This window comes from Sinohyriopsis cumingii, unplaced genomic scaffold (assembly GCF_028554795.1).
Source record: "Sinohyriopsis cumingii isolate HCF-2022 unplaced genomic scaffold, ASM2855479v2 utg001397l, whole genome shotgun sequence".
Classification (NCBI taxonomy): Eukaryota; Metazoa; Mollusca; class Bivalvia; order Unionida; family Unionidae; genus Sinohyriopsis; species Sinohyriopsis cumingii.
Genome location: NW_028315993.1, coordinates 2,907,652 through 2,979,740, shown reverse-complemented (window position 1 = coordinate 2,979,740; position 72,089 = coordinate 2,907,652). Strand labels below are relative to the sequence as shown.

General features: G+C 35.7%; 1 protein-coding gene across 1 annotated transcript; it reads left to right on the top strand.

Moving 5' to 3' along the window:
* The first annotated feature begins 15,868 nt into the window (after positions 1 to 15,868).
* Positions 15,869 to 47,469, top strand: LOC149772547 (cyclic GMP-binding protein C-like). The gene is made up of 9 exons (XM_089947651.1): positions 15,869 to 16,139; positions 16,650 to 16,864; positions 20,146 to 20,394; positions 21,048 to 21,169; positions 31,546 to 31,709; positions 34,262 to 34,389; positions 38,290 to 38,859; positions 41,267 to 41,285; positions 44,188 to 47,469. Exons 1-9 carry the CDS (start codon positions 15,896 to 15,898, stop codon positions 44,910 to 44,912), a joined length of 2,436 nt encoding a protein of 811 aa, XP_089803777.1. The 5' UTR covers positions 15,869 to 15,895; the 3' UTR covers positions 44,913 to 47,469.
* Positions 47,470 to 72,089: the final 24,620 nt, after the last annotated feature.

Here is a 72,089-nt window from a genome sequence, read left to right as displayed (position 1 = left end):
TGCATCACAGCAGTCTAATTCAATCATTACAACAGTCTGACTCCTGCATCACAGTAGTCTAATTCAGTCATTACAACAGTCTGACTCCTGCATCACAGTAGTCTAATTCAGTCATTACAACAGTGTGACTCCTGCATCACAGCAATCGGACTCCTGCATCACAGCAGTCTAATTCAATCATTACAACAGTCTGACTCCTGCATCACATCAGTATAATTCAATCATTACAACATAATGACTCCTGCATCACAGTGGTCTAATTCAATCATCACAGCAGTCTCACTCCTACATCACAGTAGTCTAATTCAGTCATTACAACAGTCTGACTCCTGCATCACAGCAGTCTGACTCCTGCATCAGGGCAGTCTAATTCAATCATTACAACAGTCTGACTCCTGCATCACAGCAGTATAATTAAATCATTACAACAGTCTGACTCCTGCATCACAGCAGTCTAATTTAATCATTACAACATAATGACTCCTGCATCACAGCAGTCTAATTTAATCATTACAACATAATGACTCCTGCATCACAGCAGTCTAATTCAATCATTACAACAGTGTGACTCCTGCATCACAGCAGTCTAATTCAATCATTACAACAGTCTGACTCCTGCATCACATCAGTATTATTCAATTATTACAACAGTCTGACTCCTGCATCACAGCAGTCTAATTTAATAATTACAACAGTCTGACTTCTGCATCACAGCAGTCTAATTAAATCATTACACCAGTCTGACTCCTGCATCACATCAGTATAATTCAGTTATTACAACAGTCTGACTCCTGCATCACAGGAGTCTAATTTAATAATTACAACAGTCTGACTCCTGCATCGCAGCAGTCTAATTCAATCATTACAACAGTCTGACTCCTGCATCACTGCAGTCTAATTCAATCATTACAACAGTCTGACTCCTGCATCACAGCAGTCTAATTCAATCATTACAACAGTCTGACTCCTGCATCACAGCAATCTGACTCCTGCATCACAGCAGTCTAATTCAATCATTACAACAGTCTGACTCCTGCATCACATCAGTATTATTCAATTATTACAACAGTCTGACTCCTGCATCACAGCAGTCTAATTTAATAATTACAACAGTCTGACTTCTGCATCACAGCAGTCTAATTAAATCATTACACCAGTCTGACTCCTGCATCACATCAGTATAATTCAGTTATTACAACAGTCTGACTCCTGCATCACAGGAGTCTAATTTAATAATTACAACAGTCTGACTCCTGCATCGCAGCAGTCTAATTCAATCATTACAACAGTCTGACTCCTGCATCACTGCAGTCTAATTCAATCATTACAACAGTCTGACTCCTGCATCACAGCAGTCTAATTCAATCATTACAACAGTCTGACTCCTGCATCACAGCAATCTGACTCCTGCATCACAGCAGTCTAATTCAATCATTACAACAGTCTGACTCCTGCATCACATCAGTATTATTCAATTATTACAACAGTCTGACTCCTGCATCACAGCAGTCTAATTTAATAATTACAACAGTCTGACTTCTGCATCACAGCAGTCTAATTAAATCATTACACCAGTCTGACTCCTGCATCACATCAGTATAATTCAGTTATTACAACAGTCTGACTCCTGCATCACAGGAGTCTAATTTAATAATTACAACAGTCTGACTCCTGCATCACAGCAGTCTAATTCAATCATTACAACAGTCTGACTCCTGCATCACTGCAGTCTAATTCAATCATTACAACAGTCTGACTCCTGCATCACAGCAGTCTAATTCAATCATTACAACAGTCTGACTCCTGCATCACAGCAGTCTAATTCAATCATTACAACAGTCTGACTCCTGCATCACATCAGTCTAATTCAATCATTACAACAGTCTCACTCCTGCATCACATAAGTCTGATTCCTTCATCACATAAGTCTGATTCCTTCATCACATAATTCTGACTCCTGCATAACATCAGCTTGACTCTCACTTCACCGCAATCTCACTCCATTACAACAACCTGACTCATGCATCACAACAGTCTGAATCATTACAGCATAGTCACTCATTACAGCTGTCTACATCACATGAGTCTGACTCCTGTATCATGGGAATCTGCCATCTGACTATTTATCAGAGCAATGTGACTCCTTCATCACACCAATCTAATTCCTGCATACGTATGATGTCTGCATCAGAGCAGTGTGCAAGTCTGATTCTTTTATCATAATAATCTGACTCCAGCATCACAGGAATATGATTCCTCAATACAGCAGTCTGAACCCTGCATCACAACCATTTGCAGTCTGACCCAGGTATAACAACAGTCTGACTTCTGGATCACACTGGTCTGATTCCTTTATCACATCAGTCTGACCCCTGCATCACACCAGTCTGACTTCTGGATCAAAACAGCCTGATTCCTTCATCACATACGTCTGACTCCTGCATAACAGCATCTTTACTCTCATTTCACAGCAATCTCATTCAATCACAACAACCTGACTCCTTCATCACAACAGTCTGACTCATTACAGCACAGGCCGAATCATTACAACAGTCTGACTCTTGCATCACAAGTTTGGCTCCCGCATCACAACAGTCTTCAATCTGAATATTGCATTATAATTGTCTAACTCCTTCATCACAGCAGTCTGACTCCTGCATCACAACAGTCTAACTCCTTCATCACAACAGTCTAACTCCTTCATCACATCAGTCTCACTCCAGCATCATAACAGTCTCACTCCTGCCTCACAGCACACATACAGAATAATATCCTATATTTTGCTCAGATACCACACACATTAGATACATGCAGATTTACTAATCAAGAATCATCTTTCTTCTTGGTTTTAATATGAATTTTGGCATTATTTTCAATTTTTTTCTTCTGAAGTCGCCATGTTATTAATTGAAAGTTGAAAGCCCTTCATCCTCTTCGTCATTTAACAATCCACACTGATCAAGCAAATGTTGCAGAAACGCTATAACAGTGTGCAAGTGTGCAAATCTCAAAACAATTGTGCAAAAATGTTTTGACATTGTGCACTTGGAAAGCAGTGATGCATTAGAACTCTTGCAAACTTAGTTCAAAGTCGCACATTTAAAAGTACACTGTGTAGTATAAAATTTTTATTTCACTGTTAAGATAAACTGAAAAAGTAAGAATCTAAACAAAAACTAAAAAGTAGGGTTGCTTCTTGAATTGCAATAATTTTACCTTGTTAATTTGCAAATCCACTTGTAGCATGCTACTGAATTGCAATACCACTGTTAATTATAAATTATGTAGATGTAGTTTAATATAAAATAATGCTTGAAATTGTGATAATTATTTATAGCAGGAAAACCAGGGGCCCCGAGTGGTCTAAAGCACTCACCATTACAGATCACTGTCATCTCACCTCTGTCTGTGTGGGCTTGAATTTTAAATTTGGCCAGTGTGGGTATGTGAGAAAGCTAGTAGCTTCGCGTGGGTTGGTGGTTCTTTCCGGGATTTTACCAGGTTCTTCCTCCACAGTTAATACTGGCCACCATGTGTAGCCGATCCTGTTCTGAAAAATGGCGTTAAACCCTACAACAACAGGCAGACCTATGTATAATTAGTGTTGGTGTGCATATTACAATTAAACAGCAGAAGGAAAAGAGTGTAGAATTTTTAGTTTCTCAACATATGCAGGCAAAAATTCATAAGTGATGTCTAATGCCAGGTTAGATGAACTACCAATGAAAAAAGCAAAATTTGTTGCAAGGTGACAGTACATACTGAAATAAATTTGGAGTATGCGCATTTGGTTATAGCTCCCCATTTTAAGAAAGTCTTAGATTTTTGTGATTACTTGTTCATAGAACACAAAAAGAACATTTCAAAAGAACTTACAGTAATGTAAATTAAATCCCAAGGAGTCCTAAAAGTTCTTTCCCAGATTCAAATGCATTGAGTTTAGAATTGACTCCAGTTGCATTCCAAATGAACTCCAGTTCTAAATGCGTGTATGTGTCAATAACATTGAATGTGCTAATGTACTGACAGTTTTGATGTATCACACTAATACTATCCTAAATGTCATTATAACGATTCAGTGTTCCCAAAAATAGTGATTAACTCCAAAAATATTGATCACTTTTGTAATTCTAGTGAATAATTTAATAAAATTAATTTTCTCAAATATTAACTAAAACTTACTCATCCTCTTAATATTGATGTTAAAATAGGTATGATTACTTATCTTTGCTTCTATAATAATCTTATATAAAAACCTATAACAATACTAGGACAAGGATGAGGGTCAACAGTTCATGTCTAGAACATTCTCAAAGTTGCCAACAAACTCAAGTGAAAAACTAATGTCCAGAACACCGATACATGTAAACATGTTTTCTTCTAGTATTAATGATCTTAATATATAATTTAAGACCATAGAGATGTATTAATTATGTAACTGTTGTTTACAAAATGACATACTATTAGTCAGGAGGGCTATGAACTCACTTACTGACCAAGGTCACTCACACAATAGAGATATACATAACATATAATCAAGGAGGAAAGTCAACACACAACACAAATTAAATATACATAACATCATTACAAAATTATTAAAACTTTTATTTAATGAATTTGAACCTTTCGTTTTCAGGTGTTTTAATTTTTAAAAGTTTGGCAAAAGATAAATCGGCACACATGTGATACTTTTCTTTGAAACATATGTTCGTATCTTTGTTAAATATTTTTTTGTAAAACTTGTCTTACATAAGTTTTTGAAATTATTGTATTTCAGGCTCTCTCATTCCTGTGGAGATCCTTCGTATGGATGATAAATCTCATCAGCTATACAAAGAAGCTCTGCAAGATGGAAAAGAGAAGGTTTATAACATCCGAGTGATGGTCGTTGGTCAGTATGGGGTCGGAAAGACAACATTAACAAAGCGCCTCCTTGGACAGCAGGTTGATTTATCCAAGAGAACAAGTACAGAGGGAATCGATGTATATAAACACTGTTGCAAAATCGCTCTGGACACTGGGGAATGGATAGTACAGCACGAAGGTAGGCCATCATTATCCCTGAGATTTACAAACAAAATACCGGAGTTTAATGATTCTGCCTGTGCATAAGTGTGTGAGTAATAATGCATAATACCTCCCCCAGTGTACAAAACATTAGCTTTTCACAGAAAGAAAGGAGTTTTATAATTATGCATGTCCAAAGTGCATGTCTAATGATACACAATTCCTCATATATTGTTCAGATTCATAAGTTTTATAAAGAACCGATGGGAATTTTATAATTCTGCTTGTCAAGGCCCATGTGTAGTGATTCATAAATCCTCTTCTACAAATTGCCTTGTTTTACAAAGATAAGACAGGAGTTCTCTGATTCTGCCTGTCCAGAAGTGCACGAGTAATGATAATAAATAATTTGTATAGTGTAACAATCGCCATGTTTGACAAAGAAATTACAGGAGTTGTATGTTTATTCTGTCCAAAGTGTATGAATACTGATGCATAATTCCTCCTGTGGTGTAGAAATCGCCAAGTTCTACAGAGACAGGATTTATATGAATCTTCCTTTGGAAAGTGCGTGGTTTTTTCTGCTTAAATCTTCCTGTAGTGTACAAATCCCAAAACTTTATAAAGAAAGAAAAATGCGTTTTATGATTATGTCTGTCCAGAGGTACATGAGTACTAATGCATAATTCTTCCTAATGTACCAATATCAATGTTTACAAAAAAAGACTGGATATGTGTTAATCTACCTGTCCAAAAGGACATGAGAAATGCTACACAAATATATTATAATTTGCAAATAAACCTTGGGTTTTGACTAAGGTCATTTCGTGTCCTGCGTTAGCTTTGAACTTTGATTCATCCCCATTGTTGAACTGAATGAATAGTTTGGGTACCACAACAAATTTTTAGGTTGGTGTTTCTGCATATACTGCAATACTTACAACCTTATTTTGCAATTATATTAGTGACCAACAATTTATTGATCTCGGAGCGGTGCCTGACACCGTCTTAATAAAAGAAGTAGTTCTATCAATAGCTAGATTAATATCTTGCGCTGATTTATAGCAAAGTAGAGGCATTATTTACCAATTACATTGAGAAAAATAATCTTGAGATATAAGAAAATAAAATATCTGTTGCAAAAAAGAAAATCATAGTGTCCACTACCACGACCAAAAATTTCTAATAGAAAATTAATTTCCTGTGTGTATGTTAACAGGGGTATAAACTGTAATCTAGATACTACATTGGTATGATAAACAGGGATAAAAATTGTAATATAGACACTGTAACCATATTGGGATGATAAACAGGGGCAATAATTGTAATCTAGATACTACATTGGGATGATAAACAGGGGTATAAGTTGTAATCTAAATTCTGTAGCTACATTGGGATGATAAACAGGGGTATAAATTATAATATGGATACTACATTGGGATGATAAACAGGGATAAAAATTGTAATCTAGATACTGTAGCTACATTGAGATGATAAACACGTTTATGAATTGTAATTTAGATAGTGTAGCTACATTGCGATGATAATCAGGAATAAAAATCGTAATCTAGATACTTTAGCTAAATTGGGATGATAAACAAGGCTATAAGTGGTAATATGAATACTGTAACTACATTGGGATGATAAACAGGTATAAGTTGTAATCTAGATACTGTAGCTCCTTTGGGATGATAAACAGGGGTATTAATTGTAATATGGATATTGTAACAACATTGGGATGATAAACACGGGTATAATTGTAATCTAGATACTGTAGCTACATTCAGATGATAAACAGGGGTATACATTGTAATATGGATACTGTAACTACATTGGTATGATAAACCTGTATAAGTTGTAATCTAGATACTGTAGCTACATTGGGATGATAAACAGGGGTATAAATTGTAATTTAGATACTGTAGCTACATTGGGATGATAAATAAGGGTATAAATTGTACTTTAGACACTATAGCTACATTGGGATGATAAACACGGATATAAATTGTAATTTAGGTGCTGTAGCTACATCGAGACGATAAACAGGGGCATAAGTTGTAATCTAGACACTGTAGCTACGTTGTAACGATAAACAAGGGTATAAGTTGTAATCTAGATACAGTAGCTACATTGGGATGATAAACACGGGTATACATTTTAATTAGATACTGTAGCTACATTGGGATGATAAACAGGGATAAAAATTGTAATCTAGATACTGTAGCTACAGTGGGATGATAAACAAGGGATAAAAATCGTAATCTAGATACTGTTGCAACATTGGGATGATAAACAGAGGTATAAATTGTAATATGGATACTGTAACTACATTGGGATGATAAACGGGTATAAGTTGTAATCTAGATACTGTAGCAACAATGGGATGATAAACAGGGATACAAATTGTAATCTAGATACTGTAGCTACAGTGGGATGATAAACAAGGGTGTAAGTTGCAATCTAGATACTATAGCTACATTGGGATGATAAACGGGGGTATAAATTGTAATATGGATACTGTAACTACATTGGGATGATAAACGGGTATAAGTTGTAATCTAGGAACTGTAGCTACATTGGAATGATAAACAGGGATATAACCTGTAATCTAGATACTGTAGCTACATTGGGATGATAAACACGGGTATAAATTGTAATTTAGATACTGTAGCTACATTGGGATGATAAACAGGGATAAAAATTGTAATCTATATACTGTAGCTACATTCAACTGATAAACAAGGGTATAAGTTGTAATCTAGATAATGTAGCTACATTGGGATGATAAACAGAGGTTTAAATTGTAATATGGATACTATAACTACATTGGGATGATAAACGGGTATAAGTTGTAATCGAGAGAATGTAGCTACAGTGGGATGATAAACAGGGGTATACATTGTAATATGGATACTGTAAGTACATTGGGATGATAAACGGGTATAAGTTGAAAATTAGATAATGTGGCTACATTACGATGATAAACAGGGATACAAATTGTAATCTAGGTACTGTAGCTACAGTGGGATGATAGACAAGGGTGTAAGTTGTAATCTAGATAATATAGCTACATTGGGAGGATAAAAGGGGTATAAATTGTAATATGGATACTGTAACTACATTGGGATGATAAACGGGTATAAGTTGTAATCTAGGTACTGTAGCTACACTAGTATGATAAACAGGGGTATAAATTGTAATTTAGATACTGTAGCTACATTGGGATGATGAATAGGGGTATAAATTGTAATTTAGATACTGTAGCTACATTGGGATGATGAACAGGGGTATAAATTGTAATTTAGATACTGTAGCTACATTGCTATGATAAATAGGAGTATAACCTGTAATCTGGATAGTGTAGCTACATTGGGATGATAAACAGGGGTATAAGTTGTAATCTAGATACTGTAGTTTTATTGGGATGATAAACAGGGGTATAAGTTGTAATCTAGATACAGTAGCTACATTGGGATGATAAACAGGGGTATAAATTGTAATTTAGATACTGTAGTTTCATTGGGATGATAAACAGGGGTATAAATTGTAATCTAGGTGCAGTAGCTACATTGGGATTATAAACAGGGGTATAAGTTGTAATCTAGATACTGTAGTTTTATTGGGATGATAAACAGGGGTATAAGTTGTAATCTAGATACAGTAGCTACATTGGGATGATAAACAGGGGTATACATTGTAATTTAGATACTGTAGTTTCATTGGGATGATAAACAGGGGTATACATTGTAATCTAGGTGCAGTAGCTACATTGGGATGAAAAACAAGGGTATAAGTTGTAATCTAGATACTATAGCTACATTGGGATCATAAACAGGGATACAAATTGTAATCTAGATAAAGTAACAACATTGGGATGATAAACGGGTATAAGTTGTAATCTAGATACTGTATCAACATTGGGATGATAAACAGGGGTATACATTGTAATATGGATACTGTAACTACATTGGGATGACAAACGGGTATAAGTTGTAATCTAGATACAGTAGCTACATTGGGATGATAAACAGGGGCATATGTTGTAATCTAGATACTGTAGCTACATTGGGATCATAAACAGGGATACAAATTGTAATCTAGATAATGTAACTACATTGGGATGATAAACGGGTATAAGTTGTAATCTAGGTACAGTAGCTACATTGGGATGATAAATAGGGGTATACATTGTAATCTAGACACTGTACCTACAGTGGGATGCTAAACATGGGTATACACATTGTAATTTAGATACTGGAGCTACATTGGGATGATAAACAGGGGCATAACTTGTAATTTAGATAATGTAGCTACATTGGGATGATAAACAAGGGTATAAGTTGTAATATGGATACTGTAGCTACATTGGGATGATAAACAGGGGTATAACCTGTAATGTAGACACTGTAGCTACATTGAGATGATAAATTGGGGTATACATTGTAATCTAGACACTGTAGCTACAGTGGGATGATAAGCAGGGGTATACATTGTAATTTAGACACTGTAGCTACATTGGGATGATAAACATGGGTATAACCTGTAATCTAGATACTGTAGCTACATTGGGATGATAAACAAGGGTATAAATTGTAATTTAGTTACTGTAGCTACATTGCGATGATAAACAACGGTACAAGTTGTACTCTAGATACTGTAGCTACATTGGGATGATAAGCAGGGGTATAAGTTGTAATCTAGATACTGTAGCTACATTGGGATGATAAATATGGGGTATAACCTGTAATCTAGATACTGTAGCTACATTGGGATGATAAACAGGGGTATAAGTTGTAATCTAGATACTGTAGCTCCATTGGGATGATGCAAAGGGGTATAAGATGTAATCTAGATACTGTAGCTACATTGGGATGATAAATATGGGGTATAACCTGTAATCTAGATACTGTAGCTACATTGGGATGATAAACAGGGGTATATGTTGTACTCTAGATACTGTAGCTACATTGGGATGATGAGCAGGGATATAGGTTGTAATCTAGATACTGTAGCTTCATTGGGATGATACATATGGTGTATAACCTGTAATCTAGATACTGTAGTTACATTGGGATGATAAAAAGGGGTATAAGTTGTAATCTAGATACTCTTGCTCCATTGGGATGATAAACAGGGGTATAACCTGTAATCTAGATAATGTTTCTACATTGGGATGATAAACAAGGGTATAAGTTGTAATATGGATACTGTAGCTACATTGGGATGATAAACAGGGGTATAACCTGTAATGTAGACACTGTAGCTACATTGAGATGATAAATTGGGGTATACATTGTAATCTAGACACTGTAGCTACATTGGGATGATAAACATGGGTATAGCCTGTAATCTAGATACTGTAGCTACATTGGGATGATAAACAAGGGTATAAATTGTAATTTAGTTACTGTAGCTACATTGCGATGATAAACAGGGGTATAAGTTGTAATCTAGATACTGTAGCTCCATTGGGATGATGCAAAGGGGTATAAGTTGTAATCTAGATACTGTAGCTACATTGGGATGATAAACAGGGGTATAAGTTGTAATCTACATACTGTAGCTACAATGGGATGATAAACAGGGGTATAAATTGTAATATGGATACTGTAACTCCATTGGGATGATAAAAAGGGTTTTAAGTTGTAATCTATATACTGTAGCTACATTGGGATGATAAATATGGGGTATAACCTGTAATCTAGATACTGTAGCTACATTGGGATGATAAACAGGGGTATATGTTGTACTCTAGATACTGTAGCTACATTGGGATGATAAGCAGGGATATAGGTTGTAATCTAGATACTGTAGCTACATTGGGATGATACATATGGGGTATAACCTGTAATCTAGATACTGTAGTTACATTGGGATGATAAAAAGGGGTATAAGTTGTAATCTAGATACTCTTGCTCCATCGGGATGATAAACAGGGGTATAACCTGTAATCTAGATAATGTTTCTACATTGGGATGACAAACACGGGTATAAATAGTAATCTAGACACTGTAACTACATTGGGATGATTAACGGCCATAAATTGTAATCTAGATACTGTAGCTACATTGGGATGATGAAGAGGGATATAAATTGTGTAATATTTCAACAGAAAACAAGTGTTCTCCTGATGCTATCTGATATACAATGTGGACACCACTGCAGCCATCTTCAGCAAATAAAATTTCATTATTGCTTCTATTTCTGAAGAGAAGGTCATATCAGCATGGGGCTTTTGTCTAAAGATTTACTATGTTGTCTATGTTATACTTCAGTAAAAACTGTGCTGGTCTGATATTCAATATGGCTACCGTGTCAGTATGGCCACCGGGTCAGGCTGTGTCAATATGGCCACCGGGTCAGGCCGTGTCAATATGGCTACCATGTCAGTATGGCCGCCGTGTCAATATGGCCATTGTGTCAGGCGTTTATAAAATCATTATGCTATTCTAACTTAATTGAAAGTTATGTCAACATTGGCTTCTCAACAGAAGAATCTTACCTGGTAATGCTTAAGATTTGACCTGAAGTCTTATGGAAAAGACTTGTGGAATAAAGCAAAAGTGATGGTCATTTTTAGTTGGATCTTGGTTTTGTATTAGATCAGTGAAATTGGTCAGCAAGCCAGAGTAACTGTGCCATAGTACCTCAGACGCCTTAAACAGCACATATGTTGTGATGCAGAACATCTGCATGATTATGCCATTGTCTGTTTTAAATGGCATCCATGAAGAGAGCAGTCAGGATCAAAAGAGACAATAAACATCTTAAACGGTTTAGTAATACAGAAAAAAGCAAGATGATATTCAGATTCATGGGGGAAATAGAAGGGAGGACAAAAATTACATTTAGTGGACATTATGTGTTGATTTGGTATTTGCCACTTGGTGGGAAGGACCATTTTACATTTAGTGGACATTATGTGTTGATATGAGTATGCCACAGGGTGGGAAGGACAACAGTTACATTTAGTGGACATCATGTGTTGATTTGAGTATGCCACATGGTAGGAAGGACAAAAGTTACATTTAGTGGACATCATGTGTTGATTTGAGTATGTCACATGGTGGGAAGGACCATTTTACATTTAGTGGACATTATGTGTTGATATGAGTATGCCACATGGTGGGAAGGGCAAAAGTTACATTTAGTGGACATCATGTGTTGATTTGAGTATGTCACATGGTGGGAAGGACAACAGTTACATTTAGTGGACATCATGTGTTGATTTGAGTATGTCACATGGTGGGAAGGACAACAGTTACATTTAGTGGACATTATGTGTTGATATGAGTATGCCACAGGGTGGGAAGGACAACAGTTACATTTAGTGGACATCATGTGTTGATTTGAGCATGTCACATGGTGGGAAGGACCACAGTTACATTTAGTGGACATCTTGTGTTGATTTGAGTATGCCACATGGTGGGAAAGACAACAGTTACATTTAGTGGACATCTTGTGTTGATTTGAGTATGCCACATGGTGGGAAGGACAACATTTACATTTAGTGTACATCATGTATTGATTTGATTACTCCATAAAGTGGGGAGAATGATTACCACTGACACAACCTTTTTTTTTTAAGGATTGTGTCAAGTTGAGAGATCTCACAAATCCATTTGACCCTGTTGGGTTTGGAACTGCAGTGTTTGAAACTCTCCTGGAGGCATTTAAGATTAAACATTTGGAGAAAACAAATAATGCCTTGCTGAGAAGGTTTTCATAGGATTGGCAGGTCTGTACATTATGTATCCTAGGTAACCTAGATAAGCCCAATAAACCTATGGCATATCCTGTATCTGTTATATGCTGTGCAACACAAGCTGAATAAACTTATGGCATACCTGGTATATGATTTGCAACACAAGTCCAGTAAATGAATGGCATACCCTGTATCTGGTATATGCTGTGCAACACAAGCCCAATAAACTTATGGCATATCTGGTATATGCTGTGTAACACAAGTCCAGTAAACTTATGTCATACCCTGTATCTGGTATATGCTGTGCAACACAAGTCCAGTAAACATATGGCATACCTGGTATCTGGTATATGCTGCACAACACAAGTCCAGTAAACTTATGGCATACCTGGTATCTGGTATATACTGCGCAACACAAGTCCAGTAAATGTATGGCATACCCTGTATCTGGTATATGCTGTGCAACACAAGTCCAGTAAACGTATAGCATACCCTATATCTGGTACCTTTGTAGAAACTCTTTTATAGCTGATTGACAATTAACCCTTTCCTCTGCAAGTTATCATTTGGTAATGGAAACATACCAACAGTGTGTGTGTGTGTGTGTATTGGATTTTTTACGTAGCTTTAAAAACATTTCAGTCATTTAGCTACCATGTCTGCAGTATGACTGTTTATAGCTATGCCTAGTACGGGGGTATCATGCTGTGGACATGTAGCATCATCTTCCACTTGGCCATATTATCCTGACACCATTCGAACTAGTCCTACCGATTTGAAACATCAGTATGTAATTAGCGTTTAAGAACACAATCAGTAAAAGTACATACTGTAAATACATTTATTGAAGATTTTAACTGCCTCTCAAACCTACTAAAGTTATTATCATACCATACTCTCGTTTGCATACCTTATATAAATTAACATTTCAAATTATCTATAAAGTAATAAGTAATTTTTCAGCATTTGAAAATAAATAATTTTAAAATAAAATCTTAGTAAAATTATGTAAAGTAAAGATGTATCAAAACTTTTAAACAACCTTAATGAATAAGAGGCTATGTTGTGCAGTATCGGGAAGTAATTTGTTCAAATATTTGTAGTTAATGTTTTCTTGGCACAGTATCGGGAAGTACTTTAATCAAATATTTGTAGCTAATGTTTTCTTGGCACAGTATCGGGAAGTAATTTGATCAAATATTTGTAGCTAATGTTTTCTTGGCACAGCATCGGGAAGTACTTTGATCAAATATTTGTAGCTAATGTTTTCTTGGCACAGTATCGGGAAGTACTTTGTTCAAATATGTGTAGCTAATGTTTTCTTGGCACAGTATCGGGAAGTACTTTGTGCAAATATTTGTAGTTAATGTTTTCTTGGCACAGTATCGGGAAGTACTTTAATCAAATATTTGTAGCTAATGTTTTCTTGGCACAGTATCGGGAAGTAATTTGATCAAATATGTGTAGCTAATGTTTTCTTGGCACAGTATCGGGAAGTACTTTGATCAAATATTTGTAGCTAATGCTTTCTTGGCACAGTATCGGGAAGTACTTTGTGCAAATATTTGTAGTTAATGTTTTCTTGGCACAGTATCGGGAAGTACTTTAATCAAATATTTGTAGCTAATGTTTTCTTGGCACAGTATCGGGAAGTAATTTGATCAAATATTTGTAGCTAATGTTTTCTTGGCACAGTATCGGGAAGTACTTTGATCAAATATTTGTAGCTAATGTTTTCTTGGCACAGTATCGGGAAGTACTTTGTTCAAATATGTGTAGCTAATGTTTTCTTGGCACAGTATCGGGAAGTACTTTGTGGAAATATTTGTAGTCAATGTTTTTTTTTGGCACAGTATCGGGAAGTACTTTGATCAAATATTTGTAGCTAATGTTTTCTTGGGACAGTATCGGGAAGTACTTTGTTTAAATATGTGTAGTTAATGTTTTCTTGGCACAGTATCGGGAAGTACTTTGTGCAAATATTTGTAGTTAATGTTTTCTTGGCACAGTATCGGGAAGTACTTTGTTCAAATATGTGTAGCTAATGTTTTCTTGGCACAGTATCGGGAAGTACTTTGTGCAAATATTTGTAGTTAATGGTTTTTTTTGGCACAGTATCGGGAAGTACTTTGATCAAATATTTGTAGCTAATGTTTTCTTGGCACAGTATCGGGAAGTACTTTGTTTAAATATGTATAGTTAATGTTTTCTTGGCACAGTATCGGGAAGTACTTTGTTCAAATATTTGTAGTTAATGTTTTCTTGGCACAGTATCAGGAAGTACTTTGATCAAATATTTGTAGCTAATGTTTTCTTGGCAAAGTATTGGGAAGTACTTTGATCAAATATTTGTAACTAATGTTTTCTTGGCACAGTATCGGGAAGTACTTTGTTCAAATATTTGCAGCTAATTTTTTCTTGGTACAGTATCGGGAAGTACTTTGATCAAATATTTGTAGCTAATGTTTTCTTGGCACAGTATCAGGAAGTACTTTGTTCAAATATGTGTAGTTAATGTTTTCTTGGCATCGTATCGGGAAGTATTTTGTTCAAATATTTGTAGTCAATGTTTTCTTGGCACAGTATCGGGAAGTACTTTGTGCAAATATTTGTAGTTAATGTTTTCTTGGCACACTATCGGGAAGTACTTTGTTCAAATATTTGTAGTTAATGTTTTCTTGGCACAGTATCGGGGAGTACTTTGTTCAAATATTTGTAGTTAATGTTTTCTTGGCACAGTATCATATGATATGCAGAGACAATGTAAGCAAGCACTATTTTAGGCTCGCTATTCATCTTTGTATTTGGATTTAGAACAGTTATCTTTCTGCTTTTCTGAAAGATTCAGAACAGTTGTTTCGAGTTCAACGTCTCGTGAAGCTCCTGACCCATCAAACTGAAAGGCCTGAAGTCAGTAATGACCAGAGAGGTCAAACAGAGGTTATCTATGAAAGGGAGACAATTGAGGATTTGTGTGGTCCAGTCCATTATAGTGACAGTGATGATGATGATATATCATCCAGCATTTCAGAGTCATGCTTGGAGCAAGAAGCTGATAATACTAAGCATCAGCCGGGAGAATCCTTTTCAGTCAAGGTGGATCAGAGTCCCCCAGCTAAGGATTCAAGTGGTGTTAACATTGAGGAGTGTGAAATACATGTAACCAGTAAAGTTGATGCAACAATGGAATTCCTTCAGTTGGTTGTTGAGAAGGCAGACAAGCTTGAGAAGAGATTAGTAGAATATGCAGCATTGGCCATGTGGGACTTTGCAGGCCAATATGTATTCTACACTACACATCAGACCTTTCTCACATGTCGTGCTATATACCTCTTGGTCACAGATCTTAGTCAGCACATCACAGATTTTGTGAAAGATGATGAATGCTTCTTTGATGTAGAGGGAGTAAAACTGTGTAAAGTCCAAGGTAATTTCCTTTCATATGGTAATGTTAACCCATTTCTAGGAAACATAAAAAACAGTCTGTGTCAAGTTCAAGAAACTGTTAATCCATTCTAGTTAACTGATAGTAAGATTGTAGCTTACATTATTCAGTATTATATATATTGAATGATTATTATATGTACCGGTAACGAAAAATTGCTAATTGTTTCAAGACCAGAGATCATCAAAGGATCATAACCAGAGAAAGATTTGGTTTCAAATTAGTTATCCACTTCATTTTATACAATTCAAGCTTAAATAATTGACAAGTAGAGTCTGTCGTTAAATATTAAAGAAGTAGTTAAATCAGATTAAGTTTAATATATAGTGCATTCAGACAACAAAGCCTTTGATGTGAATCCACTATTAACTGAAGTACTACTAAAGAAAGAAAGATCCCTGATCCTTCCTAATGTTATTGTGTGACTTGGAGTCATACTTGCAGAGTAGAGGAATGTAAAATATAATTAAAGTTGTCTTTGCTCACTTTCAGACCTGGTTGAGGTTTGGCTCAATTCAGTACATTGCTGTGCACAGTCCTCTGTAACTGGTGCGGATTCTAAATCTGATAATGCAGTGACACCCCCAGCTGCTGACACTCGACTGACATCCCATGGAGCTAGTACCCCAGAGTCATCCTTAGATGTTGGCATCCCAGTGACTCCACCTGTGATTCTTGTTGGTACACATGTGGATAAAATAAAACAGGTACATTGAGCTATTTAACAAGCAACATAATCCTTAGGTTACATACTTTGTCACCATGGCTTAATGTGTTGCCTGTAGAGGTTAGTGTGCAGTGGCATACTTAGTTTTTGTATACATTGTCACCATGGCTTGATATGTTGCCTGTAGAGGTCAGTATGCAATGGCATGCTTAGTTTTTGTATACATTATCACCATGGCTTGGTGTGTTGGCTGTAGAGGTCAGTACGCAGTAGCATACTTAGTGTTTGTTTACATTATCACCATGGCTTGATGTGTTGTCTGTAGAGGTCAGTATGCAATATCATACTTAGTTTTTGTATATATAGTCACCATGGCTTGATGCGTTGGCTGTAGAGGTCAGTATGCAATATCATACTTAGTTTTTGTATACATTATCATCACGGCTTGATGTGTTGCCTGTAGAGGTCAGTATGCAATATCATACTTAGTTTTTGTATATATAGTCACCATGGCTTGATGTGTTGCCTGTAGAGGTCAGTATGCAATATCATACTTAGTTTTTGTGTACATTATCACCATGCCTGTAGAGGTCAGTATGCAATATCATACTTAGTTTTTGTATACATTATCACCATGGCTTGATGTGTTGCCTGTAGAGGTCAGGGGGGCCCCGAGTGGCCGAGTGGTCTAAAGCGCTCTCCGTTACGGATTACTGCCATCTCACCTCTGTCTGCGCCGGTTCGAGTCTCGGATTCAGCCAATGTGGGTATGTGAGAAAGCTTGCCAGTAGCTTCTCGTGGGTCGGTGGTTCTTTCCGGGGTTTTCCCGGGTTCTTCCTCCACCATTAATACTGGCCGCCATGTATAGCCTATCATGTGTTGAAAAATGGCGTTAAACACAACAACAACAACAACAACAACGTAGAGGTCAGTATGTAATATCATACTTAGTTTTTGTATACATTATCACCATGGCTTGATGTGTTGCCTGTAGAGGTCAGTATGCAATATCATGCTTAGTTTTTGTATACATTATCACCATGCCTGCAGAGGTCAGTATGCACTAGCATACTCTGTTTTTGTATACATTGTCACCATGGCTTGATGTGTTGGCTGTAGAGGTCAGTATGCAGTAAGTAGCATACTCTGTTTTTGTATACCTTATCATCATGGTTTGATGTGTTGCCTGTAGAGGTCAGTATGCAATAGCATACTTAGTTTTTGGATACATTGTCATCATGGCTTGATGTGTTGTCTGTAGAGGTCAGTATACAATAGCATACTTAGTGTTTGGATACATTGTCATCATGGCTTGATGTGTTGTCTGTAGAGGTCAGTATACAATAACATACTTAGTATTTGGATACATTGTCATCATGGCTTGATGTGTTGGCTGTAGAGGTCAGTATACAATAGCATACTTAGTGTTTGGATACATTGTCATCATGGCTTGATGTGTTGGCTGTAGAGGTCAGTATACAATAGCATACTTAGTGTTTGGATACATTGTCATCATGGCTTGATGTGTTGGCTGTAGAGGTCAGTATACAATAGCATACTTAGTGTTTGGATACATTGTCATCATGGCTTGATGTGTTGGCTGTAGAGGTCAGTATGCAGTAGCATACTTAGTGTTCGGATACATTGTTAGAATTGCTTGACATGATGCCTGTAAAAGACACAAAAACATACACCACTCACATCCACAAATTGCCAAATAAATGACTGTGTCACATTTTTCTCCTTTTCTGTAACCTTGGAAGTAAGCTTTGTTGTTGTAGGTTTAACGCCATATTTCAGCACATAATAGGCTATACATGGTGGCAAGTATTAATGGTGGAGGAAGAACCCGGGAAAACCCAGGAAAGAACCACTGTCCCACGCGAAGCTACTGGCAAGTTTTCTCAGATACCCATATTAGCTGAATTCGAGACTCGAACCCACGCAGCTGGGAGGTGAGTTGGCAGTGATCCATAATGGAGAGCGCATTTCATCTCTCGGCCACTCGGGACCCGTGGAAGTAAGTTCTAGTCTTGGGATTAGTATGTGAGAAAGCTGCCAGTAACTTAACAATGGGTTGGGCTGTTTCTCATCCACCAGTTATACTGGCTGCCTTGCATGACCTTTCTTGCTTCAGGATATGGCATTGAATCCAAGTTAACAGCAACAACAGCACTTAAAATGGATATACAAGACAGCTTGGAAATACAGTTGCTAGCAATTATGTAATCATGTTTGTTCGATCCCATGGGAGGGCGGATGGCATATTACTTTTATGGTTCTCCATGTTAGTATCGACTGTGTAACTATCCATCTGTCTGTCAGATTTTCTCAGAAACTACTGAGCCAAACCGTACAAGGATTAAATATTGAAATAAGCTTGATTGAATCTACAATATCAAATTGCGCTGTCAAAATTCATTATTCTTCACTTGGAAAAGGGATACAAAATGACAAAGACATTCAGACTTTTTTGTAATGAGATTATAGATAGATTTAGAACTGGACTTTTGGTTAGCAAAAATTATAAAAGTTATTTACAACAATCAAGGTAACTTGAATAATTAAACCTTCCTTCAGACCTGTTTTGAGAATGTTTCTTTAAGTACTTTAGGAGAACAACAACTACTTCACAGATCATCCTTCACCCCTAAACTAAAACGTTTTAGCTTAGAAAGCCAATTTACCTGCTCAACTATGTGGCTGTTACTTAGTGATCTCCTATAACACAGGGATTGGTGTCAACTCCCTTGAATATTGATGTTACAGCATCTGATCATGCCAATCAGCATTCTTTCTACACAGATGGGTATTGTAATCCATACACAAGTAGCATGTTTTCTGCACACAGAGGGGTATTTAAATCCATACACAAGTAGAATGCTTTCTACACACAGAGGGGTCTTGTAATCCGTTATGCCAAGTAGCATGTTTTCTACACACAGAGGGGTATTGTAATCCATATGCCAAGTAGCTTGCTCTTTACACACAGAGGGGTATTGTAATCCATACATAAGTAGCATGCTTTCTACACACAGAGGGGTCTTGTAATCCGTTATGCCAAGTAGCATGTTTTCTACACACAGAGGGGTATTGTATTGATTGTAATCCATATTTTGTTAGTTTTTGACTTTAAGTTGGAGGAGTATTCTCTTCAAAGGACTTGTTTGTTAAACCTCAGAAAACGATATTGTCAATACCAATTGTATATTCATATCCCAGCCTCAGATCCAATTCATTTCATGTATCTTGCAACCTTGACATGTCATTTACTATATCAGCAGGTGTTGTTTTCCATATTATACATTCTTTCTCTTTTAGGATAAGCGTCAAGAAGTTGTCAACAAGTATTTTCAGCAGATTTGCCGCATTTTGAAGGATAAGCCAAGCTTACAACACCTTGTGAGTTTTCTTGCTATTGACAATTCCCAGCTTGACCCACAGTTAGAGACCTTGAAAAAACAGATTTTCCAACTGGCTTCAGGGCAGCCATATTGGGGAGAGGAATTACCTGCTAATTGGCTTCCCTTGGAAGAAGCACTCATGAAGCTTAAAGCCTCTGGCATCAAGGTACAATAAATGCAAAATCATATTCTACCAAATACTGTAATCTTTCTACCAAATTTAAGTGTATGATGTCTACTGTTTGTGTCCATGATAAGCAAGCAGGATATCCTACATGGAGAGTTCTATCAACATGAGGTTTTCATTAAGTAACATATTATGTTTAGTTGGTTCTAAATATAAGGAGTGCTGACGTGATGTTCAATATGACTGCTTTAGCAGCCATCTAGAAAACATTATTATCGCTACTCCACTTGGATGGTTCTATGACAATAAGGTTTTCACTAAATGATTTCTTAAAATGTAATTCTTTAAATTTTAGTCATATTATTTTTAACATCATGTAATTGGCTGTTGAGCAGATTCAGCCACGTGAGCAGTGTAAGACCATGCTGGGCCTCTTGTTATAATTTTGTGTGTTATCATCATTACAGTTCTTATGTTATTTGTGATATTGTCACAGAGAGAGAGAGAGAGAGAGACAGAGTGAGAAAGAGACAAATAAAATGTGTTGAATGTAATTAAAACTAACGATAATAAGTCATCATGAAAAACAAAGTCATCCTGTCTTGCAAAAGATAATAAAATCACATGGGGAATTTCTCTAATGACAACCTTTAGCCATGGCAAAACTATTTTGATTAATTCTTTCTTGTTAGGTCATTCCACACAGTCTAGTTGAGGAACTGAATCACGGAGGAGCTGTTCCGATCAAGACCACAGAACAACTTGAGCTGTTTCTTAGGTTTCAGCATGAGACTGGCAACATTCTCTACTTTAGGTAAAAATAAAGTCCCTTTGGCTAAATAATTATTGTACCAGTCTTGTGTATGGAAGAAAGACTGGCAACATTCTCTACTTTAGGTAAAAAGACAGTCCCTTTGGGTAAGTAATTATTTTACCAGTATTGTGTAAGGAAGAAAGACAGGCAACATTCTCTACTTTAGGTAAAAATGCCAATAGCTGATGAATTTATATAATGTACAAGTTTTGCTGAGTAGTGTTTATAAATTTGTCCTATAAATAGTTATCATTTTTAATTCGAACCCAGCATTTATTATTGCATTGATGCTAGATTTGCTTGCTTTCGAAATATTATCAACTGATTGTACGAGTGTTAATCCATAAGTTTTGGCAATTGGAAATAGGTTTGGCTGCAAGGTGGAAATTTCATGATGCTCTTAACACATCATTTCCGAATTTCCTTGACCTCTTTTTGTGTCTTAGATTTTTAAATGAAAGTTGTTTGCATAAAAATTATTTATTGCTATCATAACATATCAAGTGGAATCAGTCCCTCATTGTATTTCAGTTAATATATGGCAGGATCTATTTATTTAAATTATTCATTTAAATTACAAAGTGCTCAGTAATACAATCAAACTAAATAACTTGTTTGGGGTTATACTGAATTTATTTAGAGACATTTTGGATCATGTCACTGTGTTCAAGACTGTTAATACATCATCACTATTCCAGGCTATTGGTACTTCAGCACATTCAAGATTGGAATTCATTCATTACAGCACTGGAATTAATTGGGAATAATCCATCCTTTTAGATTTGTGATAGAAATTTTAGAACTATATGGGATTTAATTCACATTACAGTAGTTTCTTCATAAGGTTTCACAGAATATTCTATGCAGATAAATTATTTGTTGCATTTTGCTTGACTGGCTATCACTCTTTTCCGTTACTTTAAGAAAAGAGATGCGGGAGGTCATGGGTTCAATCCTGGCTGAGTCATACCAAAGACTTCTAAAAATGGTACTAACAGCTGCCTCGCTTGGCGCTCATCATTTAGAAGTTAGTGTTAGGACTGGTCAGCCTGGTTTCAGGATAATGATACTTTGTGGGACATCATGCTACATGTCTTTGTCATGATGCCCCAGTGCTAGACATCACTTTAAACTGTCACACTGCAGACATCTTAGCGATATGACTGGAAAATTGTTAAAATGTTAACATCCAAATCACACGCACACACACTGTTACTTTAAATCCATATAGTTGTAATAAATTCCCTTGATTAGTTGAAACCAAGCTTTGTTAACATGGTGGTAGTGATGAGATTCTTATGGAATTCGATTGTCAGTATTAAAGTAAAGTTACAGCCTCTAATTTTCAAACTCACCCACTTTATTTTCTATACAATGAATAACCTCCATAATTAGTGTCCGAGTTCCACAACATTTGGTATTTTAATGGATAATGATGAGGCATTGGATGACTTCCACTGAATTTGTTATGCTAATGGATAATGATGAGGTATTGGATGATTTCCACTGAATTTGTTATGCTAATGGATAATGATGAGGCATTGGATGATTTCCACTGAATTTGTTATGCTAATGATAATGTACATGCTTTGTATGATTTCATTGCATAATAACTCTCCTGATTAGTGTCAGATATCGGCTCAGTTAGGTATGCTACTGGATAATGATGAGATCTTGGATGATTCCAACTGAATTTTGTATGGTACTGGATACAGATGAAGTCATCCCAATTTCATTGACACAGAATAACCGTGTCCACATGTCACTGTTGTTATTCAGTATCATTTAGCAGAATGATTACCACTGGTCATCAGACAGACAGCTTCACACTGAGAAATCTCATAAATTCCCTTGATTATTATTGGATTTTGACAAAATATTACAGACTGCTTGATTCATATGAGCCCAATTATCTCCCTTGATTATTATTGGCTTGTGATCAAATATTATAGACAGTTTATGCTAACAAGCCCAATTAACTTGATAAATTATTATTAGAGTTTAACCATTTTTTATTTGCAGGATGGCATTGATGTGTTCAGTTAATTACAGATAGCTTGATACTGATCAATTCAATTAACTTTCTTAATTATTATTGGATTTCAAACAAATATTGCAGCTGGCTTGATACTGATGTGTCAAATTAACTCCCTTAATTATTATTGGATTTCAAACCAAATATTGCAGGTAGCTTGATACTGATGCGACCAATTAACTCCCTTAATAATTACTGGTGCTCTACAGTTTTGAACTTTGCATAGGGTTAGATTTATAAAGAAAAAGAATTTCCTCAGTTTTCATCACTGTTTATACTGATATTTAAAAAGAACTTGTATAAATTTGGTATTGTACAAAGAACTTTTAGTTGCTTTTATTTTGTTGTGTGATTGGTGTGTGTAATACATATTGTCCAGAGTATACATCTTGGCCTTACTTCAGATGTGTAACTTTCTAAATACTGCTAGCTCTGCTTGGTCATTTTCCCTTCCTGGACTTGAGAGATAAATTGTAAAATACAAAGAGCTGTTAACATCTTTTATATTTATATTTTTGGTAATTCATTCATTGCTTTCAGAAGCAGGTATTGTCTAGCCTGGTCAAATTTGTTTCTCGATTTCATTTACTGATAAAGACGATATTCATTAGACAAATTCAAGCTAAAAAATTCAAATACAAGGATGGAAATGTAAACAATTTCACCTCACCCTTGCCACTCTCTCAGAATTTCATAGCAACTTAGGTTATGCTAAAGAGAGGAACATGAAACTTGCCACATTTATTCCTGATACGTCACCAATAAGTTTAGTTTGAAAGGAATGGAACAGATGAGGTTCATGGAGTATCTGCCTCATATTCCAGAGGTCGCAGGTTCGAACACTGGCCAAGTCATATTAAAGACTTATAAAAATAGTACTAATAGTTGCCCAGATCTATCGAATTAAGAGGTTAGTGTTAGGACTGGTCGGCCTGGTGTCAGGATAATGTGACTGGGTGGGACATCATGCTACATGTCTGCGGCATGATGCCCCAGTGCTAGACATCACTATAAACTGGCACATTGCAGACATCGTAGCGATATGACTGAAAAATTGTTAAAGCTACGTTAAAAATCAAAATCACATCACATGCCCAGATCTATCAACCCTTCTGATTTTGCTGTAAGTCTAACGACAACGATCCTTACAATACTGATTTAAATAATAAAAGGAAAATCTATGGAAATATAATTGTTGCAGTAAAATTTACATACTGTAGTATCATCAGTTTTCATGGGGGACCAATTTTCATGGTTTTGGTTGTTGCCCCGAACCACAAATTTAAATCACCAGCAAAAAATGAACTACGTTAGATAATGCCCCCCTCACGTTTTCTTACAGTGTTTCATTCTGAGAAATTAACACAGCTGCTAGTATTTGATAATTTATGTTCAATACTGTAATCTGGTAATTCAACATTTGCTTTTACATGCGTTTGTTTTATATCTTTTTTTAAAGCCTTGTTTTCACTAAATATTGATCGATCTTCCTGGTCTAATATGCGTGAAATTCTCAAAAAGACTCAACATTTCTCCCTGTGACGTGCCCTATTTTCCTTCAGGATTTGCCCTATTTTCATATTATTGTAAGCTGTGGTCAAACTGCACAAAAGCTAAAGATTAGTCTTAAACAATCAAGAAAGCGAGCGCGACTAGTTAAAGTTAATACTTATCCATGCAACTATTTTGTGAAAACAATTGACCCCCAGACGTAACTCAAATAAACCATGTTCTACACTGTTGTTTGTTATGCAAGCACCAGCAATTGATTAGCAAATACAGGATTGCTCATTTCGTTGATCTAAAGGTACCAAAATAGCCAGCCTCATGCTACCGACATGTGACAACTATTTTCCCCTCTTTGTATATCCGACCTTCTTCCTTTATTTTCAACTCGTAAATCATGTATTATTGTTTACTATAAAATATGTATTCTGAATTAGTTTTTTCATGACACATTTCTGCGTCATATGTATTTTCAGTCCATCTTTAAAGTTACCAATGGTAATTAACATTAGTATATAGGGTATACAAATGCCAGGTGTTCACTCTTGTAAGTTTATTTCGTGTGAATGGCACTATAGCATATGGAGTTAAACATTCATAGTGATCATTCTTGGGATTGAAATTAATTGTGGAAGATTTTATTGTTGTGGTTTATTTTATTATTTTGTATTACTGTAGAGATAAAAGCATTCATTTACGTGAATAATGTTTAAACTTGACATTCTATTTAGTGAAAAGCGAATTCTTTATAGCAAAGTAATTATTTTGTCATAACAATTATTCACAGATGATACAACAGAACATGTAGGACATTTCTTGTTTAGAAGAAATGAAAATCTAAGACATAATGTAATAATCGGGAGTTCTCTGCACAAATCGGAAGATGTTAATAAATCGTTTGGTTACCTTGGAGCGACCCCAACATTCTGGAGATTTTTTTCTTCCTCCCGGTGTAAAAGTTGACAGGTATGGTGTAAGGTCACTTACATCAAAGCGAACTACAACTCAGCTTTTGCGGTATTAGCATAACTTTCAAATCATTATTTTCGAAACTTTATTATCGTATTTTGGAGATATCATTAAAGTGTAGCATAATGGTGCCCATGATTCGACTCCAAGGGATGTACTTAATACAGCGCGTAATCAAATCTACAATGTACATGCATTGGCGCCATTATGTAAATACGTTCAGTAGCCTAATTGCGAGGGTTGAATCAAACCATGTTCATTTTGTTTGTTCATTGTGTTGGCCTACTGGGATTACATTTTAATGAGTTAGGTATTTACATTTTCAAAGCAAAGTAAAAAGGTATTTACCGGTGCACTGATATAAAATGTCCAATGCAATAATGCATAAACAAACAATAATCAAGTCAGTGTAGTGTTAAGCAACTCGCAATTGCTAAATTCGTGTCATCGTTCGATTAAATTATACACAAATCTAAATTAGGCAGAAACATTACGAAAACAAAATTAAATAAGTTACTTTCAAAACAAGTTTATACCATTTCTTTTTAATAATCATGCACGGCAACCTTGAGATAAGTATACATGTTGTTTTTTTTTTTTGTTTATTTAAATATAAGTTTGCCAAAATAAATGGATTTAGAACTTATCTCATGCATCTTGAGATGTCTCGGGGTTATAGGTCAGCTAATACACGGGTCATGCACTTTTTAGTGTTTATACCTGTTCAGAATGCAGGTCTTATATGCTAGTATATATCATATTTAATTTCAAAAAAATGATATCCATGTTCCAATACATGTTAATAGCGATAGGAAAAAATAAGCCTCTTAAAAAAGCTTTAAGAATCAGTACTGTAGAATAAAAGGAACATTTAGATTGTTCTGAATAAAATCAAGAAGGAACACAATTATGTGTTTTGGACATCACATGTCTATTTGAGTATGTCACATGGCGGGAGATATGATTGCCATCACGTGAAATGAAGAAAACAATTCCAAGAGTTGCTTCTTTTGTTGTTGTTGAGTTTAATTATAGTAGCGTTCGCACAATTGTGCATGTGCCACTTTTTTCTGACTGCACTGCAGCCTGCTAGTTGTTCCTGGGGAAGGAGATGGTGCCACCTCCCCCAGGCTTTATGGATTCAAGGAACCCTGATAGTTTGGCCTCAATCTGTGGGTCCATAAAGGTCCCTACAGTTGAATGGTTGGCTGTCATTAGTGGGAAGGAGAGCTCGGGAACGGTCCTGCTTGCTTTACATCGCCAGTTTCTTGTTGCATTTGCCTTTTTTTTTTTTTCAAGACTTTTTTTTTTCGAGATTTTTTTTTGTTTTTTGTTTTCCTCTTCAAAATGTTCTAAAAGGAAGGGGGATGTTCTATGCTGTTTATAGAGGTTCTTGGTAGATATCATGTATGAAGAGAGATTTTCAAGATTATTATGGTATTACTAGTCGAGGTGTTTAGGGTGTGTTTCCTACGTTATGTTATTTATAAGTTTTTAGATATTACCTCTTTAAGTTATTTATTAATTGATGTTTTTAGAGATTGAATGTTATTTATACTTTATTTAGCAAGAGACCGGAGTCCTAGCCGATTACACGGTTCGTTAAGGACATCTAGGACAGGAATCCTAGCTGATTACTCGGTTCGTTAAGGACATCTAGGGCATCCGATTTTGCCGTTTCCTTAGTTTTTTATAGGTGCTTCGTAAGTGAACTATTTATTAATACTTTTATAAAATTGAATGATATGTTATGGTTTTTTATGTGGTGGCTTCTACATTTGTTTAGCTAGTTACTGGGTCTTTTGGTTTTGTGGGGATAGTAATTATATTTTGTTCCTAAGTCCTGCTGAGTCTATGAATTGATTTATATTTTTATATGCTGATTGTTTATTTTTATTAGTGTCCATAAGTAACTCTGGGTATGTGAGTGGTAATCCAATCTCTTTTTGGTTTTTGATAAATATTTTCCGAGCGAGTTGATATTTTGGGCATATATTGAATACGTGGTGTAGATCTTCGGTGGTGTGGCAGTTAAAGCAGTTAATGGTTGCTGGTTTGGGTCCTATAAACCTTCCAAAACTGCTTGCTAGTTTAGTTTTTCCAGTTATTATCCTGTTTATGGTTTTCTGTTCTAAATAGGTACCCTTAGGTAGCTGTATGTTCCTATCTACGTTATTTTGGGTTTCATGGTGATTTTTCCCTTTTGTGGAGGAGTTCCAAAAATCTTGCCATGTTTGGTCTATATATGTTTGTGCGAAGCTTATTGCTTCTGTAGAGCTATAGTTAAGCTTGATAGAGTTTTGATCTCCTAGTTTGGTTTTTGCAACTTTGTCTGCTGTTTCGTTGCCAGAGATTCCAATGTGCGACGGTATCCACATGAGCTCGACTAATTGATGTGCTGTGGTGATATCATCAATTAATTGGCATGCTCTGTCGAGGAATTGTTCCCTAGAGTGTGTATTGCGATTTTGGATCGATTTGATAACGCTTAGGGAATCGCTTATAATGACTGCTTTAGGTATTTGGTTGTCTTTGATCCATTGTAGTGATTCAAGTATAGCCCAGAATTCAGTGGTGTAAATGGAGCAATAGTCAGGTAATCTGGATCCCGTTTGTATATTGAATTCAGGGATGACTATTGCTGCTGCTGTTCTTGGTGGGTTGTTTGTTTCTGATCCATCGGTATATATTTTAACATAGTCCGGGTATTTTTGGTTGATTTCGTTTACCAGTACAGGTTTTAGTAAGTTTTCTTGTCCTTCTTTATTGCCTAATTTGGTAGCTTCAGTGTTAATCCTTGGTGGCTTTTGTAACCATGGTGATTTGTTCTGGTCTGTATTGTTTGTTACCTGTTTTTTTTTAGTAGAGGTATCTTTTCTCTTAGTTCAAGGATTACTTTGCCACTTGGTGTGATAGGTATGATTTTGGGTTTGAAGACAACTTTACACTTATTTATAGCTATTTTGGTGGGATGGTTGTCTGGGTGGGTATCTAATCGAATGGAGTATCGGAGGAGCAGTTCTTGCCTACGTAATTTTAAGGGTAGTTCTCCTGTTAGTGTTTGTAGTTCTTCTAATGATGTTGAGGGGAGTGTTCCTGTGCATAATAGCAAGGCTTTTCTCTGGATAGTGTCAAGTTTTTGTAGTACAGGCTGCTTAGCCGAGTTATATGCTTGGCAACCGTAATCCAGTTTTGATCTAATTAGGCTTTTATATATCGTGAGGAGGGTTTCCTGGTTGGATCCCCAGTCAGTCCCTGTGATGTTCCTGAGTAAATTGAGATCTTTGTTACAATTCTGGGTGAGTTGTTCAATGTGCTGTTTCCATGTGAGGTGGTTGTCAAAGAACATTCCTAGGAATTTTACTACTGTTACGTATTTGATTAATTGATTTTGTATATAGAAGTTTGGATAGACTAGGTTGTTATTTCGTTTGGGGGTGAATATGATTGCCACAGTTTTTTCATGAGATATTTTGAAACCCCATTTGTCCGCCCATCTCCCTATGTTGTCTAGGCTCTGCTGGATTTCTTTAACTACTGTCTTATTGGCAGGATTTTCATTCCTCCATATGCCACTATCATCTGCAAATTGTGACAAGTTTATTTTTCTGGAGGCTACATTGAGGTCAAGGTTGTTTACCATTAGGTTAAATAGTAACGGACTTATTACACTGCCTTGCGGTGTTCCATTTTCAAGTGAAAATTCTTCCGAATGGGTGTTGCCTATTCTTGTGGTAATTTTCCGGCCTGTGAGGAAATCGCCAATCCAGTTGAACAAGCGTCCAGTTATTCCAAATTGGTTTAATTTGGTCATTAGTCCATTGGTCCATACTAGATCGAATGCTTTTTCTAGGTCTAAAAAAACCGCTATGAGGTTGCGATCGGTTTTCCTATGTGCGTTAAAAGCGAGTGTGATGTCTGTTTCCAATCTGAGAAGTTATTCAGTTGTGGACCGTTTGTTCCGAAAGCCACATTGATTTATGGAGAGTAGGTTATTGGATTCTAGGTGGTGTTTTAACCTATTTGCGATTATTGTCTCCATTATTTTGCAAATATTGTTTGTAAGGGAGATGGGTCGGTACGAATTTATGTTATTGGGATCTTTACCTAGCTTGGGGATTGGTATTACTATGGCCTGTTTCCATTTGGTGGGTAGTTGGCCTTTATCCCATATCCTATTAAAGAGTTTGATTATGGCTATTTTTATATTGATAGGTAGTTTTTTGTAGATAATATAATCTAACTGATCCTTACCAGGGGATGTTTCGTTTTTGGATCATAGGGCTATCTTCCATTCATGTATTGTGATGTCGCTATTTAGGTGAGATTCTTTTGTTCCTTGGTCTTGAAACATTTGAGGTTGGGTTCCCGCCATTAGTTTTTTGTGTTCTTGAAAGTTTTTGGTGTGATTATTGTTGCTACTCATGTTCGAAAAATGCTTCGCTAGGAGGTCTGCCTTATCTTTATTTGTTATGGCATTTTTAATTTTTGGGGCTGAGGTAGTTGCTTTCCCTTTTATGGCTTTTATCTTGTCCCATATTTGTTTTGAGTTTGATTTTAGACTCAGTTTAGAGCAAAAGGTTTGCCATAGATTAATTTTAGCAGTTTTTATAGTTTGTTTTAGTGCTTTTTCTTTATCTTTATATTGCTGGAAGTAGATAGAATTTTGGGTGCGTTTATATTTATTTAAGGCCCTTTTTTGTCTTTATGTGCTATAGTGCACTGTTTAGTCCACCATGGTACAGGGTTTTTATTTTGGATATTAGTTGTCTTTGGTATGCATCGGCTAGCTGCTTCTATAATTGTGTCTGTTATGTTATCATAATACATGTCAATACTTGGGCTTTCCAAGTTACCTGAATTTACTCTAGCTAGTAATAATTGGAATTGGTCCCAGTCTGCCTGTTGGTACCTCCATTTAGGTGGGGTTTCGTTAGGAATGTGTTGAGTTTTTGTTTGAATATTGATTGTGATGGGAAAATGGCCAGTTCCTAACGTATCTTCCTGATCCACCCACCAATTTGTGATTTGAGCCAATTGTGGGGTAGTGATGGTTAGGTCTATGGCTGAGAGAGCGCCATCCTCAGGGTTTAATCTAGTGTTCGACCCGTCATTTAAGATGACCAGATTGTTCTCAGTTATCCATTTTTCAACCATTTTTCCTCTTTGATCTTTCTTTTTACCTCCCCATAATTTACTGTGTGCGTTGAAGTCGCCACAGATCATTATTTTGTTGTTGTTGTTATTAGTGATTGCCTTTAGTAAGATTAGGTTGGTAGGGCAGAAGGTACCACCTGGGTCGTATGCGTTTATTATTTGAATGTTTGTGGTTCCTATATTTATCATTACTGGTCTTCAGAGGTAAATTGTAAAAAATAAAAATAAACAAGCTGATAATCGTCTTTGAAATTCTTATATTTGATATATTTGTTAATTCATTATATGCACTTTCAAACGCTTGTATTACCTTGTTCAGCAATATTGTTTCCCAATTTTTAAAGCTGCTAAGGGAGCAGTCATTTTAGTTAGCTGTGCGCTTAGATTATGCACAGTTTCCACAAGTACAATATCCAAAGAAACTGGTGCCAGTAGGCATGAAAAAACATGTAGGTACACCAATATTCTCTCCATCGTGCATGTTACGAATGTAAATAACTTCACCTTACACCAGCCATTCTCTTATACATTCTTAATATATGTAGAGTGCCCATATTACATACAGCTAGAAAATAAGTAGTTCAGTTAGCTCCCTCATTCACAGTTGTTTCTCTTAAATCTGATGGAATTTTTTAACCTGCTTCATAGAGCAAGAGAACAGTTATATACAGTTCTGTCTAATAATAAACATTTATATTGTAATTTTCAGTGTGGAAAGTTTGAGGGATTGGATTGTGCTTGATCCAAAATGGTTGATTGATGCCCTGAAGTCCCTCATCACCGCTGAGATGTTTGTTCTTAACAACTACCCTGCAGTCCGGAGCATGTGGTTTGAATTCAAGGAGAATGGAAAACTTACCTCTCAACTGATAGGTGTGTATCTTTCTAACTTATGTACAAAAACCTGGTCTCCTTGTAATGTAATACATTCCTACATTAAGCATTGGTAAATTGTTCGTAGTATTTGTATTTAGTCATTGACAGTTGGAGGCTGTTGTCACTACATTCATGCGTATAAGTGATATCACACTACATTAGATGTAATCTGAGAATTTTGACAATGGAAATTACAGTCCAAATAGGGTGGCCGAGTGGTCTAAAGCACTCTCTGTTAAGGATCACTGCCATCTCACCTCTGTCTGCTTGGGTTCAAGTCTCAGATTTGGCGAATGTGGGTATGTGACAAAGCTTGCCATTAGTTTCTCGAGGGCCGGTGATTCTTTCCGGGGTTCTTCCTCCACCATCAATACTGGCTGCCATGTTTAGCCTATCATGTGCTTAAAAATGGCATTAAACCCTAAAACAACAACAACAGTCCAAATATTGCTATCCCATGCAAGGAACGGAGTTTTCCAGACTATTTCCGTTTATAATGCCCAATATTACACATTCAGTGCAGTTTTCCAGACTATTTTATAGTGCCCTGTATTACACATAGAGTTGTTTTCCAGACAATTTCTGTTTATAATGCTCTATATTACACATAGGGTGCAGTTTTCCAGACCATGTTTGTCGATAATACTCTATATTACACATAGAGTGCAGTTTTCCAGACTATTTTTTATAGTGCCCTATATTACACAGAGTGCAGTTTTCCAGACCATTACTGTTTATAATATCCTATATTACACAGAGAGTGCAGTTTTCCAGACTATTTCTGTTTATAATACCCTATATTACTCATAGAGTGCTGTTTTCCAGACTATTTATGTTTATAATACCCTATATTACACATAGAGTGCAGTTTTCCAGACTATTTCTGTTTATAATACCCTATATTACACATAGAGTGCAGTTTTCCAGACTATTTCTGTTTATAATACCCTATATTACACATAGAGTGCAGTTTTCCAGACTATTTCTGTTTATAATACCCTATATTACACATAGAGTGCAGTTTTCCAGACTATTTCTGTTTATAATACCCTATATTACACATATGGTGCAGTTTTCCAGACTATTTATGTTTATAATACCCTATATTACACATAGAGTGGAGTTTTCCAGACTATTTGTATAGTGTCCTATATTACACACAGTGCAGTTTTCCAGACTATTTCTGTTTATAATACCCTATGTTACGCATAGAGTGCAGTTTTCTGGACTATTTGTATAGTGTCCAATATTACACACAGGGCAGTTTTCCAGACTATTTATGTTTATAATACCCTATATTACTCATAGAGTGCAGTTTTCCAGACTATTTATGTTTATAGTACCCTATTGAAATGTGATTAGGTGGAAAGACAAGATTATAGTGCCTTATGGAAATGTGTCACACTAGTGAATGATGTGATTGTTATCTTTTAGGTCCAGTCAATATTACAGCTCATTTCTGTCATCTATTTTGCTTTATGTTTACACTCCGAATATAGTAGTACATATCACATTAGTCCTATCCATCCATCCTGCATCCATGGTAACTCAGTAAGTACATATTCAGACTTGAACTCCAACGGTCACAGGTTTAGTATTCCAATACTGTGTTAAACGTCATGTTAAAACCAGCAAACATAATACATCTTTTATGCTCTGTATTAAAACAAGGACAACATTATTGACATCAAGTGAATTTATGTACATTGTAATGTTATTGTGCATCAGTGTTTTACAGGATGCTACACATCACATATTATAGGTGTAGTCATGAGATTTGATTGTGTATATCATGGAGGATGCTACACGTTGGAGACAGGCGTAGTCATGAGATTTGATGGTTGTATTTATCATTGCAGATACTACAGATCACAGACAGGTGTAGTCATGAGATTTGATGGTTGTATTTATCATGAGTATGCTACACATCACTGACAGGTGTTGTCATGAGATTTGATGATTGTATTTATCTTGGTGGATACTACGCATGACTTACACTGGTGATTCGACAAAATTTGAATGAACGTTTTGGTTAAAATGTTAGTAAAATCTTCCCACAATATTGGTGACATTTGTTTGTAAGCCTGCCAAAATTTTCAATGAAATATCAAATATTTTGACCAAAACTTTTAAGGAATTGTCAATGAAATGTCATTCACTGTCAGTAGGACCCAAGGTTTTCAGGGGGTGTCAGACTCTTACAGTATCCCTGTGCTGTGGTTGCTTTCGACAGCATGTCAGTTGTAGCATAATTCAAGCATCATTGCCTTGGACAGCATATAAGCATAATGCGCTGCATACCAATAAACAGTGTTGTTTTATTTGCTTTAATATTTTTATGAGAAACAATATCTTTTTCCAGATGCAATCTAGACAAAAGATAAACACCCAGACTTCCATCATAACAACACACAAACACACGCACACACATAAACAGAATACACCATACACAAATATACATGCAAGCATAAATACACCATATACCAATAAACACAACGTGTTGTTTTATTAGCTTGAATATCTTTATGAGATACAATATCTATTTCTAGATGCCATCTGGACAAAAGAGAAACACCCAGACTTCCATCACAACAAGGAGATTATTTTACAACTCATGGAAAAGTTGAACATTTTGGCCAGACCAAGGTTGTACAATCCAGATGCAGAAGAAGTCAAGGTCAGTTAATGTAAACAAGTATATTTTGTGAGCTCTTTTTCACCAGTGGCTAATTAAAGTTATAAAGGAGACAGTTATTTTTGGAAAGGACTATGTTGGGACTCAATAAAGTCATAGATGGAGCCTTGGAAAAGACTCTATAGTGATTTTTGTAAATTTATTGGAAAGGCTCTATCCTGTATATACTATTTACCTGCAAGGCTAAGATTTAACTCATTCACATACATAATACACACCATCATGTACACAATTGATACACACCAACTTGCATGAAAATAACACACACCTTCATGTACACAATTGATACAAACCAACTTGCATGCAAATAATACACACCTTCATGTACACAGATGATACACACCTTCATGCACGCACATAATACATGCCTTCATGCACGCACATAATACACATCTTCATGCATATATATATAAAACAAACCTTCATGCATACACAATGATACACACCTTCATACAAATAATACACACCTGCATGCATACAAATAACACACTTTCATTCATACAAATTAAACAAACCTTCATGCATACAAATAATATACACCTTCATTTATAAAATAATACACACCTTCAAACATACAAATGATACACATCTTCAAACAAAACTATAACACACCTTGCATACATATAATATGTTCATTCATTCAAATGATATACACCTTCATTTGTACAAATGATACAAACCTTCATGTATACAGATACTACACAAAAATGCATACATATAATGGACACCTTTATTCATGCAGTTAACACACACGTTTAATCATGCAATTAACACATACCTTTATTTATGCAATTAACACACCTTTATTCATGCAGTTAACACACACCTGTAATACACCCCTTAATTCATAGAAATAATACAAATCTTCATGCATGCAAATAACACAAACCTTCATACACATCTTCATGCATACAAATAACACAAACCTTCATACACATCTTCATGCATACAAATATTACACATCTTCATACATACAAATAACACAAACCTTCATATGGACAAATAATAGAAACCTTCTTGCATAAAAAATAACACATCTTCATACATCCAAATATTACACATCTTAATACATACAAACATCACACCTTCATTCATACAAATAACACATACCTTCATACAGACAAATAATAGAAACCTTCATGCATAAAAAAATAACACATCTTCATATGTCCAAATAATACTCACTTTCATGCATACAAATAACACATCTTCGTACATCCAAATAATTCTCACATTCATGCGTACAGATAACACACACTTTATTCATACAAATAATGCATACATTCATGCATACAAATAACACACACTTTCATTCATTTAAATAACACAAACCTTCATGCATACAAATAATAGATCTTCATCCTTCAAAATAATACTCACCTTCATTCATACAAAAATATATATCTTCATAGATACATAAAATACCTTCATTTCTATAATTATACACGCCTTCATGAATATAAATACAACATCTTCATACATCCACATAATACTCACCTTCATGCATACAAATAATATACACCTTCTTTCATGCACATAACACACACCATGTATACACATAATTCACAGTTCAATGTATCCCACTGGAGTGTAAAATGGAGGGTTACAAAAACAAAAACATTGGTGTCTGAACTGGAGGACAAATGAAAAATGTGGGGGTCAAAAATATACTGACAAATGTTCATCTGACTCATACTTTTTCAGCTTGAAATAGGATACTGTGACCTGCACAGCATACTCTCTCTCTCTCTAAACATACAAATAAACCAACATGCACAATTAACAAAGAAATGCATGGTCCATTCAAAGAATAATTTTATTAGTTCATTCTTCTTTTAAATTCGTACTTTTAACAGTCTTCTTATAATCCTTTTGAATCAATATTATAGACCAACGCATTACATACAAGGCAATACAAAATGCCCAATAAATCTTTTATAACCAGATAGCAATTAATTTACTGCCTGTCATAAAGTGTGTAATATATCATCAGTTTCATTGTACTTCATCCTAGAACACATTTATCCAAAAATCAAAAATGCTAATGATTAATCTTCTTTTTAATACGTTACACTTGAACTTTAAGATCATTTAATGTAGCAAGGTTAAAAGCCAACAAATTCTGCAATGATCCCTTACTTTGTAATCCAAATAATGCATTTGTCTTTGAAAGTTTACTGATTTCTTTGTTGTGAAAGAACGTCTTGGGATATATGTGTTCTCCAGATATCGTGTGGCAAACGATGGCAGATTTTTAAAATTCTTAAACCCTGTCATGAAAGGATTATTCACCTTTGCAGTCTTGCAAATACGCAACCAGAAGTCACACCAGTAATCCTAAAGGATGTGCCGTATTCCAGTAAAGGGAATTTTTTTCTCCATTTTTCATTAAAGTTAGAACTACAGTTCCACAGTTACTCTTTTGTGTTCTGCTTCTTTCACTTTCTTAGCTAATAATTCCTAGGGCACAACGTTTTAATCTGGAGATCAGTTGTTAGTGCAAAATACATTGAGTTTAAACATCTAGATGATGTCTAGCTGAGTTCAATGGAAATCGCATGAGTACTCGCGAGATTAGGGGAACTACTCCATCATAACATTGCCTATGCTAGCCTGGTTCTTTGTTTTGTGTGTTCCCTGTGTTGCACTCTGCTATACGAATAGAGGAGCACAACGCAGGGAGCAAACAAATAGGGTAACTAGTCAATGCCTATGCTTGAAGTATACATGATGCCATCCCTTGTCCAATGCATTGGATATTAAATAAATCCTGATTGCATTATGTGAATCCTTTTGCATCAAAAAAACACACGGCAACAAAATGTGTGCATCAATTTTCTCCAGCGTGTGTCCATGACGCACAAATGTGTGTAACGGGAAACACTGCATTTTAAGAAATACCACCAATATGCATCTTCATGCATACACATAACACACAATTTCATGCACACAAATGATACACACTTTTATTCATGCATATAACACACACCTTCATGCACACAAGTAATACAATTAACACAGACTTAATACATCAAAATAATATAAACCTTCAGGCATACAAATAACATACTTTCAGGCATACATATAAGACACCTTCATTCGTACAAATGATACATACCTTCATTCATGCAAATAATACACGCCTTCATGCATACAAATGACGTACCTCCATGCATACATATAATACACACCTTCATTCATGCAAATAATACACACCTTTATTCATGCAAATAATACACACCTTCATGCATACAAGTAATACACACCTTCAGGCATACATATATCACAGACTTCATACATCCAAATAATACACACCTTCATGCATACAAATAATGCACCTTCATGCATATTATATAATACACATTTTCATTCATACAAGTGATACCCACCTTCATTCGTACAAATGATACACACCTTCATTCGTACAAATAATGGACACCTTCAGGCATACATATATCACAGACTTCATACATCCAAGTAATACACACCTTCATGCATACAAATAATGCACCTTCATGCATATTATATAATACACATTTTCATTCATACAAGTGATACCCACCTTCATTCGTACAAATGATACACACCTTCATTAGGACAAATAATGGACACCTTCATGCATACATATATCACAGCTTCATACATCCAAATAATACACATCTTCATGCATACAAATGATGCACACCATCAAAGTCCTCAATTTTAAGGCTGTTTTAATGTGTGCATGCAAATAATAGATGCCTCCAAAGTTCTGTATTGCAAGGTTAAATTTAACTTGTGTATACAAATACACACAACTTATAAGCACTTTTAAGGTAATTTTTGTTGAGACCTCTATATTTAAGTAAGAGTTTAATCAAGTTCAGATGTTTTGTCTTTCAGGTGGAGGATTATTTCCTTGCTCCATGCATGCTGCGCCAGGCAGTACCACAAGATCTCATCTCCCTTGGACCAAATTCTCAGCAGAAAAATACATCAGTCATTTGCTTTGTATTTACGGGGAAGTTTTTACCCACGCCTGTCTTCCACAGACTTCTAGCTGCATGTGTGGCGCAGTGGCCCATTGCCAAGCAGAACATGGAAAATCTGATTTTCTGTGGCTGTTGTCTCTTTGACATTGACCTTCATCATAGATTGACCTTGTTATTCAGGGAACATGGCATATTTGCACAAGTCACAATATTAGGGACCAATGAGAACACCCCATGTTACAAACTATGTATCGAGGTTCGGGAATTCCTAGCCATGAATCTGTGCAGTATCATTGGATGTCTAGGACAGAGTCTGCAATTTGAGTTGTCTATACAGTGTCCTCAGTCTGACAGATACAGTGTAGACTATCAGATCCCTGTTGCCACTCTGCAGGGGAATGTAGATGTTCCCTGCCATTTCCATGACACGAGCCATGTGATTATTTCCCATGATGTACTAAAGTTCTGGTTTCAGGAAGAGGTGAGTAAGAGCAGATGAGTTCTTTGGATTTTAGCTTGCTCATTTCAGACAGAACATGTCTTTTAAATTGAATCTGATTTTGTACCCTGATGACTGATTAGAGGAAATCTCTGATATTGTAAAACTGTTAGTTGTAGGAAATCCATTATTAAATCTGAATTGTTTTTAATGCTTGTAGACAACACATTTCTTACTGTAACGCTAAAGTTGATATTCACTATAAGCACACTGACTGATAATTTGTACATTTAAAACAACACGTAGAGATACAGGTATGAATGATACGTCAATAATTACTGGAAATATGTCTGGTCAGATATGCAGAAACATGACATCATGGAAGTTTTGCTAAACTCTTTGTGTGTTATATACTGATATTTAGCTGAACTGGTCATAGAGAATGTGAGCTCATTGAGTGATCTGTTGTCCTTCATGCATCCGTCATATGTATTCTGCTGTCTGTCAGTTTATTAGCATAAGCTTGTTATCTCAAGTCCTAAATTATTTGGAGGTCTGCCATGAAACTGTACACACATATTCATCCCAAGGTCAAGATGGACCTTAATGAAGATGGTTCTGCTTAGACATCCAATATGGCCGTATAAGTGGCCATCTTGAAAATCCTGTTGTCGCTACTTTCCTGAGTGTATGGTTTTATTAACAAGGAAATGTCGCTAAAATAATTTTTTATAATTTTTAATTGGTTCTAAATGTAAATGGTGCTGATCTTATGTAGGATATGGCGACCATTTTTAAACTCTCATTATTTCCTCTCCTCATTAATTGATGGTCAAACTAAAAAATGGGCATTTGACTCAAAGACTTTGTGTGATGCTTAGTTGGTCCTGAACAAAGTATTGCCAATTTGATGTAGAATATTTATGCCAAGGCAGCCATCTTCATACTCTTGTTTTATCTACTCCTCCTGAATGGATTGTCACATAAAGATGGGGTTTTAACTAAAAGACATCTTACGATATTTGATTAGTCCTTAGTGAAAGTCATACCAATCTGAAGTCCAATATGGCTGCCACAGTGGTCACTATTAAAGTCATATTATTGTTATTCATTCTCCATGTTTCATCATATCGGCTTAGAGTTTTCACTAAAGACATCATAGTGTTCAGCCAGTCATAAACAAACGTGATGACAGTCTGACATCCAATATAGTTGCCATGGCACTCATCTTAAAAATCTTACCACACTTCTGTTTGAGCTGGAAGTCATACTGGTACAATTTCCAGTTGGTCAGTAATGAAAATGGTGATAATATGATATTCCCTCTGACCACTACACTTGGCATCTTGTAAATCTTGTTATTTCTCCTGAAAGGAGAGTCATGTCTTGAAAATACTGGTGTTTAATCCTCTCCAGCATGGATTCTCCAGGATTCTGCCACAATATTTTTATGATACCTAGTAAATATCCTATGCATATATAGTAAATATAAAATAGTATATATAGTAAATATCCTAAATGAATATGGTGTCAGTCATACATCCAGTATGGCTGCCATTGTGACTGTCATAAATATCTTGTTGTCAGTTTTCCTGATTCGTGATAGCATGGGTTTTCACAAAGTTCTAAATTAAACTGGCACCAGTCATACAACCAATATGGTTGCCATGATGACTTTCATAAATGTCTTGTCATTTTCCCAAAGTCATGATAGCATAGGGTTTTCAAGAAGTCCTAAATTAAACTGGTGCCAGTAATACAATATCCAATATGGCTGCTATGATGACTTTCATAAATGTCTTGTTGTCAGTTTCCCAGAATTGATGATCATAATGACATACGGTTTTCACCAGAAGTGTTCTTATGATGTCTACTTTGTTCTAATGAACAGTGTAATGCTTATATGCAGTATGTGTACCACAGTAGCTAATTAAAGCATATCAGAGATGGTTTCGACACTTGAATTTCGGAATTTATGTTTGCCCAGTAGAGCATCAGATTCTTCAAGGGACTCTTGTTACTTCTTAATGTACATGATAGGTTAGAATACTTGCCATATAAACTTATCAATGGGTCCTTGCGCTTCACTTTAAGGTCATGTTTGATAAAATTCAAGAAGGATCACCACTGTTTTTCCCATGCCAATCTAGTTCTCACATACTATAAGATTTGTTGCTTAATGTGTTTTTTTTTTTTTAATATCCCATATCAGCAATCTTTGTGAAAACTATAGCAGATTCCTTCCACCATAATCTCTACATTTAGCCTGGATAATCAGTCTTAGAAAAAATGGCAGACTCCTTACACAACATCGCAACATTTATCTCATATTATCATCGGATGGTAATTCCTGTTCCTACATAAGTGAGGATCCCAATTTTACACATAGTGGCAAGTAAGCAGTAATAAATAATAAACTTTAAAATATATTTTTTTTTTTACTTTCCAGAAGCAGTCTGCTGATGGATGTAAGTATACATTTTTCTCATTGTATACTTTAACCATTCAATAATTTATGAGATTACTGATGGATGCAACTATATTTTATTCTCATTGTATACTTTAACCATTCAGTAATTTATGAGATTACTGATGGATGCAAGTATATATTCTCACTGTATACTTTAACCATTCAATAATTTATGAGATTACTGATGGATGTAAGTATATATTCTCATTGTATACGTTAACCATTCAGTAATTTATGAGATTACTGATGGATGTAAGTATATATTCTCATTGTATACTTTAACCATTCAATAATTTATGAGATTACCTTTCAGAATCTTCTTTCTCTCTTTTTGCAGTAATTTTATCTTAAGTTTGTTTTGCTTTTGTAATTTCTCTAAAGTCATCATTGTCATAAGGTCAAGTGGTGCGACTATCATGAGTTCATGGTCACTAGTCAGTCATTGTATTGGTAGACCACCTCAATGGTCACATCACTATTGTAACTATTTATGTCTTATGATGCACCACCCTGAGGTAACGCTGTACACAGAAAAGAAACCCAAGTACATGTATTTAATCCAAATAACAAATTCCATGACAGCTAGTCCGACTCAATGGTAAGATCACTATTGTAACTATATACAAGTCTTATGATGTACCAAATTCATCCCATGCTCTAGTTCATTGTATTGTTAGTCCTATTCAATGGTCACATCACTATTGTAACTATATATAAGCCTTATGATGCACCAAGTTGTATTGTTAGTCCTACTCAACTGTCATATCACTATTGTAACTATATATGTCTTATGATGCACCAAGTTGTATTGCTAGTCCTACTCAACTGTCATATCACTATTGTAAATATATATAAGTCTTATGATGTACCAAATTCATCCCATGCTCTGGTTCATTGTATTGCTAGTCCTACTCAATGGTCGCATCACTACTGTAACTATATATGTCTTATGATGCACCCTAGTCAGCAGTCAGTCATTAATACTGGCCGCCAAGTATAGCCTACCATGTGCTGAAAAATGGCGTTAAACCCCAAAACAGCAAAAACAACAACAACATCATTCCCAGTCAGAAGCTTATGTGATATTATATTATATTATGGTTATGTTAGCTCACAGGCTGTTAGTTTATATGATGTCACATTATGCTTATGATAGCACTAAAGGCTGTACATGTATTTGATATCATATTATGGTTATGTTAGGCCACCTGGTTGCAAGGGTATGTTCTGTTGTATTATGGTTATGTGACTGGCATGTACTGGGCATCATCTGTGATCAGGCAGGTGTCTTTCAACAATGATTCCTTATTTCAACATTATAAAATCTTCTCAAACAATTTTAACCAAGGTTGGCAGCATTCTCCTCAAAAGGTCTTGCCAACCATCCAGTAGGCTAGCCATTGCTAAATTAGAAACATTTCTGAATGTTGGGGAACATAATGCAGATTTATTGGTCAACAACCCTTGTAAGGCCCTAGCTGTGAGGTAAATATCACCAAGGTGATTGGTCTTGGTCAACCACCCTGGTAAGGTACTGGCTTTGAGGTAAATATCACCAAGGTGAATGGTCTTGTTCAGTCACACAAATATGAGTGGTCTTTCGCCTTCTGGGGCCTCTTTTTTTGAAGAACTGATTACAATTAAGAGACAATAAAATAAGGTACAAACTCAGCAATGGGTTATTATACACAACGATGACTGAGTCAGGTTGAATGCAGAATGAACACATGAAATGACGAGTGCAGTTTGAGGAAAAGTAAACCAAAAATGCAAAGTGTAGAATCCAGAATGGTGAATGAAAAAGGAACATAATGCAACTGCAGTTCCTCAATCCGTTTTGGACAATTATTGTCAAGCAGCCACTTAATTTTCACAATCAAAAACACTTTCGCACAATGCTAAAGAATAGGATTGTTTTACACTGACAACATTACAATTGTTGAAGCAGAAGTCTATCACCACTGCTGACTATTTCGGAGCAATTTTTTAAAATTGAAACAAAATAATAAAATTTGCAGACTAATATTCTGCAGTTATAATATTACATATCTATGGCAGTTGTACTTTTATTAGTCATGTTCTTTGGGTTTATGAATTTCTAATAACATTTGCCCCCATTTGAGAAAAGCTAGCACTTGTTTTAAGGCAGAAACAAATTGGCTTTGGAGTCACAAGGTCAAATGTCAGGGTCATTTTACTGAAATAATAGAACTGATTAATACATAATAAGAACAATCTAAACATCCGTTTAATCAGGGTATTTTTTTTCCAAAACAGAAAGAACACAATAGAACTTCAATTATTTAGTCATATCAAACAGTAGTGTATTAATGGGGATTTCAGATTTATATTACTGATCTGTGTTAATTCCTTCTATACTCCCAGACTTTTCCCATTCTACACATATACATGTGTCTGAAATAAATCTCCTTAGGTGACCAATATCAGTCTGAAGCAACGCTTTCCAACTGCACTTTTTAGCAAGGTTTACGTACCAAACGTTATCATTGGCACCTCTAACAAACATGCTAAATATACAGTTAACTGTAATATCAGATTTTAATTTCATTGGACAAACTTGAATCAGAATACCCTCTGTATTTTGTGTACAATGTAACCCTAGAAAATTCAGCAGACATTTGGTATAGTTTCTCAATTAAATTCTTAGTAAATTCAGTATAATTCGAGTATAGTTTGTTAATGAATCCAGTATTGTTTGTTAATGTAGTTTTAGTGTTTTCAATAGAAATCCAGCATACTTTGGTAATATAGGCTTAGTAAATTCAGTAGAAAAGGCCTCTATTTTTGTTGATATATGAATACATATCCTGAACATTTTTGTATGCTATTAGAATGTGTTTGCATTTACTAAGTCTTATATACATTTTGTCATCTTTCAGCTTCTGCTGTTCCCATGCCACCACCACCAGCTGGTGATACAGACAGATTCATGCGTCTGACATATCTGTTGGTTGATGTTGGATCCAGGGTTTTGAGACAATTGTTAAGTCATCACACAGTCACTCCGACCTGCACTTTGGACCAGTATCTTGGCAAAAACAAGAGTACCATCAACGGTCTTCTTAAACGAAAGGTATTACACCAGTCCCAGATTGATATCTTGTTCCCACCAAATGGAGGCAATACAAACATTGAAGACTATGATGTCACACTTCTTTCCGCGCTCTTTAACAATATTGTACCTACCCTGCCTCAGCAGGAAGAGGGCATGATAAAAAGTTTGCGTGAAGACAGGAACAAACTGTACGGACATGCTAAGTCATGTAAGATGAATGCCATGGAGTATCAGACCTGCTGGAATAGCATCAGCTCAACAATGACAACCCTCAGTCAGCAGTGTGGAGACCCCAATTTTCAGAATGAAATATCACAGGAAATTCAGCAAATTCAAGTTTCAGCAATCCCTACAGGATCCTACCTGGATATCCTAAATACTTGGTTCAGCACAATAGAAACTGTTAAGGGATCAATAGAAACAGTTAAGGGATCAATAGAAACAGTTAAGGGATCATTAGAAACAGCTGAAGGTGCAATACAGGCTTTGACATCTAGGGTAGAAGCTCTAGAGTTAAAGAAAACAGCTGAGGAGAGTGAGGGCAAATAATGGAAAAAATATATGTCACTAAAAGAAAGCAATAAATATGAGGAAAACGTTGTCATAAAGATTATATGGGTTTAAATGGTCTTAAAGAACTACTTGCAGCCAGAAAATACTGAGTAGGGAAGGAAATTCAGTATCCCATTAAAAATGTCTGTATTATTCTGACAATTCTGCAATCACTCCTACCTCTAGAAGAAAAAAAACAACAGTTGGTTTGGTTAAATAATCTGTTTCAAAATTGCTCTTGATTTATTAGTACTTCACATAAATGCGAGTCACAAATGCTATTACTTGAAAAAAGCATGTTAATTAATAAAAATGTGGACCATTGAATCAGAATAAATGGCTCATTAGTAAATCATGAACTAATATACCTTTAAGCCAAAGAAACCGCCTCACTGAAGTGAGTCATACACATTACATGTGCTTGCCAGCCATTAAAGAAAAAGTTTAAGAACAAGTCTTAAACATTTGTTCAACTAAGCAGTACACAGTTCTGGGAAAGTGAGCAATAAACATGCCAGAACTTGATTATGATGAGTAATTTAAGACAGCTTGTACAAGTAGGAATATGCATTCAGACTGAGTGGTAAGCATGCATGTGCTAAATGGAAGGAACTCTTTAAATCAGGTTGCTGACAATCATTATGACCATAACTATGGACATTTACAGATTTACTTGAATGGAAGGAGTTAGACCCTAACTCAGGATATAGTCCAGTTTACTTGAATGGAAGAAGTCAATCCCTAACTCAGGATATAGTCCAGTTTACTTGAAAGGAAGGAGTCAGACCCAGACTCAGGATATAGTTGCTTTTACTTGAGAAACTGATAAATTCCAGGGCAATGTGAAGCTCACTTACGGAGACAATGTGTATGACATTCAACCTGAACAGTTTATTTGTTTACTTTTGTTAAGCCAGTTTAGTTTCACTACTGATCAAAACTGAAGTTTATTTGTAGACTACTGATTAAAGTGGCTTTGATTGTGTGTTTTCTGCCAGCAAAATGAGTGATTCATGAGCATGCAAACTTGTGGTATGATTTTCAGAACCAGGGGCTAGTTAGTAAATTGCAGCAGAAATTCCTAATCATTTGCATGGAATATTTGAAGAACAATTTTAAGATGAAAACTGTATTTTTGAAAACTATTAATTTATTCGTTTTGTACACAAGACAGTGCATGCTGATTCATTGAATGTTTTATTGTAAATATATTTTCAGCTTGTGTGTAAACATTTATGTACATTTTGCAATTTCATGTTTGTTTCTGCCTCAGTTTTATTGTGTTTCATATTTAATTGAATTTAAAAAATAATACTCAAGCATTGATGTTTTTGTTTGAATTCTTACAACCTAAGACATCATTCAGAGATGAAGATGTGCTTTGGTAGTTAAATGATTCAGGATAGCAGATAGTTTTAAATATGTATCCGATTGCTAGTTGACAGTTTATTAATTAAATTCTCTATTGTTCGCAACTTCAATACTGAAGAATTTTATGACAGAGAACAGTGCTGAATTAAAGTGTTATAAGTAATATTGCTAGGAGGTAATGTATGACTGTTAACACATTAACTCCTAGTGATGAGTTAACGTGGTAGGAGGTAGTAGCCTACTGCCGAGCTCTGTAGCCTCATGTTCATGCATGATAAATTAAAGTGGGTGGTATTATAGAAAGGTAGACAGATGTAGCTCTACAATGTTACCAAACAATCTCGAATATCTAGTTGCACTACAAAATACAGAGGGAGAAACCTAATTTTTGGGACCCAATCTTTTTCTACCAAGAATTTGCTCGTTTTCGGAATCCGATTTTGTGTCCGGATTTTAGACTTTGGTCTCAGATGTAAGGCAAACTGGTATGAACTGCAAACAGACAGACGAGCTTTTGCAAAAAGTAGGATAAGATGGGCATTTGGAATAATGAGTGGTCTCAATACAAAAATAATGGGTCCATTTAGCAAAAAAAAATCCAAATAGCCACTGAAAAGCTATGTTTCTAACACATCTAGGTAGTATGTTATTGAAAAATCACCTGGGATTTGGTGTTTTCGGATGCATTCAGAAACAGCTTTCAAAATGTGTTTCCTGCTCTCATTTCAGGAGAAAACAACACAAACCTCCAGGGGTTAATGCGTTAATAACATGTATAATACAACCTTACTATAGCATATAGACAAAGGGCAGTAACTCTTGCTCATTACTTCCTCTTGCTTCCATCAGGTGTCTCCAGTTTTAAACTCCACTTCAGTTCACAGCATCATACAGAATCTGTATCCCATTAATCCAAGTTTCTTTGTGTCAAAATCAAGCATTCGTTCGAAAGTTTGGATTTGTTTTGAATTAATAATGATTAATATACATGTGCTATATATGTTACTTTTCTAATTTGTGGACATTCTATGAATCTTTTCACTTTCTTTGACCGTCTTAGACCATGTGGTACACCATTCTATCGTTGATGAATGTTCACTTTGAAGTGTTATCACACACTGTCTTTAGTTCTTGCACTCTGGTTATAACGGGTATTATTTACCTATTTTATTTTTTAATAATATTAACACTGACGTTTTTTGATGCTTATGTTTCTCTATCGTATTAGAACCAGGCCTTCTAAATGCAGTAAATTCATGACATACAATATAACAAGGCATGTACGAGTTCTGCATGGCTTGCACAAACCATACCTCTTCGACCCCATGCAATATGTACAAATCATAGTCTGTGGACACCTGATTAGCCGTTCTATAAAACTCCTCAAAAGAGGGGAAAGATACAGATGTACTGGTACTAAGTATACATTCGAATAAAGAATCAGTTCTGAGCTTTCTTTAGGCCCTACACGTTGCCTTCCCCAATTCTAAAAAAGATGCCTGACTTTGGGCAAGAGAGGGTATGAATGCAAATATGTTACATTCACAGCTTGATACACTAGACTTTCAGCAGCATATGATTCACCTGGTACAGGATAATATGACACAACTCCTGTGGTCTTCAGGTCCCATTTGACCTCGTTTTTCATCTTGTGTCGATAATTTAGACACTGTGGGGATTGCTCCCTCATTTTTTGGTGGTTTAGTGGAAATAAACCGCACCACAAGATGAGCGTGGGCTTCAGGCATGTAAGAATGGGCACATGGGATATTGTTCAGATCCAGTGAAAATTAAGGATCAGCTGGCTGATCATATATGTGACTCAGGAAATAGTGAAACATTTTTGTACTGCAAACCAGGTACCAATTATGTTCCCGTTGCTCTGGTACAGACACATCCCACCGCATGCCATACTAAAAACCCAGCACTGGATAACAGTGTCACAGTTGTCACCATGTTTGCCCCTCTGTTTTATAAGGAGTGTCTTTAATGTTTGATCTGGTGTCTTTAGTGAATTTCTGACATCAAACCAACATACTTGGGAATCAACAACTCCCATTGCTCAGGTCACCAGCAGAGCAGCTCACATTACAATGGCTAATGCATTGCCGGTCTCTGCCGATCTTGATAAGTTTTGATCTGTATTTAGGTCTACATCACTTAAACTGCATCATGTCTCTTAGTCTTCATATATCATGATGCGTGTTTAGGTCCACTTAACTTAAGCTGCATCATGCATCTGTCAATCTTGAAATATAGTGTTGCATCTTTAGTCCATGTCACTTAAAATGCATTATGCCCTGGCTGTACAAAAACTTCATTTTGCCTCACTGTTGCTAGTGGTTACAAGTGATTGAGCAAGGGTTACTGCCCTTCATAGATATGGTACATAATAAAATATCAATCTTCATCTTGTACTAGCGCTTGACTTGGGATGTAGCTGGCTTATATTCTCAAAGTCAATGTGACCAGGTAAGTATTCTCAGAGAAATGCAATTTGCTGTAACATTTACTTTCTCAAAAATAAACCTATAATGCATAGTTGGTTCTACATAAAACTGGTGTCTATCTTGTATCCAATATGACCATCATATTGTTATCACTTCCTACTGCATGGATGGCCATGTCAAATGGGTTTTTTCATTAACAAATTTGTGTCGTATATTGATCATAATGAAAGTGGTGCCAGTCTGAAGACAATATGGCCATATGTGTAGCCATGTTGAATGTATTGTATCATTACTCCCTCCTGATTGGATGGTCATGTGATCAGGGTTTTTCCCTAAATGACTTTTTGATGTGTAGCTGGTCATGAATGTAAATGGTACCAATCTGACGTACATTGTTGCTTGAATGAATCTGATGCCAATCTGATGTTAATATCACAGGGCAGCCATTTTAATAATTATGTTAATACAAAGCCATTGAAATGTGTACTTAGGTATCAGACTGGGATCAGGCTGCTATTTATTTTAATGTTCAGACATTGTCTCTTTTATGTAACATTTGTATTTCGATATGAAATCAACTAATTTGGTAGATTTGTATATGTTGAATAAAGCAAAGGATGAAAAGTGTCCTGGATATTTATAATCCCATGTAATTGTTTTTGTTGTAGATAGATTGATGTATACACTTGATTATCATGCAGTTCCATGTAGTCATTCTTGATATAAAACTATTCATGTCTCACCAGGATTTTTACCTGTATGCATACGTAATGTGTCTGGTGGTACTTTTGCCAAAACACGTTTGTGCTTTTGGTTCATGTACTTCATAGTTTAGTTGTATTTTGATGACTGGTAATGTTCATCTTGCAGAGTGGCTGAGGGGGGCAATGTGCAGCTTGTGTTCATATTGAAGTAAGGTTTTAGGTCCTTTGTATCAAAGTAAGGTTATAGGTTTTGTATGGAAATAAGGTTCTAGGTACTTTGTATGGAATTAAGGCTATAGGTTTTGTATGGAAATAAGGTTCTAGATACTGTGTATGGAAATAAGGTTCTAGGTACTTTGTATGGAATTAAGGTTATAGGTTTTGTATGGAAATAAGGTTCTAGGTCCTTTTGTATGGAAATAAGGTTCTAGGTCCTTTTGTATGGAAATAAGGTTCTAGGTCCTTTTGTATGGAAATAAGGTTCTAGGTCCTTTGTATAGCAGTATGGTTATAAGTTTTGTATGGAAACTAGGTTCTATGTCCTTTCTATGGAAGTAATATTCTAGGTCCTTTTTATATAAGTAACACTCTATGTCCATTCTATGGAGTCAATGTTATATGCCACTGTGGTGGAAGTAAGATTCTAAACTTGTCCTTTTTGTATGGAATTATGATTCTAGGCTTGTCCTTTGTATGAAAGTAAGATTCTAGGCTTGTCCTTTGTATCGAAGTAAGATTCTAGGCTTGTCATTTGTATGGAAGTAAGATTTTAGGCTTGTCCTTTTTTGGAAAATTATTTTCATATTCGTCAAAGCATTTATGTATGTTAACATAATATTATAATTCATGTTTATTATTTGCTGAATTTAATGTGTGTAATTAACTGGGCAACTGAAAATGATTCTCAATATTTTTATTTTGAATTCACTGCCACAGACAAAGCAGTATTTAGTGCATGTGTACACAGTGGTCAATATTTATTTAAACAAAAATGTGGTCAAGAAGTCAGAATGCACATGCAAGTTTCTGGAATAGAGTAGACCCAGATTAATCACTGTGCATATATACATCATAAATAAATATCATTTCCATGACTGTTCTTTGTCTCTTCATTAAGTCCAAACCTACTCAGTAACAGTAACCTTGTGCTTTAGAACTTGTGTTTGAAACCCAAAGTTTTTGAGATGAGGGGTATTCAGGGGCAATAACTCTTCATTAAATCTAAACCTACTCAGTAAACATAGCCTTGTGCAGTGGAACTTTTGTTGGAAAACCAAAGCTTTGGAGTTAATAGGTATTCAGGGGCCACAATGCTTCATTAAATCAAAACATACTCTGTGAAAGTAGCCTTGTACAGTAGATCTTTGTTTGGACAACCAAAACTTTGGAGTTGATGGGAATTCAAGGGCAATAACTCTTTATTAAATCCAAACCCACTCAGTAAAAATAGCCTTGTGCTGTAGAACTTGTGATGGAAAACCAAAGCTTTGGAGTTGATGGGTATTCACGGGCCATACCTCTTCTAAATGAAGAGGTGACATCCAGGAAATCCAAGTCGGTCAAGGTCTCATTAAAATAATGGTGTATAGTTATAGATTCAAATAAAAAGGTATGGTGCAGTAGTTAGAAAAATAGGCAATCAAGGAACATGACTCTTCTAACTGCTAAAGTAGAACCTTTGACATTAAAACCATTTAATGTCTCACCAGTATTACTTGCAAAATACTCTGAATCACTGAAAAATATATTCCACAAAAGTTAAAAGCTTTCAGAGCATTTTCTAAAACGTCTGACTGAAATGAGTCAAAAGCATTTTCGAAGTATATCAGTAGACCATATCAATTTTTTCCTCATGATCTTACAACAGGTCATACAAAGTTATTTTATGACCTCATGAAATTTTGGAGGCCCCTATTTGCTGAGTGGTATAAAATGTTCACCGTTATGGATGATTGCCATCTCACCATTGTGTGGGTTTGAGTCTCCAATTCGGCCAATGTAGGTGTGTGAAAAAGCATGAAAGTAGCTTAACGTGGGTCACTGGTTCTTATGCAATTTTTTCATTGGCTTTTTGGGGGCCACTAGTGGCCGAGTGGTCTAAAATGTTCACCGTTACTGATCATTGCCATCTCACTTTTGTTTGTGTGGGTTCGAGTCTCAGGTTAGGATGTTGTACGTATGTGAAAAGGCATGAAAGTAGCTTTTCATGGGTCACTGGTTCTTTGCGGAGTTTTCCAGGGTTCTTCTTCCACCATTTATACTAGCCACCATGTATAGCCTATCGTGTGCTAAAAAAATGGCATCAAACCCTGCAATAACAACAACACCGGCTTTTGTTTATGGTGAACAAACAGCAAGTGTAATACAAGACAGATTCACATATTACTAATATAAACAAACAATGGAGAGGACGTAGCCAACAAGCATTTACATGACCCAGAAAACTGTCTGGGACATCTGACATTCTACTGTTTTCATTCAAAAACAAGTACTAACATGACCTTGAAAACTACATTTTAGGACCTGCTGTTTTGATTCAACAACAAGCATTTCCATCAAGTAGAAAACTGGCACATTTGACATCTTACTGTTTTCATTACAAAACAAGCATCTGCATGACATAGAAAACTCGTACATTTGACATCTTGCTTGTCTTCATTCAACAACAAGCAAATACCAATTTCTATACAATTTGATGAAGTTTTGGGTTTTGTTTTTTATAATGCAATAAGTAACTTCACCCAATGAGACAGTGGCAGGCATACTATACAAATAAAGCACTATTTCTTTGGAATATCTTAATTGTGATCTAGGCCCTGTCAGATTAAACTTCTTACAATCAATCTCAGTTAGACTAAAATATCATTAACAAGGGCACATTTTAAATGTACTTGTTAATATTACCAAGTTCCATGTACTAATAAAGGTATTACCAAGTTCCATGTAATAATAAAGGCATTACCAAGTTACATGTAACTAATAAAGGTATTACCAAGTTCCATGTACTAATAAAGACATTACCAAGTTTCATCACTCACAGTAGCTTCTCGTGGGTCGGTGGTTCTTTCCGGGGGTTTTCCCAGGTTCCTCCACCATTAATACTGGCCGCCATGTATAGCCTATCGCATGCTGAAAAGTGGCGTTAAACCCTACAACAACAACAACAACAACCAAGTCTCATGTACTACTAAAGGCATTACCAAGTTCCATGTACTAATAAAGTCATTACCAAGTTACACGTAACTAATAAAGGCATTACCATGTTTCATGTACTAATAAAGTCATTACCAAGTTTCATGTACTAATAAAGGCATTATCATGTTTCATGTACTAATAAAGTCATTATCAAGTTACATGTAATAATAAAGGCATTACCAAGTTTCAGGGGCCCCGAGTGGCCGAGTGGTCTAAAGCGCATTCGTTACGGATCACTGCCATCTCACCTTTGTCTGCGGCGGTTCGAGTCTAAGATTCAGCCAATGTGGGCATGTGAGAAAGCCTGCCAGTAGCTTCTCGTGGGTCGGTGGTTCTTTCCGGGGTTTTCCGGGTTCTTCCTCCACCATTAATACTGGCCGCCATGTATAGCCTATCGTGCTGAAAAATGGCGTTAAACCCCACAACAACAACAACAACCAAGTTTCATGTACTAATAAAGTCATTACCAAGTTTCATGTACTAATAAAGGCATTACCAAGTTCCATGTAATAATAAAGGCGTTACCAAGTTCCATGTAATAATAAAGGCATTACCAAGTTCCATGTACTAATAAGAAATGTATAGCCATTTTAAATGATGTACAGTTTCTGTTAAGCAAGGTGACACTTTTGCAGGATCGTGGGCCTTAGAAGTAAGACATTCAGTTTGCAGTAACTTTTACATTTATTGGCATTTTTCATGCAGTAAAACTGAATTTAAACTTAGGAATAATGTATATCAGAAAATTTGATTCAAATGCACTCATGATAAAAATAAAAATTTTAAACAGAACGGTAGAAAAGTTGCGAATTTCCAAAAAATTAATTTCATTGACACAAGTTATAATGTAAAATATTTCAAGTCACAAAGTGCTGGATTTTTAGAGAACAAAGTTTACAAGTAGATGCTGAGCACAAGTCACTCATATTAAATACCAGTAATGGTCATTCATGTTACACAGTGGTCACTCGTGGACAGGCTGGGCATGAAATCTCATGACAGTGGGTACTCGCATATAGTTTAGATAGGGTAATAGATCTAGTGGCATTGGTCACTCACACACAGACTCGTCACACACACATGCTAGACAGGGTATTAAATCAAGAGGCAATGGTCACTCACACACAGACTGGATAGGGTATTAAATCTAGAGGCAATGGTCACTCACACACAGGCTAGATAGGGTATTAAATCTAGTGGCACTGGTTACTCTCACATGTTAGATAGGGTATGAAAGTCATCAGGTGTTGGACAAATATTGATACTTGCCATATTTTATCTGCAAGGTGTCAGGGATGTACACAGTTGTCAGGGTAGCTGACAGGATACGAAGAATTAGATATAAATATATATGCAGCAAGCTTTATCTGATCAATACAAAGTGCAGTTGCGCTATGATGAAAGGTAACCATAAGAGAAGAGAAACTAAGTTCCAGGGAGGTAACTCTCCCTGGAATAAGTGCATTAATATGTGCAATGTGAGGGTGGATTCAAGACAATTCAACTGATGTGGCCCATTCCCATTACCAAGCATCAATACCTGGCTCTGAGGGTGGATGCAAGCCAATTTACCTGCTACTGCCCATTACCAGTACCAAGTCAAACCTGAGAAAGGCAACATAATGCTTTGAAGGAATGAGACTGATAGATGAAACAACAGTCCCATGAAGGGACATAAAGTCTTCTGTCTGTAATGAATTTACAGAATTCAAGACAAGACCATTTCTTCCATTCAACTCTAACGTGTTGAAACCAGTTCTGATTTCTTCACTGATTAAAATGTTTTCAAATTATCTGCCGTGATACATATAATGGATGTTAAATTGGGTCCATTTTCATTTCGAACAAAGTATACATCATTGCAAGTCTTTCGGTAAAAACACAATGTCATAATGACCATCCATTCAGAGGGAATAGTGACAAAAAGATTGTTAAGATGATAACCATGGTAACTGTATTGGAAGTACAACTGTACCATTTTCATTTAGGACCATCTCGTTATCATAAGAATTATATTGGTGAATGCAACATGTTGTTTTGCTATTCATTTGGACATTAGTGGAGACAAAATATTTTCGAGATATTATTTTCCACTCCGGAGGAGGAACAATGATATATTTTCAAAATGGCTGCTGTGATGGCCATATTAGATGTCTGATTGGCGCAAATTTAATTTAAGATTTTTAAACTGATGGCCATATTGGATATCAGATCAGTGCCATTTTTAATTTGAGCCATCTAGACATCATAAGAAGAGTTTTAGTGGAAACCCCATGATAATATGAGCATCCAATCAGGAGAAATTGTAATAATGATTTTCAAGATGGCCATTGTGGAAACCCATTGCTAATATGACCATCCGATCAGCAGAAGTTGTAATATGATTTTCAAGATGGCCGCTGTGGAAACCCCATGATGATATGACCATCCAATCAGCAAAAGTTGTAATAATATGAATTTCAAGATGGTCACTGTGGAAACCCCTTGATCATATGACCATCGAATCAGCATAAGTTGTAATAACAAGATTTACAAGATGGTCACAGTGGAAACCCCATGATGATATGACCTTCTAATCAGCAGAAGTTGTAATAATATGATTTTCAAGATGGTCACTGTGGAAACCCCTTGATCATATGACCATCAAATCAGCAGAAGTTGTAATAATATGATTTTCAAGATGGCCACTGTGGAAACCCCTTGATATGATCATCGAATCAGCAGACGTTGTAATATGATTTTCAAGATGGTCACTGTGGAAACCACTTGATTATATGACCATCAAATCAGCAGAAGTTGTAATAGTTTGATTTTCAAGATGGTCACTTTGGAAACCCCATGATGATATGACCATCCAATCAGCAGAAGTTGTAATATGATTTTCAAGATGGTCACTGTGGAACCACTTGATGACATGACCATCAAATCAGCAGAAGTTGTAATAGTATGATTTTCAAGATGGCCACTTTGGAAACCCCATGATGATATGACCATCCAATCAGCAGGGTAGTAATAATAACAAGATTTCCAAAATGGCCACTGTGGTGGCTATATTAGTTATCAAGCAAGAATATCATTTAAGACAAACTAGACTTCATAATAAGTCTTTAGTGAAAATCAAATGTTGATATGACCATCCAATCAGCAGAAATATTATTAACAAGGTTTTCAAGATGGCCACTGTGGTGGCCATATTAGGTGTCAAGCAAGACTATCATTTGAGACCAAATATACATCATAAGAAGTCTTAAGGAGGAATCTCATGTTGATATGACCACCAATCTAGGAGGAATAAATGGCAATAAAAAAAACTTTCATGATCAATGCACTGGCAGCCATATTGGATCAGTATAATGTACCAACAAGACATTGTAACTAAAGGTGCTGCAGTTAAAATCGCATTTTGATTTGACAATCAAATCAGGAAATGTAGCGATAATATTTTTGACCTGGCTATTGTGATGGCCATATTGGATCTCCCAGCAACACCTTTGTCATGTAGGGCCAAGTAGATCCTGGGATAAATATCTGGGCCATATTGGATCTCCAAGCAACACATTTGTCATGAATGGCCAACTAAATCCTGGGATGAATACATGGGCCAAACTGAAACTCCAAGCAACACATTTGTTGTATAGGGCCAAGCAGATCCTGGGATAAATATCTGGGCCATATTGGATCTCCAAGCAGCACATTTGTCATGTAGGGCCAACTAGATCCTGGGATAAATATGTGGGCCATATTGGATCTCCAAGCAACACATTTGTCATGTAGGGCCAACTAGACCTGGGATGAATATGTGGGCCATATTGGAACTCCAAGCAACACATTTGTCATGTAGGGCCACCCAGATCCTGGGATAAATATGTGGGCCATATTGGAACTCCAAGCAACACATTTATTATATAGGGCCAACTAGACCTGGGTTGAATATGTGGGCCATATTGGATCTCCAAGCAACACAGTTGTCATGTAGGATCAACTAGATCCTGGGATGAATATGTGGACCATATTGGGTCTCCAAGCAAATACATTTGTCATGTAGGGCCAACTAAATACGGCGATGAATACATGTACCAAATTGGAACTCCAAGCAACACATTTGTCATGTAGGACCAACTAGACCTAGGATAAATATGTGGATAAAGCTGCATTGGAATCCATGAAACAGTTTAGTAGGAACTGTACTAACAACATTTTGCTTGTGGATTGATATCAAAGAGATGGTGGACAGAAGATGATCCCACAAACTCTTCTACAATATGTAGCACTGAAAAGGAAAACATGTATGTACATTATTATTAAATATACCAGGAAATGTACTTCATTCTTGAATTACTTCACAAGTTTTTTCACAAACTATTTATTGATACAAAAATGATTTTTTTTTCTTTCAGAAAATTATAATAAAGAATTTCAAACAACAACGGTAATTTATGCCACTCACTGCTTTTGCCAATCAGTATTGCTTAAATCAACAGGCTGACTTACTGCCTCAAAACTGGATAATTGTTCACTGATGGGCATTTCTGGACAAGCCTGAAAGTAATGACTTGCTACCTCAATACTGGATAATTATTCAATGATGTGCATTTCTGCTCAAGTCTGATGGTAATGACTTACTACCTCAAAACTGGATAATTATTCACTGATGGGCATTTCTGGACAAGCCTGACAGTAACGACTTACTGCCTCAAAACTGGATAATTGTTCACTGATGGGCATTTCTGGTCAAGTCTGGCAGTATGACTTGCTGGATCAGCACATTTTGGGATGATGATAGTAAATTTTATTTTGTTATACGTAGAATTAATTTTCTTTTCAATTATGGCTATTGTAGTACATATTTTATTGTAAAGGTATGATACAGTGATAGACCACTGACACATAATATATGGCCATGTCTGTATTTTATTATAAAGGTCTGATGCATTGTGATAGACTACTGACACATAATATATGGCCATGTCAGTCCATATTTTATTATAAAGGTCTGATGCATTGTGATAGATTACTGACACATAATATATGGCCATGTCTGTATTTTATTATAAAGGCCTGATGCATTGTGATAGACCACTGAGACATAATATATGGCCATGTCTGTATTTTATTATAGAGGTCTGATGCATTGTGATAGACTACTGACATATAATATATGGCCATGTCAGTCCATATTTTATTATAAAGGTCTGATGCATTGTGATAGATTACTGACACATAATATATGGCCATGTCTGTATTTTATTATAAAGGCCTGATGCATTGGGATAGACCACTGAGACATAATATATGGCCATGTCTGTATTTTATTATAGAGGTCTGATGCATTGTGATAGACTACTGACACACAATATATGGCCATGTCTGTATTTTATTATAAAGGTCTGATGCATTGTGATAGACTACTGACACATAATATATGGCCATGTCTGTATTTTATTATAAAGGTCTGATGCATTGTGATAGACTACTGACACATAATATATGGCCATGTCTGTATTTTATTATAAAGGTCTGATGCATTGTGATAGACCACTGACACACAATATATGGCCATGTCAGTCCATATTTTATTATAAAGGTCTGATGCATTGTGATAGACTACTGACACATAATATATGGCCATGTCTGTATTTTATTATAAAGGTCTGATGCATTGTGATAGACCACTGGCACGCAATATATGGCCATGTCTGTATTTTACTATAAAGGTCTGATGCATTGTGATAGACCACTGACACACAATATATGGCCATGTCTGTATTTTATTATAAAGGTCTGATGCATTGTGATAGACTACTGACACATAATATATGGCCATGTCTGTATTTTATTATAAAGGTCTGATGCATTGTGATAGACCACAGACACATAATATATGGCCATGTCAGTCCATATTTTATTATAAAGGTCTGATGCATTGTGATAGACTACTGACACATAATATATGGCCATGTCTGTATTTTATTATAAAGGTCTGATGCATTGTGATAGACCACTGGCACACAATATATGGCTATGTCTGTATTTTATTATAAAGGTCTGATGCATTGTGATAGACCACTGACACACAATATATGGCCATGTCTGTATTTTATTATAAAGGTCTGATGCATTGTGATAGACTACTGACACATAATATATGGCCATGTCTGTATTTTATTATAAAGGTCTGATGCATTGTGATAGACTACTGACACATAATATATGGCCATGTCTGTATTTTATTATAAAGGTCTGATGCATTGTGATAGACCACTGACACATAATATATGGCCATGTCAGTCCATATTTTATTATAAAGGTCTGATGCATTGTGATAGACCACTGACACACAATATATGGCCATGTCTGTATTTTATTATAAAGGTCTGATGCATTGTGATAGACTACTGACACACAATATATGGCCATGTCTGTATTTTATTATAAAGGTCTGATGCATTGTGATAGACCACTGACACACAATATATGGCCATGTCTGTATTTTATTATAAAGGTCTGATGCATTGTGATAGACCACTGACACGTAATATATGGCCATGTCAGTCCATATTTTATTATAAAGGTCTGATGCATTGTGATAGACTACTGACACACAATATATGGCCATGTTTGTATTTTATTATAAAGGTCTGATGCATTGTGATAGACTACTGACACATAATATATGGCCATGTCAGTCCATATTTTATTATAAAGGTCTGATGCATTGTGATAGACTACTGACACATAATATATGGCCATGTTGGTCCTTGATTTATTATAAAGGTCTGAGGAATGGTTATAGACCACTGAAACATCTTAATGGTTTGATAAATGGCAATTAGCATGCTGGACTCATGACCAAAAGTATTTAGGTTCATATCCTATGATATAAATAGCCCTAGTTAGGTACCATAATGTATCATTGGGTGGGGCACTTTACTTCAATTGCCTTACACTAAAAAACCTACCTGCTACACTGTATAATACCAAACCATACCAAAAGCATTACACTAAATAATCTATTTGTCTTGCTGCACTGTATAATGCCAAACCCAACCCTGGGGCAATTGTTGAAATACAGGGTTTTCATATAAAAGTCACATGGTATGAGGGACCGATGTTAAGTCCATAGTACTGAACCAAGGACACTTGTTGAAATTATAGGGTTTTCCTTCGTACATATTGTGAGGAACCATTCAAATATAGGGTTTTCATAAGTCAAATGGTGTGTGGTACCATTGAAATACAGGGTTCTCATAAGTCACATTGTGCGAGAAACCAATATTATGTCCATAGAACTGACCCTGGGGCAATTGTTAAAATATAGGGTTTTCATAAGTCACATAGTTTGATGGACCACTGAAATATAGGATGTTCATAGTACTGAGCTAAGGACAATCATTAAAAGATAGAGCTTTCATATGTCCATGAGATAAGCTTTTCTAGTATTCTGGTGTCTTTTTGTCTCAACAAATGACAAAATACAATAACCGAAGACAAAATGGGTGAAGTGATATTTCTATGTCACATATTAGTAAATAGAATGTACATTACAGTACATATCAATACACAACCAAACACAACATGGGTTGTAACAGTATGCCTATCAATACAAAACCAAACACAACATGGGGTGTAACAATATGCCTATCAATACACAACAAAACACAACATGGGGTGTAACAATACGCCTATCAATACAAAACAAAACACAACATGGGGTGTAACAATATGCCTATCAATACAAAACCAAACACAACATGTGTGTAACAATATCCCTATCAATACAAAACCAAACACAATATGGGGTGTAAAAATATTCCTATCAATACATAGCCACACACAACATGGTGTGTAACAATATGCCTATCAATACAAAACCACACACAACATGGTGTGTAACAATATGCCTATCAATACATAACCAAACACAACATGGTGTGTAACAATATGCTTATCGATACAAAACCAACACAATATGGTGTGTAACAATATGCCTATAAATATATAACCAAACACAACATGGGGTGTAACAATATGCCTATCAATACAAAACCAAACACAACATGGTGTGTAACAATATGCATATCGATACAAAACCAACACAATATGGTTTGTAACAATATGCCTATAAATACATAACCAAACACAACATGGTGTATAACAATATGCCTAAAAATACAAAACCAACACAATATGGTGTGTAACAATATGCCTATCAATACATATCATGATTCACAAATTATAATACATTACATATCAATACAAGGGGCCCCAAGTGGCCGAGTGGTTTAACGCACTCTCCATTATGGCTCACTGCAATCTCACCTGTCTGCGTGGGTTCAAGTCTTGGATTCAGCCAATGTGGGTATGTAAGAAAGCTTGCCAGTAGCTTCATATTGGGTCGGTGGTTCTTTCCGGGGCTTTCCCGGGTTCTTCCTCCACCATTAATACCGGCCGCCATGTATAGCATATCATGTGCTGAAAAATGGCATTAAAGCCAACAACAACAACATACACATTGAAACACTACATAGGGTGAAACAATATGATGATGAATACAAAACCAAACACAACATGGGGTGTAACAATATGCCTATCAATACATAACACAACATGGGGTGAAACAATATGCCTATCAATACATATCATGATACAGTACTTAAAATACAATACATATCTATACACATAATACTAATGAGGCAAACATGGCTAATTTATTGAAAGGCACCTTGTCCAATTTATTGATGCATCATCAGTTGATAGTATCTCACCTCTAAAACACAATGACCAAAAACTGCGATAGTATAATTATGGACACCATGTCAAATTTATTGATGCATCATCAGTTAATAATATCTCACCCCTAAAACACAATGACCAAAAACAAAAAATGCCATAGTATAATTATGGACACCATGTCCAATTTATTGATGCATCTTCAGTTAATAGTAGCTCACCTCTAAAACACAATGACCAAAAACTGCCACAGTATAATTATGGACACCGTGTCCAATTTATTGATGCATCATCATTTAATAGTATTGCACCTGTAAAACACAATGACCAAAAACTGCTATAGTATAATTATGGACACCATGTCCAATTTATTGATGCATCGTCAGTTAATAGTATCTCTGATATGTACATGTACAAAGATACAAATATTGAAATCTCTGATATGTGCATGTTAGTAATTTTAAGAGTAAGGTTCCATTTATTTTAAATATGTGGACCACAACAAATTTGTTTATTTTTTGTTATTCTAATAAGTGTTTCATTAATTATTTATTTAATTGAATAATAATAATAATAATAATAATAATGATGATGATTATTATTATTATTATTATTATTATCATTATCATTATTATTATTCCTTATTCAGCTGTTTTTTATTTGCGAACAAAATTCTAATATCAGCAGACTGGTTGCTTAATTGTCTTGTTCTAAACATAAACTGTTCTAACCATATAGGCTAATTAGTGGACATAAAATGTTCTAACCATATAGGCTAATTAGTGGACATAAAATGTTCTAAACACAGAGGCTAATTAGTGGACATAAAATGTTCTAAACATAGAGGCTAATTAGTGGACATAAAATGTTCTAACCATATAGGCTAATTAGTGGACATAAATTGTTCTAAACATAGAGGCTAATTAGTGGATATAAAATGTTCTAAACATAGAGGCTAATTAGTGGATATAAAATGTTCTAAACATATAGGCAAATTAGTTGACATAAAATATTCCAGAATTTGGTGATGTTAGAAATTGTTTCACTTTCACATCATTGTTATGATACATGCTTCCATGAAGTCAGTCTCTTCCGAGACCTTGGGAGTCATGATAACAGTGGACATAAAATGATCCTAGATTTTGGCCAAGTTAAAAGTCATTACACTCATTATCCAGTTGTCATGATGCTTCCTTCAATATGTAGTCTCTTGAGACCCCATGAGTTACGATAGGTCTGTTGGCTAAAATTGGACATACCATGTCAAAGATTGCTGCCAAGTTATAGCCTGTTACACTTAGCACACTGTTGTTTTGATACATGCTTCAGTGAAGTAAATCTCTACTGACACCCTGGAAGTCTTGATGACACAGCTGGCTAACAGTGGACATAAAGTGCACAAGATTCTGAGCAAGTTATAAATTGTTTCACTTATCACAGTTCTCCATGAAAATCACCAGCTTATTCCTAATTCGTCTTGAATGATGTATGTCCATTAATGGCCAGCATACAGTACTGGTCTTGATCATTGTTGGTCCAGCACTGTTCATCATACTGGTCTTGATTATTGTTGATCGATTACTGTCCATCATACAATACTGGTTTTGATTATTGTTGGTCAATCACTGTCCATCATACAGTACTAGTATTGATTATTGTTGGTCCTTCCCTTCCATCATACAGTACTGGTCTTGATTATTGTTTGTCCATCACTGTCCATCATACAGTACTAGTATTGATTATTGTTGGTCCTTCCCTTCCATCATACAGTACTGGTCTTGATTATTGTTTGTCCATCACTGTCTATCATACAGTACTGGTCTAGGTTATTGTTGGTCCTTCCCTTCCATCATACAGTACTGGTCTTGATTATTGTTGGTCCATCACTGTCCATCATACAGTACTGGTCTTGATTATTGTTGGTCCATCACTGTCCATCATACAGTACTAGTCTTGATTATTGTTGGTCCATCACTGTCCATCATACAGTACTAGTATTGATTATTGTTGGTCCATCACTGTCTATCATACAGTACTAGTCTTGATTATTGTTGGTCCATCACTGTCCATCATACAGTACTGGTCTTGATTATTGTTGGTCCATCACTGTCTATCATACAGTACTGGTCTTGATTATTGTTGGTCCATCACTGTCCATCATACAGTACTAGTCTTGATTATTGTTGGTCCATCACTGTTTATCATACAGTACTAGTCTTGATTATTGTTGGTCCATCACTGTCCATCATACAGTACTAGTCTTGATTATTGTTGGTCCATCACTGTCTATCATACAGTACTCGTCTTGATTATTGTTGGTCCATCACTGTCCATCATACAGTACTAGTATTGATTATTGTTGGTCCATCACTGTCTATCATACAGTACTAGTCTTGATTATTGTTGGTCCATCACTGTCCATCATACAGTACTAGTCTTGATTATTGTTGGTCCATCACTGTCTATCATACAGTACTGGTCTTGATTATTGTTGGTCCATCACTGTCCATCATACAGTACTAGTCTTGATTATTGTTGGTCCTTCACTGTCCATCATACAGTACTAGTATTGATTATTGTTGGTCCATCAGTGTCTAGCATACACTTCTAGCTTTGAGTATTGTTGTTCCACCAATGTCTATCATTCAATACTAATCTTGATTATTGTTGGTCCATCACTGTCCAGCATACATTGATGGTCTTGATTAGTGTTGGTCCATCACTATCATACAGTACTAGTCTAGATTATTGTTGCTCCATCACTATCATAAAGTACTAGTCTTAATTATTGTTGCTCCATCCCTGTCCAGCATACAGTACTAGTCTTGATTTATGTTGATCCATCACTGGCCAGCATACAGTACTGAATATAATTGCTGTTGGTCTATCACTGTCCATAATACAGTACTGTCTTGATTGTTTCTGTCCATCACTGTCCAGCATATATTACTGGTCTTGATTTTTGTTGATCCATCATTGTCCAGTATACAGTACTGGTGTTAATTGATGCTGGTCCATCACTGTCTATCATACAGTACTAGCCTTGATTATTGTTGGTTCATCACTGTCTATCATACAGAATTAGTCTTGATTTTTGTTGGTCCATCACTGTCCAGCATACTGTACTGGTGTTAATTGCTGCTGGTCTATCACTGGCCAGCATACAGTACTGACCATAATTGCTGTTGGTCTATCACTGTCCATAATACAGTACTGGTCTTGATTGCTGTTGGTCCATCACTGTCCAGCGTACAGTACTAGTTCTGAGTGCTGTTGTTCCATCACTGTCCAGCATACAATACTGGTCTTGATTGTTGTTGGTCCATCACTGCCCAGCATACAGTGCTAGTCTTGATTACTGTTAGTCCATCACTGTCCAGCGTACAGTACTAGTCCTGAGTGCTGTTGTTCCATCACTGTCCAGCATACAATACTGGTCTTGATTGTTGTTGGTCCATCACTGTCCAGCATAAAGTACTGGTCTTGATTGATGTTGGTCCATCACTGTCCAGCATAAAGTTCGGGTTTTGATTGATGCTGGTCCATCACCGTCCAGCATACAGTACTAGTTTTGATTGATGTTGGTCCATCACTTTCCAGCATATCATACTGGTCTTTATTACTGTTGGTCCATTACTGACAATCATACAGTACTTGTCTTGATTATGTTTGGTCAATCACTGGCCAACATACAGTTGTAATGAACAGTACCTTCATTACGAATTTACAATGTAATTACTATGCATCATTTCCTAGATGAGATATACGCTTTATGTATGGTAATATGTATAACCTACTTATCTAGGACACGTCTTTCAGCGTTTAGTAAGTGAATTTTGTTACTTGCACTGTGTATTGGAACACGATGATTCACGATGTTTTGACACCATTGATAGGCAAATTCGGTATGTATTGTAACCTTCTATGAAGATTGTGTGCATATTTTACATGTTAGTCATAGCAATATAGGGAAATTACCTTGTATCATGTATAATTCCACCAGGACATGGTCAAATTATTCCATAATTCCAATGTTTGGCTGTGCACCCGCCGTCAAATTACGTACTAATGCGCCATTTGCACTCTTTTGGTCAGTGAGCGCTATGGAATCTGATTGGCTATTGGTCACATGACCTTTTCCTATAAATAGCACCACGTACATGTAATATAGGGTTTCACTTTTATCTTGTCCTGCGTTCGGAGCAGACGGAAGCAAAGCATTGGGTGACGTTATATCCATTTCAACTATTTTTCAGTAATGTCTCAAGCTATGTTGGATAAACATAGTCAGGTTGCAGTGGTTAGTTCTAATGAAATTTGATGTGCTTGCTTGACATTACGGGGAATTCCGGAATTTAATTTGTATTCATGATGTGACGTCTGCTACCGTGTTGGTTAATATGATTTCACCTTCGGTGAATTATCACCGCGATTAACCTATGTAAGTGAAGGGGAGAGATCATTACGATATATCTCATTCTGGGAAACATACAAATTGTTCCCTCATGAACTGATATATAAGTATATTAATGCTCTAAACCGTCACTCTTCACCGTCGTTTAAAGGCGAACTCACGTTGCACCTTCACCTTACAGTACTCATCATCTTCAACACCTGAAGGTTGATAATTCACCTTATTCACAGCCCCGACTTAAGCAACTTTTTCTTGTACGTCCATAACGAGAATCCTACGTGATTTAAATAATTACAAATATATTCTTAAAGAGGTGGAGAAGGTGCAGTTATATTTGAAGCTCCATTGCACCTTTCCCCACGGGAGTCGATCACCTTTGTCTCCCATGATTCTTTTGTTTACATAAGTATGGTATTAAATCTTAAATGTTTATGTAACTGTATTGACATTCAGTAATTGCATGTACACATGCTCTTGTACTTAAGGTAATTTATAAATAAATACTTTCGATGTTGATTCTATACGGTCTAGCAGCAGAGAGGGTGAACAGACCATAGAATTCCGACAAAACAAATAAAACAAACAAATAAAATCATCTCGTAGAAAGGTCAAGATTTTACAAATGAACTTTTCCTTGAGATGTTTTATTTCTGCAATGACCGATTATACTAATAAAACCTCAGTTTGAAATAGTAGCTGAAAAAATAAAGTACTCTACGTGTTTATTTATTTCTTGTTTATTTTTTTGACGACCAACGTTGGTAGGTACCCTCTCTGCTGCTCCTCTTCTGCTGATATTAATTAAATTATTATGTTATAATAAAATGATACATCCAGAGTCTCATACTGCAAGAACAGCTCGAGAACGATTAGAAGCAATTAAAAAATTTCTTCCTGTCAAAGACTCATTTAGAAAAAATCTACAAGCGCAGCAAGAAGCAAAAGTTGAGTATGAAGAAGACACTAAAAAAACTGTTTAAACCCGTCACTGCAGCTACTGAGAAAGTTGCAACTGTCATCAAAGAAGATCTTCTTCCGGTATCAAAACAAACTGCGGCGCAGGCTGAAAAAATAGCAAGAAGAACTAAACAACGTTGGTCGTCAAAAAAATAAACAAGAAATAAATAAACACGTAGAGTACTTTATTTTTTCAGCTACTATTTCAAACTGAGGTTTTATTAGTATAATCGGTCATTGCAGAAATAAAACATCTCAAGGAAAAGTTCATTTGTAAAATCTTGACCTTTCTACGAGATGATTTTATTTGTTTGTTTTATTTGTTTTGTCGGAATTCTATGGTCTGTTCACCCTCTCTGCTGCTGGTCTTGTATTATTCTTTTTAATCAAAAGCTAGACAGGAGAACCCAAAAATATTGTAGCCGGAAACTTCGTTACACAGTACTGGTCTTGATTGTTGTTGGTCCATCACTGGCCCTCATACAGTACTGGTCTTGTTTGCTGTTGGTCCATCACTGTCCAACATATTCTACCATTCATATCACACAACCATGGTCTCAAACCAGTATATTTACAAATTTTGATTCATAGACTGGCTTCTAAACTTGTAGAGTTTTATCAAAATAAATTATATATTCTTCTGTAGGAATGAAAGCAAAAAAGTTAAATTTTTGACATAATATGTATTCCCGTCTAGCTACACTTAAACAGCAGTTTTGTTTTGAACATAAATAAGATTTGCATTTTCATGGCAATATTGCAAAATTAATTAATGTTAATCAGTATATTACTACTTAATGAAAAAGAAAGATTTGCTTATCCTATAGTTCACTGAAAATATTTTTTAAAAAAATAACATCTAACAGCATATTTAGTTTCCTTCAAAAGATCACTGTCTGGTAGCCACTGATGACATTCGCTTTGATTATATACCCATAACAGGCTATCAGTAGATCGATGGTGCACATTTCCCCCTAAATCACTTTTTATTGGATGAAGAATGGGGAATGTCCTCTCTATATTGGCATTAGGATTTTGTATTGACAGGACAACTATGCTCAGCCTGCAAAGAACATCAGCTTCAGTTTCCTGTTGATGGGTATGTATGGTTACTGATTTCAATAGTCCTCGAAGTTAGTTTCACTCGACAGTGGAAGTTGCTGACTCCAATAGTCCTTTTTTATTCCACACATGAAGATCTAGACATAGACTTAGTATGTATTCCCAAGTTTTCACTCCACGCATTAAGTTCTAGAAATAGACTTAATATATATTCCCAAATTTTCACTCCACACAGGAAGATCTAGACATGGACTTAAGATGTATTCCCAAGTTTCATCCTCAAAGACTTCTAGATATTGAATTAAGCTGTATGCACTAGTTTCATCATCAAGGACTTCTAGGTTTGGACTTCAGCTGTATTGCCAAATTTTATCTTCAAGGACTTCTAGACCTGGACTTAAGCTGTATTGCCAAATTTTATCTTCAAGAACTTCTAGACATGAACTTAAGATGTATTTCCGATTTTTATCCTTAAGTATTTCTACACATGGACTTAAGCCGTATTACCAAGTTTTATCTTCAGAGACATTTTTCTCTTCATAGCTAAGATCCAACAACCTCTTAGCAGGTTTTATCACCGTAAATTATTTTTACTGTTTATTACAAACCATCAATAGACAATGAAAACTTCATGATGTATTTATGCTTTTATGATTATTGTTAACTGATGTAGTTTATCAAGGGATTGAACTGAATTTATGTACATGTATGAGTAATGTTAACTGATGTAGTTTATCAAGGGATTGAACTGAATTTTTTGTACATCAAAGGATTGAACTGAATTTATGTGCATGTATGAATACTCTTAACTGATGTAGTTCATCAAAGGATTGAACTTAATTCATGTACATGTATGAATAATGTTAACTGAAGTAGTTTATGAAATAAAGAAGATACATATCAAAACCTCTGCAACACACAATGCAAACTCAGGACCTCAGCTACACAGAATGCAAACTCAGCACCTCTGCTACACACACATTTTCAAACGGAGGACATTTGCTACACACAATGCAAACTCAGCACCTCTGCTACACACAATGCAAACTCAGCACCTCTGCTACACACACATGCAAACTGAGGACATTTGCTACACACAATGCAAACTCAACACCTCTGCTACACACAATGCAAACTCAGGACCTTTGTAACACACAATGCTTACTCAGGACATTTGCAACACACAATACAAACTCAGGACCTTTGTTACCCAGTGGCCCAGGTTTAAAACTATGATATCCATACTACGTTGAACGTGTTGTATTTATAAGCTGGTGGTTTCTTAGCAATGGGAGAAAACACATGTATCTGCATTTTGCCACAAATTGAACACAGTATGTGACATCTTCTCGTCAACATTCCTACTACAATATTCTGAATAATACCATAACAATTCAACATAACAATACCATAAGAATTAAACATAACAAAAGAAATCAAAATGCATTGTATCTGTATTGTGTTCTGTATTCTGTGTGTCTGTAGTGTGTCCAGTGTGTCTGCCAAATGTGTGTATTTTTTTCTTCTCTTGATCGTATCTCCTTTCCCATAATGGTCAAATGATTTACATCTAAGCTTCAGAAGACATCATGACCACCCTTTATTATAACACCTTAAGAAGACACCCCATAGTTTTGCTTCAACTTCACATATTCAATCAGTAAGGTATCAATTAACATCTTGGTGTGTACACATGTTGGCTGTTCTTCAACAATTGATCTGTCATGCATCATCACATCGGTCAGTAATACTTTTAAACCTAATAAACCACATCTGTATAATATAGCCAGGCCACCCCATTTTCTCTGTATGATATAGCCAGGCCATCCCACATTATATACATGATATAGCCAGGCCACCCCGTTTTCTCTGTATGATATAGCCAGGCCATCCCACATTATATACATGATATAGCCAGGCCACCCCATTTTCTCTGTATGATATAGCCAGGCCATCCCACATTATATACATAATATAGCCAGGCCACCCCATTTTCTCTGTATGATATAGCCAGGCCATCCCACATTATATACATCATATAGCCAGGCCACCCATTTCCTCTGTATGATATAGCCAGGCCATCCCACATTATATACATGATATAGCCAGGCCATCCATTTTCTCTGTATAATATAGCCAACAAATAAGTTAAAAAGTTTTGTTAAAATAAAGAAAAATAAAATGGAGCTGTATATAATTCATGTATATCTCTTTTGTATGTTTTATTTTTGCCCATGATTGCAGATTGTGTTATTTTGTAAACATTCCATTATATATCTACTGTACTTTACTTTAGTATAATATAAACATGTTGACATGACCTTTTGACTTTACAAGGTTCTAGAAGTTTTACTTGCTTGTTCATCTTGTTTATTTATTATAAACATGTTGTTTGCTAATTTTTGCTTAAGGTCTTAAGGTCTTAGTTTCGTAATCAATCTAGAAGCGAATATGTGTACACGTATGATGGAAACTTAACCTCTATCATGCTTTAATTTTTTGAGTATTAAGTCTGAATAGTAAGGTTGTTTACATCAGAATTACTCATTCCATATCTTAACATCATAATTTGTCAAATCAATTTTAGTTGAGTTCGTTTCTAATTTGAGAGTAATTATTAAATTAATTTGTTTACTGTAATTACTAAGGGCTTGATTGGTTTTCGAACTAAATACCTACTTTGGAATTATTGTGGATTCACTCAAGGACACTCTGAATTATATTACTGTGATAGATTAGAACTTGGCACATTAGCACATTCAAGGCTAAGGCACATCAGCACATTTAATATTAGAATTCATTCGTAATGCTATTTAAATTCATTCGGAATACACTATACTTGTGGAATTGTGATAAACCTTTTAGGACAGATTGGAATTTAATTCACATTAAGATTAAATTTTCACTTTGTTTTCAAGAGAAATATATTATTTGTTAATTTTTTTTTAAACTTGTAGCTTTTCACTTTTCTGTTACTTAGTTTAAGATAATAGAGTTATAACAATAACCAAAATGATTATATTTTGTTAAACATTTATTTATCTGTAATAAAAATTGAAGTTAAAATATTTTGTATAAATACATGTTTCCAAAGTGAAATATCAACATTAATCATAATACATTTTCCAAAGAAAATAATTTGTGTTATACTAGTCTAACACAAGCCACTGACCTATTAGACTTTTTAATCATTTTAATATTTGGTCTTCCCCATGCCACAAATCTATCACACTCGCCAAACACATGTCACAGGCCTATCTTGTTGGTCAAGCACATGTCACAGACCTATCTTGTTGGTCAAGCACATGTCACAGGCCTATCTTGTTGGTCAAGCACATGTCACAGGCTTATCTTGTTGGTCAAGCACATGTCACAGGCCTATCTTGTTGGTCAAGCACATGTCACAGACCTATCTTGTTGGTCAAGCACATGTCACAGACCTATCTTGTTGGTCAAACACATGTCACAGGCCTATCTTGTAGGACTGACATATGTTACTGCTTTATCCTGCTGGTCTAACATGTCACTGATCAATCACTTTGTTCTAATACCTGCCACTGATATATCATGTTGGCCCGACACCTGACACTAATATAGCATGCTTGTCGAACAAATGTCGCATATCTATCATGTTGGTCTAAACATGTCACTGATATATCATATTGGTCTAACACGTTACAGATCTATCATCTTGGCCTAACATTAAACATGCAAACTCCTTGTACAGAATTGTCTGGGCTTTGACTTGCTATAGTTTGGCATACAGTTATTTTACTTTTATTTTCATTTCTTTCACATTCACTAATAATAACACAGAAATAAAACTTGTGGCAAAACTCACTGGTTTTGTGACAACCGATAACCAACAGACTCATATATAGTGAACGAAAAGAGTTTCATGTTTGGGAATAAAATGAAAAATCAAGAAAAATACTAATTTACCTCTTTAAATTATTAACAAATGCTAATGAGTTGATTCAAAATTATTCATCATGAATTTTCATAATAAACCAGTTTTAATTATTGGTCTAATTGATAAATTTGTCATGGATGATAAACCATTTTTAATTACTGGTCTTAGTGTCAGAGTTGCCCTTGATTATAAACCATCTGTAATTACTGATCTTGCTATCAGACTTGTCCTTGATTATAAACAATGTTTAATTACTGGTCTTAATGTCAGACTTGTCCTTGGATTATACGCCATTTTTAATTACTTGTCTTAATGTCAGACTTGCCCTTGGATTGTACGCCATTTTTATTGTGATTTATATGACAGACATATCGTAGA

Bases quoted from the DNA above. Each gene is read 5' to 3' on its own strand.
- LOC149772547 (XM_089947651.1), top strand. From the start codon at position 15,896: ATGGAATTCCTTCAGTTGGTTGTTGAGAAGGCAGACAAGCTTGAGAAG. The intron at 16,140-16,649 runs GTAATTTCCTTT...GCTCACTTTCAG, and splicing joins AAAACTGTGTAAAGTCCAAG to ACCTGGTTGAGGTTTGGCTC. The intron at 16,865-20,145 runs GTACATTGAGCT...TTTCTCTTTTAG, and splicing joins ATGTGGATAAAATAAAACAG to GATAAGCGTCAAGAAGTTGT.